A 60,948-nucleotide genomic window follows, 5' to 3' on the forward strand; every position below is an offset into this window, starting at 1 on the left:
AAGAATTTGCTACCATGTGTACTTCCAGGTGTAAGCAAGGTAATTGCCGTAAGTAATCAGTGACCCCTCACCTCCCACCCCGGGAAAAATATTTATGGTATATATTTTTAAGTAGCTTTCAGCACTGTCAAATTATCGGACCTTTTGTGGCATACAGTCATCTTATCGCACCAAAACCTGTCGTACACATACATATTTTGACAAACAATGTGTAAATATATATCTTAGCACAGTAGTTTTTGCAATGCAACTCAATAATGAGTATTTACGTAAGTTGTAAGTAGAAATAGCAACTAACATTCACGATATTGGCTTAAATCTTATGACGAGCATAAAATCTGTTACTGCCAATTTACGTTCAATAACTTTTTTACTATTCTACCTAAACTTCTATGATTTCGAAGAAATACATGTAGGTCAGAGTCCCAAGCCATCCACAAAAAAATTGCAATTTTAATAGCCAGGGACTGTTCAATTATGTAAAATATACACACTCTGATGTGTGTTTATAGTATTAAATCTGCCAGTATTCCGTGTCGCACCATTTCACCTCGCTTAAAAAAGTATCACACCGCTATACGTTCGACCCCCTGCTGAATATAAACCGGATATGTAAGTTTGTTGGGTTGTGCGATCCAAAAAGGAGGAAAACCAAGCTATCACTGATAAAATCTATTTTTCCGTTATTGCTTTTTATTTTGCCCTACGCAGAATGCACATGCGCGAAATGAAACTTCCGTTTTTATGGAAATATCGTATTGTAAAAAGGTCTATATGAAACACATTTACCACTGAATTCCCTTTGACAACAATCAGTTGACAACGTACAAGGTTTGGCCTAATTCACTCTGGTTATTATCCGAGTTAAGTAAAGAACATTGAGAATTGTCCATTTTAACTGCCAAACAGTCTTGTGTGATGAAACAAATGTAACAACAGTGTTCTATAGACCTGGCAAACTTCGTATCAAGGGTTTCTCCCGTCCCTGTCACGTCAGAAATCCGTTTGAAGCTTCCTGTAATAGACACACAACAAGGTTTTTGACTTAAGCTATTCGACAGGATGCATCCAGTGAAATATAAGTCATTACACTGTTTAAAACTGATGGAAGTGGATCCCATAAATTAAAAAGAAAACACGACGCTTAATATATGTTTATGTTGTGTTTTGCCATATATAGGTTATTGTTTTTTTGTTTGTCTTTTTTTTGCGCGCGAAAACGCTCTAATATGTGACATATGGCACACCTCACCGATCACCTGTTATTCTAGTCCAAAGTTTTAGAAAAAGGGTCGAAAAGTGCACAAAATCTTGAGCATCAATCACATATCCTCTCGGCTTTTCGACTTTTCGATAAGAACATGAATAATAGATCATACCATTGTAGCCATAAAACCTGTTCATCGGCAAAGTAGACACATTGAGTACCTTCGAAAAAAATCTTGCAATTTTCAATACATTGTATATATAAAATGTATTAGCAGATATGTACACTGTATATAAGATGTAGAAAAAAAAAACAATGAAAAGAAGTGTTACTAGAGCTTGACTTATAGCCAGTCACTGCCACTTCACAGAGCATCAAAGCTGAATTGAAATCGGGGTTCCTCGTAATTCGGACCCATCTCGCAAAAGCTGGTGGAGATAATGGGAACGTATGGTTAGTGTAGATGTGCTCATCTTCATGTCCTACCACCCTGTACGTGTCTCTTGTCATTCCAATTAGTACCTCGATACCGATAAGGAGATAATCTGTAAAAAAAGATGCACCGGTCAATTGCAACTGTCCCACCTTTTCAGAAAGTGTATGTGACAGACGTTTTTAAACCCCGTCTCCCCCACCCCCCGTCATCGGGTCCTTGTTTGCCGATATAGTAGTGGAAAATTGGAAATGCCCAGTTCCATCTGCGGGAGCATTTACCGATTGTTTGATAGTCCAAAAGTCATAGCCTCTTATCATCTGCGGGTGGACCGTGTACCAATGACTGATGCTTAACATTTATCATATATTATGTTAATTAAACACGGCTAAATTGAGATGACCACTTGTAATGTACTGAGAATATAATAGCCAGTCATTCTGAAGAAAATTACTCTCGACAGTGATAAATCTGGTTTAATAACAGCTACTTGATATTTTTGTAAGGTTATCAGCATAGATCAGCACCATAATCATCATGAATAATCACAACAACAACAACATCATCATCATCATCATCATCTTCATCATCATCATCATCACAACAAGAACATCATCATCATCAGCATCATCATTATCATCATCATCATCATCACAATAACATCATAAACATAATTATCATCACCTTCATCATAATCATCACAACAACAACAACAACAACAACAACAACAACGACGACAACGACGACAACAACAACAACAACAACAATATCATCAACAAATTATCATCACCTTTTCCTTTTCATCATCATAATTATCATCACAACAACATCATAACAGCAACATCAACATCATAACAGCAACAACAACATAGTCATCATCATTTCTCTCAGTAGTGGTAGTATTTTGACTAAATAACAGTGTAAACCATTGTATTATATTCCTGAAGGTTTAACATGGTAATACTCACTACAACAGTCGTCTATCCTGTTGTATACACTGACCGCCTGTACAACGTAGATATCACCTAAATCTACCTGCCAGTAAGCTCCGAACTCCGTCTTAGTGTGCGAGCATGACTGACCACTCCAGTATTGATTAAAGTTCCCATCTACTGAAAAATGAGCTCCGCCTTCTGCACTAAACGCATCCGAACTTTGGTAGGCATTCTTCCCTTCGGCAATGTTTGTTACTAATGTTACATCTTGAAAATAGAATTTATGTGTAAATAAGACAATACGCACATCATGTATACGAAATTTCGGCAAAATCTAGCGATACTCTCTCCATCCCTGCGTCATTCATAAATATATGTAAACTCAAAATAAGATTGTGCATACCTTTTTCTTGCATGCCATGCAAGTCCTGCATGCTTTACTTTACTATTATTGCATAAATTTATAGTTCCCACTTTAGCATTCTGGGCAGTAAAGATCCACCAGGACCAATGAAAACAAATCAGAGCGTTTACGTGTAGCTGAAAATCGGTCTTATTGAGTCTGTTCATCGGTCTTATTGAGTCTGTTCATCGGTCTTATTGAGTCTGTTCATCGGTCTTATTGAGTATGTTCATCGGTCTTATTGAGTCTGTTCATGTGAAATAATGAAAAGAGGAAATTCTCTCACACCCGCTCGCTAGCACCGACTAATCCAGTACTAAAGGTATTACAATATATGATGCTGAAGGACCAGCTATCTATAACAACCATGTTATGAAGTGCGGGGAATTTTTCACAGCTGCCACACATCACTGTTAAAATTATAACATCTGCTATTGTATGAACATTCTAAGTCATTTTCTTTACGTTTGAAAAAAAAATCAATATACATGTACATTACAACCGTTAAAGAATGTTAAGCTGGTCTCACTTACTCCCGGCAGAGCCCAGGACCATCCCGATAAGTTACTGGGATGATCGGGACGATCCGGGTAAAATTATTGTTGCGGTCACACTTACACCGGCAGCACTACGGTAATTCTCAAGTTACACCCAGGATGCGCCCGGACCATCCAAGCAGAGCCCGGTAAAGCTACGGTTCATGCCGGTGCTTCCCGATGACGCCGGTAGAGCCCCGGTTGACCCAGGCAGAGCCCCGATCGATCCAGGCAGAGCCCCGGTAGAACCCAGGTGGATTGAAATCGCGCGATAATTATGAAGTTGATACATATAATGTCCATTTAATATAATTTCTATTATAATATATGATTTTTTCTCAAATTTTAAAAGTAATTCATGATGATTTTCTAATAATCCTTATGCAAAACTGGACAGAAGGGAAATGGAGAAGGGTTTTAAAATCATCGCAAATTGTCGTGATTCTTTTGAAATGAATCGGGCTTTGCCAGGGCTCTACCGGGATCAACCGTAGCTCCATTGTCATCCTCCGGGTCTCTGTCGGCATTCACCAGTTCTCTGCCGGCTTTCACCGGGGCTCTATCGTAGCTCTACCGGCTATATCATACCCCGGATCATTCCCGGTGGCGACAGAGATACGGTGCTTCACCGGTGTATCTCTGGTCGTTTCCGGCAGAGCTAAGGGTGAAGCCGGCAAAGCTATACTTCCCGGGTCACACCGGACCAGTGAACCGGACCAGCCCGGTGATATTAAATATTTTATTCCATCCGGGGACGAATGCCGGATGCTCCCGGACCATCCTGGACGATTCATGCGAATTTTCATGAACATTTTGAAAATGTATGTCAATGTGTAATATTGTGAGGTAACCAAAAAGAAGCAAATTACACATTATCAATGGCACTTACAAACACGTAAATTACCAAAAAGTGGTCAAAATATTTTGACTCATCTGGAGGCATGTTGCTTTAACACGTGACGATACATATGTGAACACAATTGGATTGCAAATATAGATAGATGATATTTACTTATATCGTTTATTGTATTTAAGAAAGTAAGTAAAAGAACTTGCAATATATCTTATATATAAAATATAAACTGATAAACGGAAAATGTAGTAATATTTGTCGCACCATCTAGTCTCTGGTCATATTAATCTACTGGCTATATTCTCACGTATATCACGCCAGCAACCGATATAAATAATATTTTCTAAAATTCATCACAGGAAAAAAGTCCGTTCTATAAATTAAGTTGTGAATTTTAACTTACCTTGGCAAACCACGTTGACCACTAGATTCATCACTAAGTGCACCAAGGCGTAAAAAGAGCTTTCTGAAATTTTCATTATCGATATAACATTTATTTTTTACTTAGAAAGACTTAGTTTAATATTATTATCGCTTTAATGTTTAAAATATTCCGACTTGAACGCTGTTCTCTCTGAATTCTTAAAATTCTTAAATACGAATTGGACGTATTTCTTTTTTTTTTCAACCAGCAATTAATCAATGCTGCCTACTCATCCGTATCAATTAATTATCAAATACTTAAAAACGTTAACTGAATATTGATAGAGTGGTTGATATAAGAAAGAATGGCTAGTTATGGGTAACCGATACTGTTTTATTGTTTAATTGTCTGTGGCAACTGCGTCCTATACGTCATACACTCATCTTTTCATACTCTAATGAGTTGACAAATAATCCGGATAAATCCATAACTTTAATTGTATTTTTGTTGTATTTTTTTTTATTGTTGTTGAGGAAATCAAGTTGAGCATAGAACAAGTGATGGAAGTGTGATGTAGTGATACAACACCAGACTGTCGTATTACTCAATTCACGCTGATGCGATTACTAGTAACGAAACAAAGGGAGCAGCCTTCTAGCAACATTAAAAGCGTAATGTCATGGTCCCCACAAAAAGGGCTTTCACATCAGAGAAAAAATAAAATGTAAGCTTTAAATTATTGAACAAAATTGATAAACATTTTGATTTATTCTGACTTGTGACGCAAAAGCGATATAATACTATTCTTGATATTTTCTTTTTCTGTTCCTTTATTTGAAATAAATAAATTAGCGCATCAAAACATGATGTCTTAACATCCATGTGCGTTAATTGATTTCTTGTGATTTGGTTTACTCAAACGTTATTAGTCAGTGCTCGTCACGGTCATAAATTGCACAGATTTGGCGTCACTATTGCCACGTAGACTACAAGATTGATTATTATGTGGCCTACATTTAAAATAATTATAACCAGTCCAGCTAAAACGCATTCCTTTCAACAATTAACTATTCCATAAAAGTTAATAATGTCAATTAACCCCCATTTACCGTATCGTTAATAAAATATGGACAGCTTTGTTTAAAAAACAGTGGCTATTTACACTTTCTATAGTCTTATTGTCAAATGGAACCACGGTCCTACATGTTTTATAACAAATGCTTCCACATCATAAATTAATCTGTTGCCTCGACACATGAGAATCTGAAACCTATCATTTCCATTGTCGTCCCACTTTACGAAGGGTGTTATAGTTTAACTTTGAAACATATCTATTGGGCTCGGTTGTAAAACATTAATTTTGTTCTTGCAAATTACAAATTATACTTCCTAAATATTATCAGTAGTGGTGTTATAAGAGAATTTGTTGTCGTGACTCAAGTAGGGCTTGAACAAACGATCCCTTGGTTGAGAGGCAGAATCTAGGCCACTGTACTACTTATCTTCTTAATTCTGATGAGTTTCAGACCGTCATAGATATATCTTCTCTGAAGTTAGTGGATGGGCACTGAACTCCTAATCCGGAGCTGGTTGGGCCGTATTCCATTGGAGAAGAATTTTTTTCGACATCCTCAATTCTTATTTTTACAATAACTGTCAGGAAGCGATGTAAGCAGTATCAGTGATTCAAATCTTTTTGAAAGACCCAACTACATTAATGATTAGTAAAAAGGTCCTAGTAAAAATAAATAGCCAGTTGCAAAATCTGAATATTCCCTTTTACATACTGACGTTTCGACTGTCTATGCATACATTTGGAACATTGTTACTAATTTGTTTAACGCTTTTTAACATATTTAAAATGTAATCACATAAAACACATCAGATGAATTACATGACATATCATACCAAGGTATGTTGTTAGTACTTGCAGGTAAATGCATAAGATTCACATATTTTTAAATAATTTGGTACGCGATGTCTGTTGCACTTTGATACACTACCAGTTTTAGCTAGGCACACTGTTCAGTTAAGAGTGAATTAAAATATCTTGAATTTTCTTTAGTCGTTTATATGCAATGATATGTTTATAGGCATGCAGTTGTCCTGGGACAAAAAACATTTTTTGTCCCGAAGTTGTCTAAAACTTTCATGTTCAGAACACTGATGAAAATACATTGATTTCCATTAAAAAAATTATTAATTGAGGTAAATCAAAGAATATGGTCGAATATGCATAAAATGCATGACATATGTATCTGTGTTTCAGATAGGAGTATCCGTCCATCGGGTATTATTAAGTAATGACGTTGACGTCAGTAAAATAAATATCTCTTTATCATTTTAATGAATGAGTGTAAGTTTAATATTTGATTTATCCGCTAGAGGATTAAATCTTTTATTCAAATCTTACAACTTAACATTTTTATTATAACACCCCAGTAGGGCCTCAAAAAGAGTTGTCAGGGGAGACAACCTACACTGGATTATGTCATATATAAGGCAGAAAAAATTCTGGGAACGGTCTTTCATTCGTGGACACCATAGAAGAGGTAGACTAGTTTTATCGTTTAAAAAATCTAAATTAAAAAAATCAAATATTGAATGAATCAGTATTATTTAATCTCACAGGAAATTAGATATATTTTTATATCTGTTATTATTTGTTCTATTATTTGGGGTTTAAACTTGAACAGATAAGAACTTTGACCAGATCTTATGACCACGTGGTGATGACCCATGTTTTTCTCGTTAAGGTCAGTAGTCTAAAAAATCAATTTGGATGCTTTGATTACACAAAATATATGTCAAAGTTAATAGGTTTCTTTGAAATATTAAGTAAATAAATAAAAAATTGGGATCTAGATCTAGTTTAAACCTGTATATTTATTTGATGTTTGAGCACGTGATCTTTACTTCGAATCTAGATTATTATGATATTATCATTATCTTTATGAATGATTAAATAAATGAGCATAGCTATAAAATGGTTAAAAATACAATATTATTTATATAACTCGATTATGACGGGTCATGTTTTCCAACGGGAAAATTATCAGTCTCATTGAAATCCACGCGCATGACATCATACCTATGACGTCATTTCATCTAGGCTAAGAAAATAAAGATAAGAGTAAATAGAGTCTAAATATATAAAGTATGAAATAAATAAAATACATCATGATCAAATAAAAATTTAATAATAATAATTTATTAAGATCTTCACAAATTTATTTATTTAATTTATTTATTTAGATCTATTTATTTATTTATATTATTTTTATTTTTCGACAATGCCAAAACATCGCCAACAACGTGGCCATACACGAGACACGCTCCAACAGCAAGTCAATAATAGGAGGAACACTCGAACGTCTGTTTCTTACAGCCATGCCTCCAGCTGACAGACCTGTAAGGGAGCCCTGTGCAGAAAACGAGATGGATGGCCAATCCGGACCTCCGGTAGATGTTGATCTTCATCACCTAGAAGCTAATAAAGGTGAAGTTTCCAAAAAATTTCATGATAAATACTTGTTCTGGTACAATGCTAGGCGCACATGTAACTGTCAGTACTAAAGATAAGATATGGAACAATCAATTTGTAGAGTTACACACTTTGTTGCCAAAGAAAAAATATGTTAGAAAATAGACAAAAGATTCAACTTGTTGATGGGGAACTTATAATGAGTACCCAAGAGCAAATTCCGAAACAAATAGAAAAAATAGAAAATTTGGTCAGATGCATTCGTGGTGTACATGAGTATTTTCATTATGAAAACATCCAGAACAAGCAAATAACCTATTAAATATTTTGCAAACATTCGGTTTAGCGGCATCAAAAATGTGGGAGGGTTCGAGTACGATAGGAATTTAGGTTTAAAAAAAATCAATCGTTTTGGGGTTGTAAAGTGGCAAAATTGACCCAAAATTGTGGATGTATATATGCGGCATTCAGCCCTTGACCACCCGGGCACTTCGAATTTTCAAAAAAATGTTTAGATTAAAAAAAAGGGCTTTTGACAAATGACATGTCCTACAAACATTTGCATAATTTTTTGGAAAACCACCCTTAAACCTTTTTATGCAAATAAACAAACAGCGCAATTCACCCCCGCGTCATGAAAGGGGCCTTTCATAGTTTCAGCCCAAAAATCAATACCCTGACAGGTTTTGGATTGCCAGCTCAAAGAGTGCCTATGGGACCTCGGGTTTTCACCAATTAATATCTCGGGTCTCGCTGATAAACTGTTTCAATACCCAAATAAGGATGATGCCAATTACATTTTACAAGGCTTTAGTACTGGTTTTAAGCTCGAATATACCGGACCAAGAATCCCTATTTTTTCCAAAAATCTCAAATCGGCAATTGATCAAAAATGCTTATTAAATAAAAAGCTTCACGACGAATTTTTATTTGGGCGAATCCTAGGACCGTTCAAAAACCAGCCAATTACTAATCTGAGAATAAATCCCGTAGGTCTCGTACCAAAAAAAAACGGTGGTTTCAGATTAATAACGCACCTTTCATACCCACCAGGCAACAGTATAAATGAATTTATCGATCCAGAATTTTGCCATGTTCAATATTCACAATTCGACAATGCAGTAAGAATAGTTCAAGAAATAGGGGGTTCTGCTTTTATGGCAAAAGCTGACATTTCTTCTGCATTTAATTTATGCCCTATATGGCCAGGCGATTTTGATTTATTAGGTATAAAAACCGAGGAGGGATATTGGATTCAAAATATGCTGCCACAAGGCGCATCATGTTCATGTTTTATTTTTGAAAAAATTTTTCAAAGTTTTTACGATGGCTTGTGTCTAAAGAATCAAAATCATACTATATTGATCACCTGCTAGATGATTTTTTTATGGCAGAAAAATCTTTTGAAAAATGCTTGAATTTAATGCAAACTTTGATAAAATTTGCAATGAACTTGTGTCCCCCTAAGTGTCGAAAAAAATGGATGGGACTGTTACAACTATAACATACCTGGGTCTTGAAATTGATTCAATCAATCAAATGGTGAGGTGCCTTTAGAAAAAATAAGGAAAGCGAAAAACTGTCTCGTTTGTTTAAGAAACGCTAAAAAAGATCAGACTCAAAGACTTACAATCAGTCGTTGGTCTACTTAATTTTATATCAAAAGCTATTCCCAGTGGCCGTGCCTTTAATAGACGTTTTTATGACGCCATGTCGTATGTAAAGAAACCGTTCCATTTTATTAGAGTCAACCAAGGCATGAAAGAAGATGCGAATATTTGGCTAACATTTCTTGAAAAATTCAATGGTTATGTTATGTTTTCAGAAAAAAATTGGGCAGATAACTGCCATTTAGAATTATATACGGACGCATCTGGCAATAAGAACCTTGGTTGCGGAGCATACTTTCAGGGCAACTGGGTGGCTTTTAAATGGCCAGGCGGTTGGGACGATTCTACTTTTAAAAATGTTACTTATTTAGAATTGGTCCCTATTATACGTGGCATTTTATACTTGGGGCAAAGAATTAAGAAACAAAAAGATAATGCTAAGGTCCGATAATAATGCATTAGTGGAGATCATAAATAAAAAGTCATCAAAAAATAAACTAGTTATGGTACTCATCCGCCATTTCGTACTTTTGCTTTTAACCAATAATATTCAAGTGAAAGCAAAGCATATATCGGGGTACAAAAATAAAATATGTGACACTATTAGCCGTTTTCAGTGGCAGAAAGTGGCCAAAGTTCTACCGGACTACGCTGCATCAGACCATGTCCAATCCCAGAGGCATTTCATGCGATCTACAAAATAGAGAAAGAGCGATTAATCAATGCTGCACTTAGTCAAAGTACACATAAAGCCTACCTTGCAGGTTTAAAATCATTTGAAGAATTTTTGGCAAAATTGGACACTCTCAAAACTGGCCGCCAGTTGTACAAGATATAACGGAATATATTGCATACATGTCTTTACGTCAATACTCATTTTCAACAGTAGCTGTTCACGTTTCAGCAATAAGTTATTTTAATAAAATAAACAATTTGGTTGACAATACAAAACAATTCATATAGACAAAAGTATGCTAGAAGGGTTCCGTAGATTATCGAAAAGACATGACACAAGACACCCGATAACACAAAATGTACTGATACAGCTTTTATCAGCCCTACCTAACGCTTGCAGATCACAATATGAGTGTTTAATGTTTTCTGCTGCTTTCTGTCTTGCCTACATAGGTCTGTTAAGATTAAGCGAATTTGCATTGCCTTCAAAGAAATCAAAAAGGTAGTTTTTAAATGTAGATGACGTAACGATCAATCAAAATCTCATCAGACTGTATTTTAGATGTTCAAAAAACAGACCAGAGATATGTAGGATGTTCTATTGATATTCCGATAACTGACCAAAACAAACTCTGTTATGAAAAACTGAAAGAGTTTTTACATTCTAGAAGTAAAGTGCAAGGGCCGTTATTCTGCCATTTCGATGGAAGTCCCTTAACATCCTTTCAATTCAATTCAGTATTAAAAAGGACTTTGAACTTGATAGGTAAAAAAAAAATGAATTTAAAGCACACTCTTTTCGAATCGGCGGGGCTTCTAATATGTTCCGTGAGGGTTGTGCTATCAATGATATAAAATACAGAGGCCGTTGGCGATCTAACGCTTACAAATCCTACATCCGATAAGTTTAGGCTATTTCAAAAAACTTATTTTTTTAGGATCTGCCAAAATGGCTGTAATGTGAATGCCGGCGATCCGAAATTTGGCTATTAAAATAAAATATGTATTTGTATTAAGAACCGTTACCGGGTCTTAATACACATTAATGTATCAAATAGAGCAATTAATGCTGTTTGTAATAAAAAGATGTTGTATATATTGGCATTATGTGCCTGGCATTATGTGCCTGATATTGTGTTTTTAAATGTGTTAATGAATAACAAGCAGTTGGCATTATGTGCCCGACATTATGTGTCTTTAATGATTTTATAACACCCAGTTGGCATTATGTGCCTGACATTATGTGTCTTTAAAAATTATAACACCCAGTTGGCATTATGTGCCTGACATTATATGTCTTTAAAAAATTTATAAACTGTTACCACATAGTTAACATTATGTGCCTGACATGTGTTTTTTGATAACATTACTTGATTATTATTTATATTAAATGGATAGGTACACAATACTGAAATATATAATCAAACTTATTTCAGACTGTAAAATGTCGGATGTTTGGATTATAGGCTCTTCAATTATTAGGGATGCCTTTCAAACAGCATGTCGCAGAAGTGAAGGTGCTCACTTGGGACTTCAATCTCTAGGTTATAATGTTGTATGGGAATATCAGGGGGGCATGAAAGTTTCTGATTTAAAACCTTCGATAGAATACTTGCTTGAGTTTAAAAATGCGCCTAAATTTTTGATAATACACTGTGGCGGGAACGATTTAGGAAATCGACCTTCAGTTGAAATCATATGGGACATCAAAAACTTTTATAACAGGGACTTTGCTTGAAAAATGCCTGATACGAAAATAATTTGGTCTCAGATATTACCAAGAAGGTCATGGAGATATATCCAATGTAACAAAACTGCAAATAAAACCCGCATGCGTATAAATAGTTGTATCAGTACATTTGTTATTAAACTCGGGGGTTATTATATTCGTTACCCTGATATTACGGAGAACCCTAGGTTGTATAGGCCGGATGGCACACATCTGTCGGACTTTGGTAACCACATTTTATTGAATACAATATCGGGTGCTCTCAACACATTCACGTCCATGGCTGGGTAGGGCAAAATTGTTGCTGTGGTAGCCCGCTTTGGCGGAAGCCCACAGTCAAATGTTTCACTTTGCTTGTGGGCTTTTTGGCATGTGCTACCACGTTTTTGCAACCGTTGCCGGGGCAAAAACAGTTATAGTAAAAGACATTTAGTAGTTTTAACTCGAATCACATAGACATTTCAATAGGTTAAATAATTAAAATGCTTTTATCCAGCCATGGCCGTTTTCACGCCAACACGTTTTTATTAATAAATATTAGTACGTTTTTTTAAACTGATTTCTCTTTTCCTTTATTCCCAAGTTGTAATGTTTGAATAATATTTGATTTATCCGCTAGAGGATTAAATCTTTTATTCAAATCTTACAACTTAACATTTTTATTATAACACCCCAGTAGGGCCTCAAAAAGAGTTGTCAGGGGAGACAACCTACACTGGATTATGTCATATATAAGGCAGAAAAAATTCTGGGAACGGTCTTTCATTCGTGGACACCATAGAAGAGGTAGACTAGTTTATCGTTAAAAAAATCTAAATTAAAAAAATCAAATATTGAATCCCACCACAAACCCACCCGTTCAATTTCTTTGTTTTTGCTCTCTCCCTTTTTTATTTTTCAGATAACACTATTAACACGTCATGGCTGGAACAGAAAGATACAGAAACAGGAGAATGCTTATAAGTCTCAGCGACCGTTATCGGAGCTGATCAATTTGTAAAACAGACATGTTAAAGTGATTTCATCATCTGTACCTGTGTACCTTGAGTTGAAGCATGTTGCTACAACGTTTTTTGCAACCGTTTGCCGGGGCAAAAACAGTTATAGTAAAGACATTTAGTAGTTTTAACTCGAAAACACATAGACATTTCAATAGGTTAAATAATTAAAATGCTTTTATCCAGCCATGGCCGTTTTCACGCCAACACGTTTTTATTAATAAATATTAGTACGTTTTTTAAACTGATTTCTCTTTTCCTTTATTCCCAAGTTGTAATGTTTGAATAATACTGAATTTATTGAATGAAATGAATAAATGTATTATATGCGAGCCTCTGGCGAGCATAATATTATTTTATTCAACGAGTTCAATAAATTCAGTAATGAACTTACACGAATTTAGTATTCTTTTTATCATATACTATAAATAAAGACCGTTTGAAGTGAAAAAGAACCATTTTTCATTAATGCGCCCATAGTGTAATAAAAAGCCTTTACCTTTATATATACTGTTTACATTTTTTACCTCTTGTAAGTGAACTATAACTCGGAGAGTAACTCGTTTGATTTTATTTTCTTTTTTATCACATCCATTTCGTTTCTTTCTTGGCATTTTTCATAAGGAAAACTTATTTTACTCGCTATGTAACGTTATTTACAAACACATTGTATTTGAATATTAAGGCATACAAAACATTGTTTTTGCTAAACATGGGCGGCGACAAGTTTCAAATTTTAATGTCACAGTGCGATATGAACATATAGTGTGCTGCTGTACATATATATTGTTGATAAGTTGATGTTCTGCAATCATTTTCTTGCAGAATTTGCCCCTTTTTTAAAGGTTTATAAAAACATAGAATAAGGACCCTATTAACGACTTATGGACTCCTCCTCCATTCCCGATCAAACTATTTTTTACAACTGGATATATGTTGAAATAACATTTAACTATAATATTTGATGTTAATGGTACATAATAGCCATTTTTTGAGCACAAATTTACCTTCATTAGTGGAGACGATGGGATTCGAATACTTTATATAGCTCTTCCGATTTAGAGCCTGTTATAAATGATGTCTATACGGCCATTGAAGACAATAAGATTTTTGCTCATCATGACTTGTGAAACATACAAATTTTCATTTTAGTCGATCATAGAACATAACTATATGGTGGCTGATTTGGAACGCTTTAGTGCGTCGTGTTGTTGCTAGCGACATAGACATAGGACATTGTTTGTATCCAGTAGCAACCTTTAAATTGTACCACATTAACACCCCTTATATCTTGTTGAATACGTTGAAACGATCACGTTATCGACTTTGAATAAAAAATTAAATGAAACATTTTATTGTTAAATTGCGAAATTAAATTGTATTTTATGTTATTCTCGTTAATTTGATTTAAGTGCATTTAAGTCAATGCTTTGAAATTTCGGCAGCTTCTGGAAGCAAGGAAATATACAGACGCAATGCAGGTAATGTAAGGGTTTACTATTGAAAACGGATGCAAATCTTTGTAATTAATTAAAGAACCCGATAACTATTTAAATGGACTTGACCATATTTTAATAAGATCAAAGCCATTTATCATTTTTAGAGAAAAATGAAAATCATGTGTTGACTAGATAGTGCACAGTGTAATGGTTGAACAGAAAACAACACAATTCCATAATGTAGTTTCAAATTACTTATCACAAAAATCTCTGGCTAGCCAGAATAACTGAAATCAAGGCTACATTAGATGAAAAAACCCGACGACAGATTGAAGATGTGTGTCGTGCATTGCGTGTCCGGGTGTCTGCGGGTATAGGTGTGTCCGTGTATTCTGATATTTTGCCGATATTGAGTCGAAAATCGTACTATAGACGGTCATCTCAGCTCATATCTCGCCAATTTCGGATGGCCCCTGTGAGGCACAGACTCAATCACGCAGAACCCCGTATGGTGGGATGGTTGGGGGTCTGACCGGAAGTCCGCTGGTATAGGTGTGTCTGTCGGGAATACACTGGAATTCTGGCGTCTGTGGTCGCTCTGGAGAGTGCATGGTTACTATTTGATTCACTGGTTGCTATGGGAAGTCACTGGTTGCTATGAAAAGTAAATGTTTGCTATGGAAGTCACCGGTTGCTATGGGAAGTCAATTGTTTCTATGGCAAGTCATTTAGTGCTAAAGGCGTCTATGGTCGGTCTGATGAGTGCATGGTTACTAGGTGAGTCACTGGTTGCTTTGGGAATTCACTGTTGGTATGAAAAGTCAATGTTTGCTAAGGAAGCCAACGGTTGCTATTGGAAGTTAGTGGTTCCTATTGCAAGTAATTTAGTGTTAAAGGCGTCTATGGTCACTCTGAAGAGTGCATGTTTACTAGGTGAGTCACTGGTTGCTATTGGAACACACTGGCTGCTATGGAAAGTCAATGTTTGCTAAGGAAGTCAACGGTTGCTATAGGAAGTCAGTTGTTCATATAGCAAGTCATTTAGTGTTAAAGAAGTCTATGGTCGCTCTGGAGAGTTCATGATTACTAGGTGAGTCACTGGTTGCTATGGGAAGTCACTGATTGCTTTAAAATGTCAATGTTTGCCAAGGAAGTCAACGGTTGCTCTAGGAAGTCAATGGTTCCTATGGCAAGTCATTTAGTGTTAAAAGGGTCTTTGGTCACTCTGAAGAGTGCATGATTACTAGGTGAGTCACTGGTTGCTATGGGAACCCACTGGCTGCTATGGAAAGTCAATGTTTGCTTAGGAAGTCAACGGTTGCTATAGGAAGTCAGTTGTTCAAATAGCAAGTCATTTAATGTTAAAGGAGTCTATGGCCGGAGAGTGCATAATTACTAGGTGAGTCAGTGGTTGCTATAGGAAGTCAGTGGTTGCTATGGAAAGTCAACGTTTGCTAAGGAAGTCAACGGTTGCTATGGGAAGTCAATAATTACTATGGCAAGTCATTAAGTGTTACATGCGTATTTGGTCGCTCTGGAGAGTGCATGATTACAGGGTGAGTCACTGGTTGCTATGGGATGTCAATGGTTCCTATGGAAAGTCAATGTTTGAAGGTGATCCTTCATGCTTGTACAAAATCGAATCCGCAACGAAAGCGGGCGAGCGGTGTCGAAGCAGTGGCTGTAGGCGTCTTGATTTTTTACATACCTTTACAACAACGAAAAAAGGACCGCACGCACAGAGCTGTCACGGACGGTTTACTTGGGCATCGGCTTGAAGACTCACATTTCTGTAAAGGTGATCCGTCATGGTTGTACAAAATTGAATCTGCAACGGAATCGGACAAGCGGCGTCGAAGCAGTGGCTGTAGGCGTCTTGTGTTTTTTTACGCACCTTTACAACAACGTAAAAAGGACCGCACGCACGAAGCTGTCACGGACGTTTTACAGGGCTACGGCTTGGAGACGTACATTTCTGTAAAGGGGACCCTTCACACTTGTACAAAATCGAATGCGCAACGGAATCGGTAGGATGGTGTCAAAGCAGTGGCTGTAGGCACCTTGTGGTTTTTCGTACGTTTAAATATTACTCAGGACGTAACAACGAAAAATGCACCGCGCGCGCTGAGTTCTCACGGACGTGGTACTTCGGCTACGGCTTGGAGATTTACATTTCTGTAATATAAAGGTGATCTTTCATGCTTGTACAAAATTGAATTCGCAACGGAATCGGACGAGCGGTTTCGAAGCAGTGGCTGTAGGCGTCCTTTGTTTTTTTTAAGTACCTTTACAACAACGAACAACTGACCGCACGCACGGAGCTGTCACGGACGTTTTACTTGGGCTACGGCTTGGAGACTTACATTTCTGTAAAGCCTTCACACTCGTACAAAATCGAATGTGCAACGGAATCGGGCGGATGGTGACAAAGGAGTGGCTGTAGGCACCTTGTGTATTTCGTACGTTTAAATATTTTTTGAGGACGTAACAACGAAAAATGGACCGAAAATGCGAAATGTGATGGCGAAAATACGATGACAAAATCGCGCAGACAGAGGTGGCGCTATCATTCGGCTGCGAAGCAGCCGAGTCTTATACGAATTTGAATAAGGTGCATCATTTACTGCGAAATGACGCGATTTATATTGCAAGTCGTCAGACATAAAATATTTACGTACATCAGATTTACACTTCAGGACCTATTTTAAGTATCTTGCTTTGTTGCAAAACATATTTATTTACATTTTCTTCAGATGGAAAAACAATGTTTTCTTATCTCTGATCTCATGTAGTGAGGTCAGTTTACCGAGACTTTTATGTCGTTGAAACAGTAGGTCCTGCTTTAACGCGTTGACTCCACCTAACGGGGAACTATTTTGCATTTTTACAAAACGCATAGGTGAGAGAGCTGTTGCATTGCAGTCATCTGAATTTTACAATCTATCCATTTGTATACTGTAAGAAAGGAAACAAGTTCGTCTAAAAAAATAGATTTATATATCTTTTTAAGTTTTGTATTTTTCTTTTCAGATGTTTTGGACATAGTTCTGGGTCCAAAATCTTTGATAGCCACCTTTTATACAGTAAAAAAAGGTCACGCATGTGCTTTTTTATTTTGGTTATATTTGGTAAGGTTTACATATCGTAAAGGGGAACGGTGTTTAAGTGGTTAAGGTACCTGCCTCTCAACACAAGGATCATGGGTTCGAGCCCTACTCAGGTAACGACCTTATTTCTTCACACGACACCAATACTGGTTGGTTCTAGGAAACGGACTCGAAAGTGATAAACATTAGTTGCAAGAACCTTTTCTGCAAGCCTGCTCAAATGAACATATTTAAACTAACGTTTAATCCGAATATTACATGTACTAAGTAATAGAAAGAGCACCGAAACACGAGGCTATCTGATTTGTACGAGGGGGCGTAGCCCCCGAGTATAAATCAGATTGCCGAGTGTTTTGGTGTTCTTTCTCTTTTGTATCATAGTCAAACATGACAGCACGTTCCCTGTTGTCATAATACGAAACCCCAGAAAAACTTAACCAATAAACGAGCATTTGAATATGATAGTTCTGTCCCTTTCCCTTTCTCTTCCGTCACAATTAGTAAACCCCAGCGAAAATGAACCAATCAACGGGCGTTATCTGGGGTGCGGGTAACTGATACCTGCACTCTAGTTACCGAACTGTGCATGTATATGTATACGATTTAACTCTGACACTTTTTCAACAGAAAGGTCCCAAAACTATGATACAATATATTAATGTCCATGACAGTAGGATAAACTTTAATGACTACAAGCGTGTCAGCACTGTCTTTATACAAATTAGACACATATGTTTTAGGATTCCTGGCAAAATACAACATTGATTTAAGCATACCCGCCAGGACATCGAAACAATGAGAGTTTTATATCAATTACAGAGTTATAATTTATCCTATAGCTGGGTTACTAATACACATGTATCAATCAGTGTATCAGTAACCCAAATACGTGTATCAGTAACCCAGATACGTGTATCAGTAACCCAGATACGTGTATCAGTAACCCAGATAGGTGTATCATTAACCCAGATAAGTGTATCAGTAACCCAGATACGTGTATCAGTAACCCAGATACGTGTATCAGTAACCCAGATACGTGTATCAGTAAACCAGATACGTGTTTCAGTAAACCAGGTCCTAGCATAATTATACGCTACCATCAATTGACTGCATTAAATACTTTATTTTTTTCTTCAATTTCTTTATTCTGTTAAGTTATCAGAAAATTTAAAAAATGGGATTCAGCATGCAGTATGGCCGCAATTTTTCTGCCATCACTTTTACGCAATTACTTGATAACATAAATCGTTTGTCCTAATTCACTCTTGTAATTATCTGAGTCAAGTAAAGAACATTGAGAATTGTCCATTGTAACTGCCAAACAGTCTTGAGTGATGAAACAAATGTAACAACAATGTTCTATAGACCTGGCAAACTTCGTTTCAAGAGTATTTCCCGTTCCTGTCACGTCAGAAATCCGTTCGAAGCTTCCTGTAATAGACAAAAACATTCTTTTTACCGACATACTTGGTTTATACAGAATTTATTTTAGTTGGATTGCGTAGAAAGCTATAAGCTAATAATCACAATTTTGAATCCGTTCCCGGGCAAAGTGTGTAAAGTTTCTTGCTCAAGAAAACAACGACTTGTCCATGACAAGGTTTTATTCCATACGACCAGAATACTTACATACATATGTTTAAGTGTAACGGAAACATAAAACAGGCAGAGGATTTAGTATTGAGTGGATCAAGCCAAAATATTGATGATAAAACATTAGTCTTGATTAGGCAGCAAAGAAACATGTTTGCCCCATAAATTGTGAAACTGTAAAATCCCATTTTTTGCATTATTTTAATTGTGTTCTCAAAAGAAGAGCGACATAACTTTTAAAAAGTTGAACGCTAGAAACTTATACTGAGACCATTGTAAATAATTGCAAATCGCTCGCATATAATTGATGAATTTTCTGTGAAACATGTTACCCTCTTCTTCAATGCCCAACACTTAGTTGTTTAATTTAAATTGTCAGTTAAAGACATTTTCTTCAAATGTATCACTTCGATACATAGCCTCATAATATTTCTGTTCAATGTATTTTAATTAACAAAATTATATGTATACTTTTATCTTCTTTTTTTAATTTGGGACTTAAATGTTCAATTTAGGCATCTATATGTCAGTACAATAAGCCATCAGTATTTACGGACCACAATGAAAACAAGAGATTTAGTTCTCTATTATCTGTCATCTCAAGTATAATGTCATTGTTAGGGGTTTAATTTCCTGTTTTCTTTTTTTACCATGTTTTTACATATGTTTCACAACATTTTGTTTTTGTGGGTGTTTTAAACGGAATGAAGCTACCTGTAAATATATACATCTATCTACTATAAGAGCCAATCGCAACTTTTCGGCCCTTTCCGTCAGTCTTCGGATAATTATAGATAATAGCCGATGATGTTCCGATTGCTATAAGAGCAACTCAGTAGCAACGAATAAATATCGAAGATTTCTTAAAAATTAAAAAAACACATAAACTTCGAAGGTTCGGTTCACTTCCTGCTGAGACACAATTTAATGATATGAATAAAATACTAAAATACAAAAAAAAAAATACCAGAGCTTGACTTAGAGCCATTCACTGCTACTTCACAGAGGACCAAAGGTTTTTTGATATCAGGGTTCCTTGTAATTCGGACCCATCTAGTATAAACTGGAGGTGATATTTCGAACGTATGTGATATGTAGATGGATCCTGTTTTATAACCTACAACTCTATACGTGTCTCTTGTCAATCCAATGTGTACCTCGGCTCCAACAAGATTTTCATCTGTAACAATAGACAACCATTTTAGCTAAAGTAGGTCATGGTCAACCTTCTGTATCAGAACACAACCATATTACCTAAAAGTGGGTCATTGTCACCCTTCTGTATCAATAGACAACCATTTTACCTAAAAGTGGGTCATTGTCAACCTTTTGTATCAATAGACAACCATTCTACCTCAACGTGGATCATTGTCAACCGTCTGTAACAATAGACAACCATTTTATCTAAAAATGGGTCATTGTCAACCGTCTGTAACAATAGACAACCAATTTACCTAAAAGTGGGTCATTGTCAACCTTTTGTATCAATGGACAACCATTTTACCTAAACGTTGATCATTGTCAACCGTCTGTAACAATAGACAACCATTTTACCTAAAAGTGGGTCATTGTCAACCATCTGTAACAATAGACAACCATTTTACCTAAAAGTGGGTCATTGTCAACCTTTTGTTTCAAAGGACAACCATTTTACCTAAACGTGGATCATTGTCAGCCGTCTGTAACAATATACAACCATTTTACCTAAAAGTGGGTCATTGTCAACCGTCTGTAACGTATCAATAGACAACCATTTTACCTAAACGTGGGTCATTGTCAACCGTCTGTAACAATAGATAACCATTTTACCTAAAAGTGGGTCATTGTCAACCTTTTGTATCAATAGACAACCATTTTGCCTAAACGTGGGTCATTGCCAACCGTCTGTAACAGTAGACAACCATTTTACCTAAAAGTTGGTCATTGTCGACCTTCTGTATCAATATAGACAACCATTTTACCTAACCGTGGATCATATCATTGTCAACCTTTTGTATCAAAAGACAACCATTTTACCTAAACGTGGGTCATTGTCAACCTTTTGTATCAATATAGACAACCATTTTACCTAAAAGTGGGTCATTGTCAACCTTTTGTAACAATAGACAACCATTTTACCTAAACGTGGGTATTTTTCAACCTTCTGTATCAATATAGACAACCATTTTGCCTAAACGTGCGTCACTGTCAACCTCCTGCATCAATATAGACAACCATTTTACCTAAAAGTGGGTCATTGTCAACCTTTTGTAACAATAGACAACCATTTTACCTAAAAGTTGGTCATTGTCAACCTTTTGTAACAATAGACAACCATTTTACCTAAACGTGGGTATTTTTCAACCTTCTGTATCAATATAGACAACCATTTTGCCTAAACGTGCGTCACTGTCAACCTCCTGCATCAATATAGACAACCATTTTACCTAAAAGTGGGTCATTGTCAACCTTTTGTAACAATAGACAACCATTTTACCTAAACATGGGTATTTTTCAACCTTTTGTATCAATATAGACAACCATTTTGCCTAAACGTGCGTCACTGTCAACCTCCTGCATCAATATAGACAACCATTTTACCTAAAAGTGGGTCATTGTCAACCTTTTGTAACAATAGACAACCATTTTACCTAAAAGTGGGTCATTGTTAACTTTTTGTAACAATAGACAACCATTTCACCTAAACGTGGGTCATTGTCAACCTTCTGTATCAATATAGACAACCATTTTACCTAAACGTGGGTCATTGTCAACCTTTTGTAACAATAGACAACCATTTTGCCTAAACGTGCGTCATGGTCAATTTATTTGGTTGTGCAATTGTTAAGTGTGTCCACCTTTCAATATGACGTTTCAGGAAAATTTACGTTTAAATATTGTTTTAAACAGTAATAAAATTGACAAAACTGAACTTTCTGGTTCTGGAAACGTAAGTATTACTTATACCCAAATTTTTAACAAAAGGCAATTGATGTATATTAATTAATTATAAATTTACTTTACTTCAAAACATTATTAAATGATTTTTAAACAATTGTCCAATTCATTATGTTATCTTTTGTTATTGTTGCACATGCATCAATAATTGAAGAGGCTAATTTAAAACTTCTAACTAATACATCTATATTGGTAAAGTAATTTTCTCTTGCATTTTATCTCTAGACATAGGAAATTGTACTTTGACTGGCTCTTTTTTGTATTTCCTAATATAAAAGTTTGACAATCAATATCAAATAAAGCACCATGTTTCCTTACAATTTTAATAATTTCTGTAATCAATAGTTTAAAAAATAAGCATTCCCAAAATAGGTGTAACAATGTTTCATGTTATGATTTACAAAAGTACACATACTTGTATCTGACATATTCATTTCCAAAAGAAGATATTAGTAGCTAATATTCTATGTGTTAGTCTTGTCTGAAACCATAGCAAGTAAGAATCATTGGTAATTTAAAAAAAAAAAAAAAAAAAAAAAAAAACAGCTATGTACTTAATTCCAGTCATATTGACTTACATGTATTTGAAAGCAAGTATTCCATTGGAATATCATCATTTTTAGGTATATATTATACATGTCTGATGTACCTTAAACACAATAAAGTATAGAATCTTTGTAAGGTATGCAGGGGAATGGCATCGACCCCAATATACCTATGACGAGGGGAGTAAAGTTTTCTAAAAAATCTGCTCTACTATATACATTCTCACATATAACATAACATAATGTGAGAATAGGATGCAATTTCATAATTATCACATAACTTTCAACTTAATATACTTCTGTATTTCTTGACAGCACAGATGACTAATTCGTAGTAAATAAAGTTAATTTTAATACCTGATCTTGCTTCCAATTCAGTCGTTTCAAGGAAAATACCATTCACATTCATTATATCTTTGATAAACCTTATGCCTATATCATACAATGTTTTTATGAAAATAGGTTTTCTATCCATCAAAATATTTTGGTTATAGAACAGAGGCATTTCTAACAACATTTCCATAGAAATAATGGGTAATATTTCTCTACAAATTCAATATAAGCACCTAAAACATATTTCCAAAATGAATTTTCCAAACTACATGTATTATATATTATATTCTTTTTTATAAGTTTCCACAATTAAACAGCTTCATAATATCAGATGATACAATTCTTCTTAACCATGAAAGTTTTAAACTTTTCATGTAGGCACATACATCAATCATTTTAAGACCACCATTTACATATTCATTCACCAATACAGAAGATTTAATCTTTGGCGGACCTTGCCAAACAAAATTATAAAACATATTATTCATTCCTTTAACATCTGAAAATTAGGATTTGGCAGTGACTTAAACAAATTAGTTAATGAAGGAAGTAACAGTAGTTTTAATACCCTTCTTTTCCAACACTGGATATATTTTTTTTATATTTATTGTCTTTTCAGTATAATTCAATGCTATCATTTTTTTCTAAATCAACATGAAAGTTAATACCAAGTAATCTAAATGATGTTCTACCCCAAATTAATTTCCACCTAGTTTTTATTGATCTAATGCTATATTTTAAAGAGCCAATCCATATTACAAAAGTTTTTTTCAAAGTTAACTTTTAATCCAGAAATTATAGAAAATTCATGTAAAATATCAAGTGTATAATTTAAAGACTGCTCAGATCCATCTAACCGTAAAGAGGTATCATCAGCAAACTGCGAAATCTTATACCCTGTGCCGTTGATATATATAACTTTTAAATTTTATTTAATGGCTAATATTTCGGCACATAAGATAAAATATAAGGACTGATAGGGTCTCCTTGATGACAACCACGCCCTATTTAAAAAAAGACAAAAATCCATTCATTTGAACAGCAGTTTCAGCATAAAAAGACAGATCCATTTTCTAAACATTGGGCCAAAATTAAAGAATTCAAAAGTCTTATTTATAGAATTAAAGGAAAATGTATCAAATGCTTTTTTCAAAGTCAATCATTACTAACCGACCTGGCATTCTTTGTTCTTCTAAATTATTCATTATATCATAGACTTATCGTGTATTCACTCCTATAAATCTTCCTTTCAAAAATCCTGTTTGGTCTGTATCTATTAAACAATTTAAAACTGACTTATGTCTTTTGGTTAATGTACCTGAGGCTAGTTTTAAAGTATAGAAATTAAAAGAAACAAAAACAAGATCTTGCTGTTCCTTTGAAGTCTTCATTCCCTTCATTTCCTCTGTTTTAGGTCTGGTCTACCACCTCTTTGTCTGTTTCTAAATTCCTCTATTGTATTGTTTATATTGTCATATATATCAAACCTGATACGCTCATGGTATGTTGTAAGTCCATACATAGAGCCATTGAAATACCATGCGCCTTCAATGTTAAGGTGTTGCATCAGCCTATTAATAAGTCCATGGTCTAGTCTTGTTACATCATCCACAAGTTTATGGTCTTTTTTATTCATCAGTTTTCGTTTCCTCATGATTGTAGCCTTCACACTATTACTCTTAAGTCTTATTAAGACTTGCCTTATATTTTCTTTCTTGGATGGTCTTTTATGCAATGCCACTATATCTTCATTGTCCAGTGTTATATTAGCATCTTTTTGCAAGACGGATTTTATAGTGTTTGCCAGTTTCTCCATATCTTCATCCTTGTCTTTTGGTATCTCCATTATTTTCACACTGTTCTTGCAGGAAAATTGTTCGTTGTAGTTTGATCTGTTGCTGGCCTCTATACTCACATCCTAATTCCTGCTTACATTCGCTTCTATTTTTTCTAATTTTCTGATTTGCTTTATTGTCATAATCCTTAAGTCTGTCTTTGAATGGGTCAATTTCAAATTCCAGAGAGTCTAATCTTTCATTCATTACCTTTGTTCTATCCTTTAGGGCACTATCAGTTTTTTCAATCAGTTTTTGTTCTTAAGATGACATAATGTTCTTAATTAATTCCTCTGTTTCATTTTTTTCAACACACTTTTGAGATCACCCCTTAAGTCACTTTTTGTACTTGTCATAACCTCTAGCTGTACTTGTATACTCTCAAGGTCCTCCGTAGTTGTGTTAGTTAATACACTTATATTTCTAGAACTCGTGTCACTAGCAGTACTGTTACTATAATCCGGTTGAAATCTCTTTGCTGGAGGCTTAGGACCTGACTTTTCACCTGAGAATTTTAATTTAGTCAGAAACCTTGTCTGATCCTTTGATTGTTCTTCTTTATTATGTGTGTTTTTAATATTACTCCGATTTTCAATGTTATTACTCATATTTACAGATGAATATCAAGTTTTTATAAATAACCACTCTATAATAATCCAGTTGTTAAATCCCATATAGGTGTTTAGGGATAATCTCAAAATCACTGATATTCATCCAAAAATCAAACAGAGAAAATCCATTTTGGAACTTATAAATCCTGAAATATCTACTGAAAATGAATAACTATCAATTTCATATTTTTACTCCATATTTACTGTATCATAATGTTGCTTTTGAACCTAGAACTATCACTTTTACATATCTATTTTATGCATATGAAAGAATTTTTGTTAGAGCAGCAATCAGCCAAACAGCACTGCTTAAAAGCCTAAAGTGATTACAAATTTGAAACCTATGTGAATGCCAGTTCCCTTATTTTCAGTTCTCAAGGTCAATAGTAAGGTTATTGTGAGCCCCTTATTATATAGAGGGTTTCAGGGCAAAAATAAGTTTGAAAAATAACAAAGGGCAATAGCTCAAAAATTATGAAAGATACTGTTATCATTCTTGTGCACTGCACACCTCCTGAGTGAGATCCATTCACCTATGAAGTTTCATGTTGGTATCTCAAAGGCTTTTTAATTTATGCTCTAGACAAAAATTAAGTATGAAAAATAACAAAGGGCAATTGGTTTAAACATATTGTATTCGGTATATTTACATTATAATGAACAATATATATACAGTCAGAAAGCTATGAAAGCTTATGAGTGTCCTGTCCCAGAACAAAGGGCAATTACTGAAAAATAATGCAGGATAATCATATGTTATCATTCTTGTGTGCTGCGCTCCTCCTCAATGAGATCTATACACCTATGAAGATTCAAGTTGATACGTCTAACACTTTTTGACATATGCTCCGGACAAAATGTTGGACGGAAGGACGGACAGAAGAACGACGGACAGACGGACGGAGACTATTTCTATATCCCCCACCGCCTTTTCGGCGGGGGATAATATGTAACTGTTATTGTTGTAAAAGCAGACTAACGACGGCAACAGTTCAAGGTTGGCGTATTGGGCAGCGTTTTACTTTAAGAATTTCAAAGGCAACCTTAATGTATTACGTCATTTTACAAAATACAAATTTCATTTCAGTCAGACAGAATGTCGGAACAGTGATGACATACATAGGCCTATTGTTTGTTCATTTTTTTCTAATAAAGCTGAGTTTTTATTTTTTTTTTAATTTCTCATGACCGCAAGTTGATTTGATGTTGAGGTTATTTTTTAATGATTTCGTTCCGTAACGAGACATTTTAGTTCGTTTGTATTTTATTTGTTTTAAGTTTTTTATCATTAATTTTATACTTGTGTTCAAAAAGGAAGACAATAAATCTGTATGTGATCTTTGCGCTTCCATAGATATATCAGATATCAAAATATACATACATGTACATGAAACGTGTATTCTACACATACATGAAATTTCATCAATATAATTAAATGAAGTTATTTAAAGCAAATCCAGTCACATGTCTAAAGTGGCAAGGGGCGGTGGCCTAGTTGTCAGGGGAGCGGTGGCCTAGTGGTTAAGGTGTTTGCCTCTCAACCCAAGGATCATTGGGTTCGAGCATTAATCGGGTCACGACCATGTATCTTCATATGACACCAGTACTGGTTGTTTCCAGGAAGTCAAGTGGACTCGAAAGTGATTAATATAAGCTGCAAGAACTTGTTTCGCAATCGAGCTTAAATAGATATGTTTAAACCAATGTCTATAGCCACATCATTCAAGGTTCATAGTTAAAAGACGATTTTATTTGAAGGATACAGTGCAAGAAAAATACAAGAAAATACTCAAGACACTCACTGCAACAAGCGTCCAGCCTGTTGTATAAACTGACGGATTCAACAACGTAGACATCACCTAAATCAACCTCCCAGTAAGCTCCGAACTCCGAAGATGTATGCGAGCACGATTTACCACTCCAGTATGGATTGAAGTTCCCATCTACCGCTAGATGTGCCCCACCTTCGTTACTGTACTCACTCGTGCTTTGGTAGGCATTTTTACCTAAAGCAACGTTTGATACTACTGTAGCCGCTGAAATAGAAGTATCTATTCCCAGTAAAATTGTAAGAAAGTCCCTAACTCCCGAGAAATAGTCGAGTTTTCAGATATTCAAAATCTCGATCACTATTCCGACAGTCTCATTCAATGAAAGTGCCAAAAGCAATAGAAAAATTTAACATAAAAGTAAACCTTTTGGCATCATAATACAGTTGGTATTACTAACAAGAGTAATTGTAGTATATTAAAACTGCCTGAAAACATTAAGTACAGATATTGCAGAATTAAAACAATTTAAATAATCTCTGGCCATTGTGTATCACAAAAGCTTAGAAGATATAATCCTTTGCCACCTACAGACGCTTACAAAATAGTGCGCAAAACACGCCCGGCGGGCTTGTGTTTATAATAATTAACCGTTAAATGTAAACAACCTCTGAACTGGAAAATTTGATTCCGATATATTAATTTATAAATTCTAGAATGTTCGATTTAGAATGATCCTTTCCGTTACTGTACTTACTTTACAATGATCAAGGAGATTTCAAGATTTCTCTCTGAAATTCATGAAATGTGCTTCATTTTTCTAAGTTACACTGTTCTGTAACCCAATATTCAATTAAGTTGTAATTGCATGTACTCAAAGTATATTCCCGACACCCGTAAGTGTTTCCTGAATATATTAAGGGAAGCAGTACTTTACTTATACCACTTTATCACAAATTGTTTAACTGTATTCTAAACACTGGTTTTGCCAGATTTTTGGTTGACATGATGTATTGTACCAATCTATAAAAATAAAAGTAATATTGAAATGCCTGAAAACTATAGACCTATTACATTGCTTAGTTGTATAGGGAAATTATTTACAAGTATACTAAATGAAAGTTTGACAAAATATTTAGAAAGTTATAATTTATTAAATTCAAACCAAGCTGGATTTAGGAAGCATCATTCAACTGTTGATAATATTTTTATTCTCCACATGTTAACAGATTACCTTAAACATAAGAAAACAAAACATTTTTGTGCTTTTATTGACTTTCAAAAAGCCTTTGACTCTGTATGGAGAGCAGGCGTTTGGTGTAAACTTGTCAAATATAATATTTCTGTAAAGATTTTAAATGTAATAAAGAATATGTACAGTGAAATCAAGTCATGTGTATCTGTAAATGGCAAATTTTCAATTTTTTTTGGTTATTATAGGGGCTTAAGACAAGGAGAAAATTTGTCACCGTTAATTTTTTCTCTGTACCTAAATGACTTAGAAAATTACATGTTATGTAATAATGATGTTTCAGTTATACTTGAAGATAATAACATTGAAATATTTTTGAAACTAGTTGTTTTGTTATATGCTGAAACTATATAAAACTTGAAAACTTGAAACAACAGTATTTCAGTCATATAGGCGGGTAGTTTCCTAACCATCGTTCCTGGAGAGTTACACCAGTACTAGACCACCTTCCTCCGCTCTAAACTACCAAAGCATCTCCCGGGGTCCACGAAAAGTATTTAAAAGTTACACGAACCTAAACGACAAAATAACAAACGATAACGACAACAATTAACAACATGCATATATAAATCACCAACCATTCGTTATTTTCAGTTAGCCTTATAAATCTTTTTGTCTCTTCTTTTTATTTCAATGTCAGCTAACTCATTTATTAAAAACCCTGTCCTTGAAGTGTTCTGTATATGAAGAGCATTCAGTTGCAAAATAAGTATTAAAGCGGTCATGTACTTGAATATTTTCATTTCAAAATTCAAAATTTCAAAATTTGAAACAAATTGAAACAAAAAGTAAAAGGCCGTTCAATCAAAGATTTTAATTTCTTTTTTTACTTTAAAATTATGTACAATTGCCTTTTTCTTCATGTTTATAATTAAACGTATGCAAACTAAAATTAAAAATGCAAAAAGGAAAATAATATTAACTTACCTCCAGTTTGGCACACCACACAGTCAATTACAAAGAGCAATATGTATAATATGGTGTAAATGAACTTGATAAAGATCTCGAAATTGTTCATCATCGAAGTTTTGTATGTTAGCGACAAAAGAAAATTGTTTTTATTGTTTTTATATGGTTGAACAATATTTGTAAAATTATTCTGTTAAAGTGCTTGTACTTTTGTCCAGTGGCACTTTTATAATGATGCGAGCACATTTATACAAAGGTTGGTATGTAAGATCCGGCTTAAATATACTAAATTATTTAAAATATCAATTAAATATTGACAGACTAGTTGATGAAACAAAAGGACGCCATTGAACGATGACAGTACTATTATTGGAACGCAGTGTTTACATTGTCCACTACAACCTTGTAAACTATTGCATGAGTGACTTGCTTTGTTTATGTACTTTTGCGCATTGACCTTCATTGAAAGTCAAATAACTCCATCGCCATTGATACATATATTTATATTACTGAATTGAAAATACTGAGGCACGTCGTTTGCAAATTTTTTTTAAATTTAACTTAAATACAATTTAACGATTTGCATACGTACATTTAAGGAATCTAATACACGGGGGACCATCTCTATATGGTTCGCCAACATATGTATCAGTAAGAAAAAGATATGGTGGTTTCCGTTAAACTTTCGTATGAGGAAGTAATTTTCGGGAAATTGAACGAAAAGTTTTACAATTTTGAATTATTTTTGTAAATTTGCAATACAATTAAAGAAAAATAGAAATATTGTTTGCCCCTTCTATAGTTCCTCGATAGTTACCAATTCATGCAGTGCCATTTGGTGAGTCATTATCATCTTCAAAAGTTGACTAAATTGATTTTGATTTATGCTATTTTGAAAAGATGTTTTATATGCAATCAATGTCAATGTTATTTTACGTTTTGAAATTACTGACATTAGATGTAATTTGTTCGTACAAACACATTTGGGAAACAAACATCATCTTTTATTTGGTACATAATTCAAAACCTTTCAAAAAGTACTTATAAATATACATTATACCCCTTCCCATTTTACTCCTTAAATAAATATCAATCATATTTGTATTTAAAGCCTTATTGTGTACTTTAAGGGAAAATGGTTCGGTTCCTAGGGAAGATAAAGTAAATGAATCTTACTGTTGAAACAGGAATCTGTCATATACTTAGCCTCCATTGTAGTCATCTCATGTGAAATGATTCTGGATATCTACCTCGCCAAATGTCAAGACTACATTCATGTTATGCCAGAAATATTTGATAAAAGTTTTATGATATCATTAACAAAATGTTATGACTGTAATGTTTAATAATTGAAATATTTAATATTTATAAACCAATTTTTGCAACTAAATTCGTTCGCAAAAGTAATTGAACTTATCACCTTATTGGATAAAAATTTGCATTATACGGTACATGTTGTCTTTCCTTATCGTTCTTTGAATTGAATATTGGCAAAAAATAAAGGTACTTTATGGCGACAACGATCCATGCCTAATACTATCATTGTACTAATGGATGAAATAATTCGGAATAATTTTAATGAAAAAGGTGACAATGATGATTTTGTACTTCCTCAAACCTCATTATCACCGTTAGTGACAATATAGAAGCTACCGTACGTGTACTTTTGAAAGAGTAACGGACTTCGAAACATAGTTATAATCAATGCTTAATGTTTTTTTTTATCTTTTTATGGATGATGTTATTCCAGATCGACTTGGTACGACTATTGTATGTTGCAAATATTAGCTTTTATTACAGAATGATACACACAAAAAAAATATTGATTGCTTTATGCTAATGATCCGTTACTATGTTGATGAGTTTTATATTATGTACAATTTTGAAATTCGTATGGGGTTCCACCCCCGTGATTAAGTTATTCACATTGTGTCGGGGTCACTTGTTTAAATAAATAAATGAATAAATAAATCGATCGATCGATCGGTCAAATCAAAAACTACGCACAAAAGATGTTTCTTTGGCAGTTAAGATAAGCACAAGAAATAACTCATATCAGTACCATATTAATTTACTGTAGTAAGAATTGATTCAAGGACATTTCAAACTGATAAATGAAATTGATAATAAGTGTAGAACAAAAGTAAATGGGTTGGGCGGACAATTGTTTCAACATTTTCAATTTCTACCACGACAGAAACAAGTCAAACGACATAAAAAGTTAGCAGCTATTTATTCTATAGTGTAGCAGCTAAGCTATTGAGGCTTATCAGACCAAATCAAACCGGGTCTGCAACTGTCATGTAAATTTGCTGCGATTAACATAATATGACCCGATATAGATAGATAGTTTTATTCTGGTAAAAAATACATGTCATAAAACAACTACAAATTCAATGTCAACATCAAGAGATACATGTAAACATGAAAGTGCATGTGTTGATGCCATATATTCAAAACCAAGGATGACACAAAAAGAAGGCATAAGCCGACTTATTTCCATTGTGGTCCTTAGAATTGATCATATGACACCAGAAAGGCAAAATATTTACTAATTATTAAGTATTGCACATAAATTATTCAATCACAATTTCATATCAATTATTGCACATAAGTATTTCCATCACAAAATTTATCACACATGTATTATAATCATAATTACTATGACAGATATGTTTGACAATGAATAGGTACTACTAAAATATGCACTAAACATAAAAAATATATAAATAAAATCTAGGTAAGATGACTAGATTAAAATGACTAAACAGATATTGATTGCATAAAATGTTCCTGAAGAGATTTTTTAAAATTATCACGACTTGCTATGAACCTAAGATGTGTTGGTAACCTGTTCCATTCCTAACAACCATTAAATACAAATGTTTTCTTACCGAAACCCTTAACTCTTGGAATAGAATAACTGTTACTATCTCTAAATCGAGTGGAGTAAGAGTGTACCTCATTTGCAATTTGAAAATGCTCATTTAAATAAATAGGTGCACTATTGTTATGTATCTTATGTACATGACCAAGAATAAGGTAATTTACCCTCAGATGTACTGGTAACCAACCAACTTCCTCAAAATGAGCCCTCCCTATATGAGTACGGGGACTGAGATTAAGTATAAATCTCACCAACTTATTCTGTGTGGCCTGAAGTCTATTTTTTAGATTTTGACTCAACCCTAAATACCAGGAGGCACACGCATAATCAAAATGACATTGTATTAATGAAGAAACTAAAAGTTGTTTAGTATACCTATTTAAAAATGAACTTTTTCTATATAAAAACTTAAGTTTTGCATTGGCCTTCTTAATTACCTGGTTGGCTATAGACTCACCAGATAGACATTGATCTAGGTCAGCACCTAAGTATTTAACAGATTTGGTGGATGTTATTGTAGTGCCATTACATACAATATTTAGTTGATTGCATGACCTAAGTCTTGGTTTAGACGCAAATAAAATAGACTCTGTCTTTCCAAGATGTAAGGAAAGTTTATTATCAGTGAGCCACTTACTCACACTGCTGAGATCATCAGTAAGCTGAGAGGTAATATACTGGATATCTTTACCTGATACTAAAATACCTGAGTCATCAGCATATAGAAGCAATTTATTACGAACCACAGCCTCCATATCATTAACATAAATCAAGAATAGGAGAGGGCCAAGGATCGAACCTTGGGGTACCCCACAAGTTACATTGGCGCTAGATGAAAGTACACCGGAGACATTGACCATTTGTGTATGGCTAGATAAGTAAGACCTAAACCAGTGAATAACATCACTAGAAAACCCCATAGCATCAAGTTTCATGAGTAAAATATCATGATCGACAGTGTCGAACGCCTTTTGTAAATCTAAAAGGACCATACCAACATAATTACCTTTATCCATTTCAAATTTAATGAAATCTGTAAGGTGTAAAAGGCAAGTGTCAGTAGAATATCTATGTCTAAAACCAGACTGATGGGTATAAAGTAGGTTTTTCTCTGATAAGTAACTCTCTACTTGGTCATAAATAATTCTCTCAAGGACCTTGGACACTACACTTAAAATAGACACTGGTCGATAATTACCAGGTTCAGTCTTATTATTTTTTTATACAATGGAACAACACGGGCAGACTTGAGATCATCTGGAACAATACCAGTAATAATGGACAAATTAAGTATATGAGTAAGGGGTTCAGCAATGTTGTGAACACTATCCTTTATAAATCGCGCAGGTATACCATCCAAGCCTGTAGCTTTATTGGCCCCTAGTTTATTTAAGTACTTAATTACAGTTCCCTTAGTAACAACAGATAAAGAAAAACTGTTACGTACAACACCCTTTTTACTATAAAAATATAATATAAAGTTTCTTCCAAAATTATTCATACTAGTAGGAAGTTTTTCAACTAACTTTTGAGCAACAGTCGTAAAAAATTCATTAAATTTTTCAGCAACACAAAATTTATCAAAACATAAACTATTATTGATGTTTAAACCTATATTTGAAGACGAAGAGTCTTTTTTTGATGGTACACCTAAACCTTTTAATGTTTTCCATAACTTTTTCGAGTCAGTCCTGTGGTCTTCAATATTTTGTTTGATAAAATCAGTTTTACACTTTTTTATTTGATATTGCACTTGATTTCTAATTAGTTTATAAAGTATGAAATCTTCTTCACTACGGGATTTTTTAAATTTTTCACAAAGTTTATCTCTCTGTTGAATCAAATCAAGTAAATCACTGCTCATCCAAGGCTCTGTTCGAGTTTTCATGCGTGTTTGCTTCACTGGAGCAATTTCATCAATAACACTCAAAAATATTTTTTTAAAAATAGACCATGCTTTGATAACATCATCACAATATAGAATAGACATCCAGTCAAGAGTTGATAATTTTTCCTGGAAGATAACTTTGCTGTAATTTTTCATTGAACGTAAATTTACTGTATTATGATCAGTAGAATCTTTGTCAAGGCTCCTTAATTTCCTTGTACAAAAGGTTAAATAATGGTCACTAATTCCAATAGGTACTACACCACTTTGTGAGATCCTGCTGTTGTCGGATACTAATATCAAATCAATTGCTGTTGCTGATGTAACAGTGCATCTTGTTGGTTCTGAGATTAACTGGGTGTAATTCATAAAACTTAAAATAGTATTTAATGATTTCACTAAAACACAAGTACTTGAACGGTTTAAAACATCAGATGTGGTATAATCCGAAATGTTGTCTCATTTGAAGTGAAGTGTTGTATCAGAGAAATTTGCAAGTTATTGCCAATAAACTAGTGAAAACATTGAGATAAAAGAAGAAGAAAAACCTTCCCATAAATAAAATTTATTCTGTTCATAGATAAAAGGTTTTGATTAGAAAAAAAAACAGTTTACTGTAATATAACAATAGAGCTATAACATACTAATCAAAGACAATCAATTTTCTCAATTTATTGTATTTTTGTTTTGTTTTATGATAAATTATCCAGACCATTTAATTGATAGAACAAAACAATAGAAGAAAAATGGTATAAGTAACAATAGTCAATAAACGTTAATATATAACTTTAAAAAAAATATTGACCATGTAGGCACTCTACTGAATTTTTATCTGAAAGGAAATGAAAAATAAAGCGTGGATTGCTGACATGCCACTGTTACTTCACCAGTCTACCAGTCGTTTACCGGAACACACTCATTGCCTGATTTATCAACTGGCTTTAAATGCAATTTAAATGTTGAATGATAATTGTTTTATATAACTGTCAAAAAACGTAAACTAGGTTTTAAACGGACTAGTTTTGACAATTTTATCAGAACACTATGGAATGCCGGTAGGGACATGCCAATTTGCTTATTTGCCAATTGCTGAATTGCTTATTTGCTGATTGCCGATTTGCTTATTTGCCAATGGCTGATAGGCTTAACGACAAATTTGCTTATTTGCCAATTGCTGAATTGCTAATTTGCTTATTTGTTAACCGCTGGTTTACGTATTTGCTTATTTGCCAATTGCTAATTTGCTTTTTTGCAATAGAAATACTTTACACTGTGCCGGAAATATATGGAAAATCTGACTACAGACAGCCAGTTGAGTCAGATCTGTTAACTTTTACCAACAGTATTCTTGTAAATTCAGTGTTTTTCCAAGAATACTGTTGGTCAATGAATTTAGTTGCAGTGATGCCTACGCAGATATATGTCTACAACTGATGGCTGACATGTCCTTGAGAACACAGACGCTTGGGGTCGGATCCTGTACCCCAACGTGATACGTGCCCCTGTAAACACTCTATCTAAAATATTTTAATATTTAAACACGAATTGGACATCGCTAAAACTGGTTTTCAAGCAATTTTTACATATACCGGTATGAAAAAATACCATATACCACCAAGTCTCAATAAAGTACTTAATGGTTTTATCGTTGTAACAAATGTCCAATTCGTATTTAAATAAATATTAAAATAGTTTTGATATAGTGTTTACAGACGCGTATCACGTTAGGGGCAGGGTCTGACCCGCCAGCATCTGTGCTTGAGGATGCCTTATAATGTGTTGCAGCTATAGATCTGTTTGTGCAGCTTAAGTCAGAGATTGATGGCATAATAAACACTTGATTAGTCATATATAAGTGAAATTTATTGGGTAAAGATTGAAAATAAAAGAACTTGAAAACAAAACTATTTCTTATTTTATGGCATATAAAATGTCGTTATTCTCAGCAGATTTGTCACAGAGGGCCTCATTGTAGTGGTACAAACACATAGTATCACGAATGATACATTTGGTGCATGCTTAACACGGGTGATTGTCTTTGCACTTAAGCAATAGGCTGCGTTTTTAGCTCTGTGAGATTTTGAGATCACTTATGTCTGTGTGTGCATCAACATTTTGCTTTGGTTCAATGTTTTTGAAATTTGGTCACACTTTTCCATTTCTTCATGTTGTACATTTTACATGCTATCAGGTGACCATGACCATGATCATGACCTAGGGTATAATGGACAAAGCCTCTTTGAATATTGTGTATGCATGCTGCCTATTTAATGCTTATGTGAAGTTACAGTTAGATATAAGCAATAGTAACAGAGATATGACAGAAAAACAAAGGCTTCGTAGTACAATACATTGATGACCTTGACATTCAGTATATAAACGGGCACAGCTTCTTCATGTACTTTGTATGCATGCTTGTAAGTTTATGCAAAGTTGCAGTAAGATGAATGAATCAGCAAAAGTAACAGAGATATGACAGAAAAACAAGTTACCAAGAAAACCAATGCCTTGGTGGGTAGAATAGCATCCCTATTCTCTGAATAGTGGAGCTAAAACTGAAACTCAAGATAATTAAAAAAAACAACTGCTTTCTGAAACTGAATTTATTTTTTTCGAAATTGATTAAAATGTATCCATCTGTCTTTCTACCTATATTCTAGGTAATGATGGATTGATAATAATTGTCACAAATTATAATTAACAAAACTTTATAAACATAATAACATGATATAGGTTCATGAGCTTGAAATAAAGTCTACAAAGACTTGTTATTTTATATCAAACAAGAACTTTGCGATTCGGACGTGTCGCCTGACAATAGCATAAAAATTTATGTATATAAGCAAATAAGCAATTAGCAAATAAGCAAATTGGCAAATCAGCAAATTGGCAAATCAGCAATTAGCAAATAAGCAATTAAGTAGTTGGCAAATAAGCAAAGTGGCATGTCCCTACCGGCATTCCATAGAACACACTTTCTGACTTCCTAATTTTTACAGAAGTTAGAACATCTGAAAACACTTGAGTCAAAATGGCACCAATTGGCTTCCGTAATTATTATTATTATTAATATTATTATTATTATTACTATTATTATTTATTATTATTATTATTATTATTATTATTATTATTATTATTATTATTATTATACTGTAAACATTTATATTTTTCGGCAAGTTAAATGAGGTGCGTGGTGTGTGTGTGTGCGTGTGTGTGTGTGGGGGGGGTAGTTGGCAGGGACGTATACATAGTTCTAATATCACAATGTTTACCTCCCTCATCACTCTTGTTTTTGATTACGCAAACGTTCACCTCAATTAGTTTACCAAATATAAATTTAATCGGAAGTGTTTTGTCCTTCTTGTACTTTTGGGATTTAAATCATATTAAGTCCTGGAGATTTTTTGTTCGTGTGAAAAAGGCAAGGAACCAATTTATCAACTCTTGTTTTCTCGTTTTACCAAAATACTGGTAAAAAGTGTTGCGTCCATCCAATAAATAATTTAAAGGTCTCGGAAACACAACGTATCAGCATGATCATAAATTTACGGTTCATTGTTTCGCCTTGAGCTATTTTCTATTCATTTACCGGTTTTTCGCGGGAGGGCACAACGGGAAACGGACAAAAGCAACTTGTGTTATTTCGAAATCGTAACGATCAGATTATATGATGAATGACGTGTTCGTTAAGGTTTCAAAAGTATAAGAGATAGATATTTACATGTTGATACCGACACATCGTCGGATACCCACGATTGATAAACATGTCACATAACATGCAATCAATGTTAATGGTTCGGCCGTGGGTATCCGACGATGATACCGACAGTAAATGATCTCTTACTAAGATGGAAGTATTGCGATTTTTTTAAGTTTCATTATATTTATGTAAAACCTTGATTTAAGAACAACAAAAACGGCAAACTTAAAAATGCTGCAGGCTCTGTTTGATTTTGGCTTCTGACCAGTACGTAACCAAGATTTGCTTGAGCGCAGGCCTGTTCATGGACCTCGGGGAAAAGTGTGAGTCACCGTTCACGCACCGGGAACCTTACACTGGTGAAAGCAGAACTTTTAACATTTATGCATGAAAAGTGAGCTACATGTATTTAGAATGCAAACACAAGACGTCACACTGACGTCAGATTTAAGTCAGGTTCTGACGTCGGATGACGGTCGGAAAAACGGTTGGATTTGAAAGTTTTTTTGACGTAATAATCTGACGTCATGGAGACTTCAGAGTCTAACCATTATCTAACCATTTTCTGACCAAAATCTGACCATTTTCCGACGAAAATCTGACCGTTATCTAACCATATTCCGACCTCAATCTGACTACATGTATTTTCCGACCTAAATCTAACCAGTTTCTGGTCATTTTCTGACCTCAATCAGACCATTTTCCGATCTAAATCTTAACCCTTTTCTGCTTAAATCTGACCATTTTCTGACCTTAATCTGATCATTTCCCTAATCCTTCTTGTTTTACCATGTTATAAATTTTTTATGGCCAATCCTGATTTGATCAAATTTAATGTAACTCATTCTATTAAGTAACTTTCACTACAATGAAATGTATAACAAAAAACTGAAAGCAAAAATATGTTTTTATGTTTTTTTATTTAAAATGAAAGTTGAAATTTAAAGCTGATACATACAGTTTTAGTAAACTTGCATGCAGGTTTGTCATTGATACTGACAATGCTATTTTTATTTGTTAAATAAGTGTTAGTCTTTAGAACATTTCTTAATTCATAAACAAGAATGCAATGTTATGTCTGTATCTCACCTCCTGCCTGGAGTGAACAGTTAATATAATTTTAAACACATAGAAATTTTAATATAGAATATGATATATTTTAATTTCATAAATAAGTTTTATCCCTATGTTTTGATAATCACTACTGAACAGTTCATCCATTGTCTAAACATGAGTGACAAATGATTTTGTAAAACCATTTTTTATATTGCTTGATAGTGCTTTTATTACAAAATTTAGTATTTTACAGTATAATTTCTTATGGAAGTTTTTAAGACAAGGTCAGTAGAGGTTATCAAACTTTTAGAATGTAAAAAGTCTCTTATAATTTTGTAATTAAATGTCTCAAATAACTTTTTAATAATGACAATGTGCAATTATGTCATCCTATTGCAATTGATTTATATGATGTAAATGTTGAGAATGTGAATATACATAAATAAGGGAGGTAAATCTACAATACATATTATACATTTCTATAATATGGATTGTGGAGTTATCCCTCTTAGTATTAGCTATAACAAGTCTCTTGTAATTCTTTCGAGAATGGCTATATACAATTTTAATGTTTTAAATGTTTTATATGTATATATGTGTATAGATGAGACTATAATAAAGAATAAATATTGATACAATAGTAGATTTGGTAGCAAGGATAAAAATTAATGGTATAATAAGAACTGGACAAATTGGAAAGCTAATTCCGCGTTACATGTAATCACTAATTAAGCAATGATAATAAGTGTTGATCATGAGAGTATGGTGGCTGATTTGTGCCATTCGTGTTTTCGCCCCGCGCCCCCGCCATTTTAATTTGTTAATTCTCGACTTTTCGCTTTGCGGGGTTTCGGGACGAAAACACAAATGGCACAAATCAGCCACCATATGAGAGTCTTTTCCTAGCATCAGACTTTTCCTAGCATCAGACTTTTCTTTTCCTAGCATCAGACTTTTCCTAGCATCAGACTTTTCCTAGCCTCAGACTTTTCCTAGCATCAGATAGAATAGAATAAAATAACTTCCATTTCCAATCAAGGGCCATCATGTTAAATGAGATATAAATCACAATAATAATAAAATCAAAGATCAAATAAAGATCTTAAAGAAAATAAAACTTGATTCGTATTATTGAAATAGCAATGGACTGAATAAATAACAAAATAACTGATAAACTAAATTTTGCTACATGTAACTAAACTTAACTAAACATAGCAATGATACTTAAATACACAATACTTAACTGCATTGTTGTATCTTATTGTAAGTATTCTTTTAACCAATTCTTTACAAAAAAGATTATACCTGTAGAATTAAGTACATAATGATAGTTTCAAACTTAATAAAAATATACAGTATACGTATAGGTGGTAATTATTTAAATGATATAAAACCTGCAGGTTACCACGATCGAGTATCTATTAATTTATTGTTAATTGCTTTTTATTTTAAAATTCCGTCTGTCTACTATTATGTATGTTTAAATTTTCCCAATTTTTTGCTGTGCATGTATATCAGCGCTGCTCTGTTTAAATTCACGTGGTATGTACAATATTAACATGCATGATCGATTTCCCCCCGTTTCCCACTTAGGATTAACTTAAGTGGCTAGCCGTACGAGCCCGTACGGCTAGCCAAAAGTTCTAGCCGTACGTGAGTCACGTACGACAAGTACGGAATGCCGTTAGGGCCATTGCCTATGAATGTGTTGATCTGAAACGCGATAGTCGATAGTACGATGGTGAAAACGCGAAATCACGAAACTATGATGGTGAAAACGCGAAAGTACGATGATGAAAACGCGAAAGTACGATGATGAAAACGCGACAGTACGATACTACGATGATGAAAACGCGATAAACTATCGTGTTTTCACCATCGTATTGTCGCGTTTTCACCATCGTAGTTTCGTCATTTCGCGTTTTCATCATCGTAATGTCGTGTTTTCATCATCGCACTATCGCGTTTTCACCATCGTACTATCGCGTTTTCATCATCGTACTGTCGTGTTTTCATCATCGTACTATCGCGTTTTCAACATCGTACCGTCGTGTTTTCATCATCGTACTATCGCATTTTCATCATCGTACTATCGCGTTTTCATCATCGTACTATCGTGTTTTCACCATCGTAGTTTCGTGATTTCGTGTTTTCACCATCGTACTATCGACTATCGAGTTTCAGATTAACACATTCATAGGCGATGGCCCTAACGGCATTCCGGAATGCCGTTAGGGCCATCGCCTATAAATGGTTTGATCTGAAACGCGATACTCGACAGTACGATGATGAAAACGCGAAATCACGAAACTACGATGGTGAAAACGCGACAGTACGATGGTGAAAACACGATAGTTTGTCGCGTTTTCATCATCGTAGTATCGTACTGTCGCGTTTTCATCATCGTACTATCGCGTTTTCATCATCGTACTTTCGCGTTTTCACCATCGTAGTTTCGTGATTTCGCGTTTACACCATCGTACTATCGACTATCGCGTTTCAGATCAACACATTCATAGGCGATGGCCCTAACGGCATTCCGTAGACTAGCCATTGGCTAGCCGTACGGCACTTTTCAAAATTATATGGAAGTCGAAAATGCATATGTTTTTTTATGACTTTAAGCGAGGATTTGTACTTCCTTAATTATAATACTAAATAGGACAGTTTAACTAGATTTTAAGAATGTTATTACATATCATGATGACATCATTTGGAAGGACGTTGAAGATATCATGAACAAAATTAACGTTATTGAACGTCTTTCGCGTAACTTTAAGAAAACCCAAGCGGTATCATTGTACGGTACTGTACGGACGTTGTACGGTATGTGACGGCACATATCTCATGCGTTTCGGTGATGTAGATGTCAACCACGTAAACATTGCTTTGTTTTTCTTTAATTTCTTTCCCTTATTAAAATTTTCTTTTATTCTAAGTATAAAATCTTAATGTCACTATTCGTTCTAGTTGTTTATAGTTGAAAATTGTACAATGTCATGTTGTTTTATAAAAAATAGCATGTGTTTTCGCGAGCTAAAATTCATCACACTTCACAGGCTATTTGACCCCGGTGTCTATTCTAGGATTATAGCCGATTAGAGTCACAGTGGTACGGCTTATCGATAGTGTATGTTTGAACATTAATCTGAAAGCAGAAGTTAAGTCCATTCCCATTACACTAAGTATACTCAACATCACTAATTCCGCGTCATCACTTATCTCACGGTAATGGCATATTTTCATGTGACCATTGTTGTAATTGGTCAGAATTGACATATTTTATTCAAACACCTTAACAACAAAGTTTTTGTGCAAAATAATCTAAATCTATAGATTTTTATGTAAAACTGAACAACATTTTACAAACTTCTGCAAAAAACAACAAAAGTCCATTAAATTTGTGCATATGTCCACGGATTTATATATTACATGTAATATAAATCCGTGATATGTCTGAAACAATCATCATTTTCTAAATGTTCTTGTTTGTTGAAAAAATGAATTTTGAGTTACAATGTAAAGATACTTTTAATATATAAAATTATGTAAGAAATTTTAACTGAAATATAAAAAAACTGAAATAAATCACCATTACCGCGAGGTAAATGATGACATACTGTTTTCAAAATGGCCGACACACGGTTTACATCTGACAAATTAAAACTAATTTTGATTGAATATATTGTTGTTTCCTTGTGTCATATAGCAGAAAAATGACTAAATGATACAGTTTATAACAGTTTTTGTTGTGTAAGTTTATTGTTTGTGTTCTTTACTGTTTTAAAGTGTTAAGTACCGTGAACTAAGAGGAGCACAGTATACATGTACAACCCAGCAAACACATGACGTTGTTTCAACGTTGCTCAGACGTTAGAGTCCGATGTTGGATAGACGTTGGAATTTAGTTGTATATGAAAGTTTTTTAGACGTCAGAGTCCGACGTCAATCCAACGTCATAAAATGACATAAATCCAACCTCTTTTCAACGTATATACAACTACTTTCCAACCTATTCCTAACGTGAATCCAACCAGTTTCCAACATGATTCCAACCAGTTACTTACGTAATACCAACTAGTTTCAAACGTAATTCCAACCAATTCCCAACATAAACTTGACCCGTTTTCATTAAATAATTCCCAAATAAAGAGAAAATACAAAACTTTCTATACTCGAAAACTGGGACATAAGATAATGTGATTTTATTATTTTAGAAAGTGATCATAAAAACAATTAAACAAAATGTATAACACAGTTTCTGATTTATCTATTCATGTAAAACTTAATAAACAGTAAATATATATTTCCAACACATTTGTATAACATCACAAAAATGATTCACTTTTAATCATTTATAGTGATAATAAAATAAATTTTGATATTTATAAATTGTATATAAACTATTAAAATTTAAAAAAAAGAGCTACATGTCTTTTCAAAATTGAAGTTCAACATTTATCAGACCTCTTTCAGTCAATACAATAATACACATTTTGTAATCCAAAATTATAACAAACAACAGTCAACAAATCATTTTGATTTAAAGGTCTACAGTATACATTAACTATTACAATATATGTCAATTAAAGTATTCATGTTTACAACATGCTTAAAAAGGTTTTCTTTTAAATAACTCATAGAAAATGGAAATCATCATGGAACATAAAGCTTTCTTTTGCAGTTGATTTCATTGGGTAACAAATCGGATAAGTGAGGGAAAATATTCCTTTCTGTCAAAATTAAGTGTGACACAAAACAATAAATAAATATTCACATTTAAAGAAAGTAAGTAATTTTTTATCTTTATTCTTTCAAAACTAACTTAAATGTATTAAATTTGAAGATATACTCCTCCATGTGAATAATTCTGGTACACTAAACATCCACCACTGGATCCTGATTATTTTCATCTACGAAGGCACTGTGTCAAACTTGTTTTGAAGTTCAACTTGTTTTGTTTTCCTTGAAACTGCAAAATTGAAACAGAAATAAATAGGTGTACATATAACAACCAAAATGGTCAATTAAATTATATTAAATAAAAATAACATTATCAATAGATTACCCTAGCATATCATAAATAAAAATCAGATGTCGATTGATGATGTAGAACACTCAAAAACTGTAACTTCAAATATATGTTATTTGCAAAACAGTAACATGTAAAGGTGCAAATTCAATCATAAGACATTGAAACGTTATTATAATTTTACTTTTGATTAACAGTTAATTATGTCAAAGCAGAAATTACAGTAAATAACAAAATCAAAATCCATATATTATCTTAATTTGATGCACTTATCATTCTTTTATGTCAAAATGGTGTTTTCTGTCGACTGTTGTTCATGTATACAATCTTATCAGCTAATTGTCATCACACAAAAATTAAGTGTCAGTCTATAAAAAAAACAAAACCCAATGATTATTGACAAAAAGTTATAAATTTACTTTGACAGTATACTTATGTATTGATAGATCCCTACTTTGACCTTTTACATGTAGATCTATTTGAATAAAAATAGATTAAATCTCAAATATTGACAGGTGTTCCTTTGTTAACAAATACGTTGTGGTGAAATACCTATTGTTATCTAGTCTACTAATCTGATAAATCGAATTAGAGAGATTAAGGTCATGTAGGGATCTTGGCTTAAAATGACAACACAAATAAAACAAAAAGTTTGACAGAATTTCATACAATTTATATATCAATTGAATCCCAAAGTACGAGTTAAATGAGGGCGAATCAGACTACATTAATTAGTTTACTGGTTTAGAACTGAGATAATTGAATATCATGAAAATATAATTATATTCCTAATGTAACTAATAATTTTTCAGTTATTATACTATGCATGCAGTAAGTTTAATACTTATCTACCATCAAAAATATCACTTACTTTTCACTATGCGAATTGTCTTCTATGATGTGCATAATGTCCTTCCTTTGTCTTTGTTTGAATTTGAAAACAAATTGTTGTTGTAGCCTCGTTTTGAAATTCATCAAGTTTCCATTATTATTTTTTTCAATTTATTTAAATGAAATACTAATATTGTTCCTTTTTATGGTCTAGTATAACAACAGTTTTTAAAAAAATATACAATGGATGTGGAAAAAAAGAAGAATTACAAAATTCGAATGATTATATTGACCTGAAATCAGAGCCACCTATCGGATTTATAAATCAGAACAAAGGGAAGTAACTCAATCAAGACTACTATGTTGGATTACACTGAAATCCGACGTCGTATCGACGTAATTCCAACATGTTGATACGACATCGCAAATACAACGTTGTTTCAACGTTGTATTTAGGATTTTGACGTCGTGACATAAATCCAACTTAGATCCAACGTTGAAACAACGTCAGGTGTTTGCTGGGTAATTTATATCAGCTGATTATTATAATATGAAATACACTGTTTGACAGTTTCAGACTTAGTAGAAGACAAGCTATTCTGATCAGAAGAATTGCGAGAAAAGATAACCGGTTGAGTATCCCACTGTATAAATCATATGTAAAACGGTCTGACTTTTGGTAGCTTAACTGTTATTTAAATACTGTCAAACAATTTGTTGAAATATATACTGAGATGAAGCTTAAAATCACAAGCTTTTCATTGGTGTAATAATCTTGAAATTAGATTTAAAACATTAAATTGTCCCAAACAAGTGGTTTAAAAATGGCTAAATTTGTATTGTTTTAGCATTAGAGATACCGATGATATAAAGGGAAACAACTGGTATTTTGTCACTCGATAATATGCCTTGGTAATTAATTTATGTACAATGTAGTTCATATAGAGACTGTCAATGGGTGTATTATAGGTGCTACATGTATCTTTGACATGGAAAGCCCTTACGATTAAATAACAAGCATAACATTTTCAATATATAAACAATATAAATCTTTCTTGGACTTCATAAGTAATAATTAAAGGTAGGTATTTTGTACCGTTTGAATTGGATACAACTGAATTTGTAGTGTTCAACCTATCGAAGTCTTGCAAGTGTTACCGAATATTTTGTCTGCTTTTTTCGTTAATCTCTAATGATTGTTTAACCTTAGAAGTGTTGGGAGTGTTTCTGACATTCTGTCCGCAATTTTTGTTAATCTCGAATTAGTGTTGTTGGTTTTTACATAATTTAAACATGTCGATATATCAAAATGGATAATAAAATTAACTTTTTATGTTAATCATTGTAACTTCAATTCTGATTACTACATCATACTTCCATCTTAGAGAACTTTTAAAAGATATTTCTAAAGTGACACAGTTAAGCTTAGAAATTATTTGACTTGATGCAATGTGTTACATTTTATTCTTTAGCTTTGTTCTTTATTTTTCAGCAATATTCACTATGGACGTTATGAGAGGACTTTTGTTTGCAGCTTTTGTTTTGATGGTTGCACTAGAGGTTTCAGCAACCTTATCAAAAAGTGATAGAGGAAGGAAAAAGAAGAGTAAACAGGAAGAAGAGGTGAGTGTGTTAAAATAAGTTTTGCATGTGTCTGATAATAAACTGACAAATCATTACAACTTCATATATATAAATAAATTAATCAGGTTTTTCTTGTGGAAGCTACATACCAATGATTCAAAAAAGCATAGTTTTGAATGCTTTATCTTTCTTTGTCAGAAATATATGTAAAGAATGTCATTTAAAACCACTATTGACTTTCATTTTATATCAATATTTGTAATAATACAAATAAATTTCATGAATTTAGATTGGTTCAAACACTTTGTACATACAGTGAAAATCCGGACTGCTCTAGCACCTCAGGTCATATTTATGTCATTCACGCTATATTCTCCCTTATATCAGCCTTATCCAATCAGCAACGTGTATAATGCAGTTGTATAAATAATCATATTTTGCTTCAGTTATCCATAATATCCCAGATGTGACAATTTGTAAAATGTTTTCCCCTATTACACTGATAATGGTGTTTAAAATAAAATGACATAAAATGGGTCAAGTACAAAGGCAGTTCTAAAGCCATGGTGTTTGCTGTTCATCTTTTACATTATTTGGAAATGTATTTTTGTTTGTAGGTTCCAAAATTATCCGACAAGAATGTTAAAGACAGAGGATTGATAAATTCAGATGTAAAATGGAAGGATATAGTCAATAATCATGCCACTTTCTGTGAGGTAGAAAAACACAAGAAGACATTCCAGGGGGAGACACTTGGATTTGTTACACCTGTAAGTTAGTAAATTAACATTGAGACACTTGGATTTGTTACACCTGTAAGTAAGCTAATTACTACTGAGACACTTGGATTTGTTACACCTTTAAGTAAGTTAATTACCACTAAGACACTTGATGCGATGTTTTTTTAGTTTGTCAGAGAGGCTCGTTGGAGATTGATCAGTGTAACAAATACATGTATACAATCATGTATACTTGCAGGGATCTGAAATTGGTCAGGCTGATCTAGCCCTTGACAGGTAGCATAAGCAAGTCTTGGTAATCACTAGCAATTAGTGGTTTAAACCAGACAACTTATAATTATCCCTTACCACACTTAATAACCTAAATGGACTTGACCAACTCTCAATATGTACTAACCCCATTTATCATATTTAGGGGAAAATTTCAAAAAAGTTGTAGGTATCAACTGAGTGGTAGACAGTGCAGACTATGATCATTGATATTTGTCTGCACTGAATACAATTGTAAATTTTGTAGCTGCCTGCAGGCTAACAGTTAAATACATGCATGTATAAAAATCGTTTGTATTTTAGTGGAATAGCCATGGTTATGATGTTGCCAAGACATTCAATAAAAAGTTTACATATGTAAGTCCAGTTTGGTTACAAGTAAAGAGAAAACCAGGAGGAGCATTTGTAATTACTGGTGGACACGATATTGACAAAGGTTTGTTCAATTTTATACCACAAATTTAACACTCTAATACCTTCAATTATTTTGTTAGATTTATGAAATTGAATATCAATTAGCTTACAATCATCGAATGCATACTTGTATGCTACAATTGAATTATGGACTTGATTTGTAGTTGAAACAGTTCATGAGTATTTCAATGGATTTAAAAATTCAGAATACTTTAGATTTAGTTAGGTCCTATGTGCAATTGTCTTACAGTGGCCAGCATTCAACGTCCAAATTGTTTTTGACCGAATTATAGCCCTTTCTTAACCTTGAAAATTCTACATTGTCTAGGCCCTAGTTTTATTATCAAGCACTGAGAATAGTTGAGCTTGTTGTGCTACTGACAGCTCTTGTTCTTAAATTTGTTAAATATTCATTTGTTTCACAGTGATGTGCGATTGTGCTACATGTACATCATTTATCCGATGTGCAACTGTTCAACAGTGGTCCTATGTGCAATGTATGATATTGGCCTGGTCTTTAGTAATCTTACAGTGACCCTATTTAAAATTGTTTCAAAGTGGTCCAATGTACAATTGCTCTGCAGTGATCCTATGTAACATCATCTTAAAGGGGTTTAATGTGCAATTTTAATGTACAATAATGTTCTACAATGCTCAAATGTACACTCCTCTTATAGTTGTCCAATATTCAACAGCCCTACAATGATCCAACAAGTTATTTTCTAATAGTGCTCCAATGTGCAACATCTCTACAATGATCCAACAAGCTATTTTCTAATAGTGCTCCAATGTGCAACAGCCCGACAATGATCCAACGTGTTATTGACGTATAGTGCTCAAATGTGCAACAGCCCTAAAATGATCCAACATGTAATTGTCTTATAGTTGTCCAATGTGCAACATCCCTACAACGATCCAACATGTTATTGTCTTATAATTGCCCAATGTGCAACAACCCTACAATGATCAAACATGTTATTGTCTTATAATTGCCCAATGTGCAACAACCCTACAATGATCAAACATGTTATTGTCTTATAATTGGCCCAATGTGCACCAGCCCTACAATGATCCAACATGTTATTGTCTTATAGTTGTCCAATGTGCAACAGCCATACAATGATCCAACATGTTATTGTCTTATAGTTGTCCAATGTGCAACAGTCCTACAATGATCCAACATGTTATTGTCTTATAGTGCTCCAATGTGCAACAACCCTACAATGATCCAACATTTTATTGTCTTATAATTGTCCAATGTGCACCAGCCCTACAATGATCCAACATGTTATTGTCTTATAGTTGTCCAATGTGCAACAACCCTACAATGATCCAACATGTTATTGTCTTATAGTGCTTCAATGTGCAACACCCTACAATGATCCAACATGTTATTGTCTTATAGTGCTCCAATGTGCAACAACCCTACAATGATCCAACATGTTATTGTCTTATAGTGCTCCAATGTGCAACTACCCTACAATGATCCAACATGTTATTGTCTTATTATTGCTCCAATGTGCAACAGCCCTACAATGATCCAACATGTTATTGTCTTATAGTGCTCAAATGTGCAACAGCCATACAATGATCCAACATGTTTTTGTCTTATAGTGCTACAATGTGCAACAGCCCTACAATGATCCAACATGTTATTGTCTTATAGTTGTCCAATGTGCAACAACCCTACAATGATCCAATATGTTATTGTCTTATATTGCTCAAATGTGCAACAGCCATACAATGATCCAACATGTTATTGTCTTATAGTGCTCCAATGTGCAACAGCCCTACAATGATCCAACATGTAATTGTCTTATAGTTGTCCAATGTGCAACAGCCCTACAATGATCCAACATGTTATTGTCTTATAATTGCCCAATGTGCAACAACCCTACAATGATCCAACATGTTATTGTCTTATAATTGCCCAATGTGCAACAACCCTACAATGATCCAACATGTTATTGTCTTATAGTGCTCCAATGTGCACCAGCCCTACAATGATCCAACATGTTATTGTCTTATAGTGCTCCAATGTGCAACAGCCCTACAATGATCCAACATGTTATTGTCTTATAGTGCTCCAATGTGCAACAGTCCAACAATGATCCAACATGTTATTGTCTTATAGTGCTCCAATGTGCAACAGTCCTACAATGATCCAACATTATATTGTCTTATAGTGCTCCAATGTGTAATAGTCCTAAGTGATCTTGTATTTAACTGTCTGGTTATCTCAGTAGGTAGAGCATTTAGCCGACTGGTTTCAATTCTGGCATGATGTAGGTTACTTTTGTTGTGATTGATCATTAAATTGTTTCCACAGTCATTGATATCACTTCCTTGTGAAAGAGAAGGCAACTATTACTGGTTAACTGCTTGACAGCCTGTCAGGAAAAGATGTGGTTTCTGAACTGTGCTTTGGTAAATTCAGTGTAGCTTACTGCCGTTATCCGGAGGGTGAACTAACAAAACCATCATCACCACCACATACATGTATTCAACAATCCTACAGTGATCCTAGGTGCAATTGTTTTAAAGTGGTCAAATGTGCAACAGTCCTACAGTGTTTATTATGTTTACTAAATTAACACCTGTGGTACACTGGTCCTATTAACAGCTGCTTTTTCAGTGGTCCAATGTACAATTACCTGAAAGTGGTCCAATGGGGAATGACAAAAAATGGGCCGTTTACACTTTTAAGATGTCATTTATACAGGGTATGCACAACTGTTGGTAGATGAGTGGTTAATGTATCTGCCTAGTGATCTAAGGATTGCTAACTGTGTGGGTTCAAACCCTATCAGGGGCAATCCATTGTTTCCTCCAGCAAGAAACTTTACACTCATTGCTCAGGACTGGTAGAGAGTGTGTCTTTAAGCTTCTAGGTTCATGTTCAGTCAAACTTAAATAAATTCAGTATGAATTAAAGATTAATGAAAACTGTCACTTGAAAAATATCAACAACAAAAGCAATAAATGCATCTATAAACTATTTTTGTTTATCCTACTTTTAGGTTGGGTATCAGATGTCAAGAAAAGCAAATCAACAAAAATGGGTAAGTACTTAAACTGCAATCACTACAAAGGTATTCTCTTCTTAATTGACATAAAATATTTTTTATTGAAAATTTGGTCAGCCAACACTATAGAGCACAGGAATGTGCAAAAGCTAATCTCTTTTGGTTCCAGGAGGTGATGGGTTTAAGCTTAACATCGACATATTCTTTCCTACTTTTTAGCTCGACTATTCAATAAGAATAAGTAGAGCTATTGCAGTCACCCGTGCGTCGGCGTCGGCGTTGGTGTCCGCGTCGGCGTAACCACTTACGTTAAAGTTTTTGTAATAGTTCAAATATTTTCAAAGTCCATTGACATATGGCTTTGAAACTTTGCACACTTGTTCACCATCATGACCCCAACCTGTAGACAGGAGGAGGTAACTCTATCAAGCATTTTGACAGAATTATGCCCCTTTTTCGACTTAAAATTTACGTTAAAGTTTTTGTAATAGTTCAAATATTTTCAAAGTCCATTGACATATGGCTTTGAAACTTTGCACACTTGTTCACCATCATGACCCCGACTTGTAAACAGGAGGAGGTAACTGTATCAAGCATTTTTTTTTACTATCAAGCACTTAGAATAGTCGAGCGTTGCTGTCCTACCGACAGCTCTTGTTTTTTTAAATAAGTAAAACATTTTCAAGTATAGACAGAGAATGGTTAAAGACAGCTTTTAGGATCCATATTACCATCCTTAATTTTTAAGCTTAAAAATAGCTTCCTGTAATCCTAACATTATGGTACATTTGTATTTCAAGTGAAGTGAAGGTGACAATTATCAGTAGATACATGTACAGTATTGTGCTGTATCTGATATTTAGCTGCTGGCAGTATATGACGGAATGTTAATACAGGACGTAAATAATCTCAATCAATCATTGAACCAGTCAAACAGACAAACATGCAGTATAGGTCATAATTTTTTTTATGGCAACTTTCCTGCATTACTGGTTGAGGAAGACCTCAGGTGCCTGTCCATGCATTATTTCAGGCACTAACAGACACCTGAGTTGAACCACTGATATTCCATAAGCTTGCACGATAGCGTTCCTAACATGAAGGAATCCAAAGTCCCTGTCATGATTCGAACCCGCAGTGGTGAGGAGCAAGTGAAAAACAAGCAAAAACACACAAGAAAACAAGAAAGTAAAGAAACGGGTAAATAGAGCAATTTATATTTCAGTGCCTCGTATATTGTTTGATGGTTGGTCAGGGAAGGATTATCAAGCATTGTTCAGTAGTGAAGATGTCATAGAAGATTGTATAGATACAATTCTTGACTTTATAAAGGTAAATAATTTCAGTAAAATTGTTTTGTAAATTTCAGTTGAGAATATGACATTATATTTGGTATTGAGTGCACAAAAAAAGAAAAAAATACAGAACAACAAAACAAAAGTGCAAGGGCTGCTGGCTGCATGGCTGCTAGTGACGTATGTTCAAACTCCAATAAACTTTACTCTGACTGCATTGTATGGGTTTGTTCCAGGAACTGATTCCAGAGTGTTTCAATAAGCTTATAGCTTTTAACACAAATTAAAATAAATGTGTATAAACTAAACTAAGTATGTAATACCATGGACCTTAATTGACAATTAAGGTTGGTGATAATGATCATAATACTAAGGCCATGCCATGTCAAAATTATATGGTAAAAGTAACTCAAACTAGATAATGCATACATGTACATCTTTATATCCAAACATTAACTTCATTAACTTCAGAAGGGTACTTTAATATAAATACTATGGGGAAAATTTAGGAAAAGTTTTAGTTTAAAAAGTTATACATGAGCCGCGTCACGACAAAACCAACATAGTGCGTTTGCAACCAGCATGGATCCAGACCAGCCTGCGCATCTGCTCAGGATGCGTGCTGTTCGCACAAGTAGAGAAACTGATAGCGAAGAGCATGATCCTGATCAGACTGTGCGGATGCGCAGGCTGGTCTGGATCCATGCTGGTTGCAAACGCATTATGTTGGTTTTGTCATGTCACGGCACATATGAATTTTGTTTATTCAGGAGAACAGTTTTGATGGAGTTGTGGTGGAGATATGGTCCCAGCTTGGTGGAAATGCCAAGAAGTAAGTAACTTTATTATGTTAGCCCTATATTTCTAACAACAGTAAAATAAATAGCCTAGAGACAGGCCAGCCTGCTAATTATACCGTGTGACAAGGCTATCTAGTCTAACAAGGCCTTATTTTATTGGATTTATCTCACTACAATGTTGGAGCAATACCTCTGCACGCTTGACAAAAATCATAAGTAGAAAAATTTTGCTTTCTTTCAGCTCTTCTTACATTTTTCATCTATGACAGTTGAGAAGATTAATTTGCCATTTAAAAGTACATTTACACAGGTGAAAAGGCAAGATTTTAGCTTTAAATCATATAAGAGAATGTCTGATAGATACTGGAATACAGTATTTACATATGTAGTGTGGTGCTCCAACTCTCTGTAGACTCACTCTATTTTATTGTCTGCTTAATTCCAGAATTTTAAATAAAGAAATCACTTTAAACATTAAAGTATGGACAGCCAGGAATTCAAAACAGAATAAGTCCTTAACATAAAGTTAGACATGTAAGGATGAAACAAGACGATGTCAAAAATCTTTTTGTAAATGAAAACTGCATAAAGAACTGTCAGTAACATTAACAGTGGTCTTTTAACACAATTATATATGTCCTGCTGAATTTCTGAAACATTTCTGTTAAATTTTTATTTAAGAAACTCTATCCAGGTTGCTTATGGAATATCTGTGATTCTACTCAGGTGCCTGTTTGTGCCTGAAATAATGCACAGAGAGCACCTGAGGTCTTCATCCACCAGTAAAGCTTGAAAGTTGCCATATGACCTATACTGTGTTGGTGTGATGTAAAACCTAAGCAAAAAAGATTTTAGGGACTCTCTGTTAGATTGTCAGCCAACAGTATAGAGCCTTGTCAGTGAGTGTGAACAATTTTTTAAGGCTGGCCTGGCTCTATACTTGTGGCAAAGGCTTATCACTTCAAGATACAGAAGTGTAAGGGTTAGACACCTTATTTGTATATTTATTGAATGACTATTCAAGTCAACTATTGTTTCAGTAAATAAAGGCTACCAGATCAAAATACTTTTTGTAAGAAATGTGAAATCCATTATCAAATTTTATGATTGTGTTTTTGTTATATTTCAGAGAACTTGTTCATTTTTTGAGTCACATGGCAGATAGTTTCCATAATGCCAATAAAGAATTAATACTGGTGATACCTCCTCCTGTATATGATAAGTATGTTGTTGTTGTTGTTGTTGTTGTACATAATGACTTCATTGTTGTTGTTTTGTTGCAGTTGTTGTTTTATTCTAATATTGTGTAATAAATTAAAACTCTTGGCTGGTAACTGATATCAGTGCAGTTTTTGCATCTCTGTAAAAAAAAAAAAGATAGCATATGCATGCATAAAAATTGCATATATTTTGATGTGACGTCCAGTCTAGTGACGTCATATGCACTGTAAAACATAAAGCCGAGCTAAATGTTACTTAAGTTGTAGCACATCTATAACAAAAATGATTTTACAGTCAATTATAGTCTTACTTTTGTTATGTGAATAAATAGAATATATTCATTGAGCAGCGAAGTTTTGTAATTGAATATGTATATAACTTTTTGGGTAAAAGAATATTTTGCTGGCCAGAAATTCACAAATTGTAGTTTTATTCAACTTGCTTAATAAATTCAGTATCAAACCTTATTTGTTCAATGTCCTGACATTATATCCTAAAACATTTAAAAAAAAACAAGTGTACTTAAATTTTTTAAATTCTCTGAAGATCAAGTTAACCAAGGTGTGTTATAATTTAAAAGACAGAAGTTGAACACATTTACTAATAAGGACTTAATGAAGAAATTCTTACATTGATGACATTACTTCGGACTTCTTAAATGTACCCTTGTCTTATAGGTGGACCGTCTTATGGATGAGAAAGTATATTCCATAACTTTTTTTTCTTCAGAAATTCTCCTGGAATGTTTGGAAAAGAAGAATTTGATCAGCTGGCTCCGAAGGTGGATAAATTTACTTTAATGACCTACGACTTTTCAAATCCTTCCAGGTAAGGTGTTTCTTGGATATTATTGATGGGGTTTGGGAGGGGGGTCAAGCATAAAGGTATTAGAAAATTTCTAAAATCTTGAAAATATTCCTCAAGTGAGAAGAAAATTCTAACATAATATACACCACAGGTTAAATGATTCAGACCAATATTAGAGTTGTCCTGGATTTCAGACTCTAGGATTTGTAGATCCCTCATCATATATACAAGGACTCGAAAGAGTATGAAACAAGCATTAGATATTGTGCATTTTTTGCTGTCTCCTTTATAGTGTTGATTTCAAACATCATAGCACTTGAGTTTGAAAATAAACAATAAATGCAAGTTGGCATGTTTTATAATGCTATATGACCTCACCTAAGATATGTTGACGAAGTGTAAATGACTTTTGAAAACTTGTAGAAAGTAATTCAACTCATTGCCACATTGATTCTTTTTATTTGAGCATATTAGAATAGAAATAAAATATGACTTCAGTGGATTGAAATACATGTATACATAGTTGATTGTTATTTGTCTTTCACTAGTTTCAGGGCTATGACCAATGTTTGTATATAATCTGATATAACAATATTATACTAAAATGCATTCAACATTAAAAGGACTACCCTGAGGTTTTTTGACAAGACAGAACTGGAAATAATTTTGAGAGATTAATGTTTCATTTGATGTAGATTTAGACCAATAACTTGATTTCAAATTTTAGATTGTTCGCTTACTCCTTTTTTCAGAATAATGAGTTTAATTGTGAAAATGACTTTTGCAACGCTTTTCACTCAAGTCTGGTTAAGAATCACACAAAAATACAATTTTCAATTTCATTCTGACAATATTTCTTAGATATCTTTCTGTTTAATTGCCCCAGTTGATCTATGTAAAAAAATTCAAATGTTATACTTTAAGGCATTTGGACCTCAGTGGAGTTTCTTTAAGCATGCATTATTCATGTAAATATAGTAAAGATAGGTCAAATGGAGTGACAACTGTAACATAAATTTACTACCTTTTTCTATGTTTTCAGACCAGGTCCTAACAGCCCATTACCATGGATGAAACAATGTGTAACTGTATTAGATCCTGCAGGAACGTCTCCATACAGATTTAAGATATTACTAGGACTCAATTTCTATGGCAACGATTATTGGTCAGGCACAGGAGAAGCTCTTTTAGGAAATAAGTATGGACGTCTTAGTATTTTAATAATTATGCTTTGATATGTAATTCTCAACATGCTGAGTTACTTAAATGAATTTCTCCAGATTCTATTTAAGGAACTGTCCATTACCAATTATGTGAATATCAAGATGAAAATTTAAAGATCAGCCATTAGTATAGATCCTGGTCAGACTCCACATATATAATATAAACTGGGTCTGGTCAAAGGCTTATAAATTTTGGTTTTGGCAGGTTATTGAATATTAAACCTGTTGTCAAACTTATAAAATTTAAAGTGAACTTTGGTAAAATGTATTCAGATGTATAGTTAAGATACAAAACACATGTAGTTATTCTTAGTTCGCCATTTTGAAAGACTAAGGTTTTATGTGTAAGTTTACTTTTTATTGATCATTCAAACTTATACAAGAACAATAAATGTGTTGTGTATTACTCCCCACAATGAGAAATTGAGAATGAAGGATTGACAGCTAATGTATGTAAGAGTGAAAGAGAATATAATGTAAGAAAGTATGTGTTTCATTTCAGAACAGTGCTCAAAGGAAATGATAAAGTCAATATTAACAATTTTATATTTTATTGATTACTATTATTTGCAAAATGTCAGGTTAACTATTTTTTTATAAGAGTGTAAGTTATTGAAATTGTGCCAAGTATATTAGCAAATTACCAAACTTCCTGGTTCAACAAATCTGGGCCTTAAAATACCCAAGGACATATCAAGGGATTAAATTTCTCAAATTTAACATTGCAAAAATAAATGTTCTCTATTTCACGTACAGAAAGACAAGTAAAAATTGACAAATATTTAGCATCATAATTATTCTGAAATTTTGATTTTGCAAAATTTTGGCCTTCTGCAAAATACAAATATTTTGCAAGGTCTTTCAAATGCATTATTCAATTCCAAAATAGAAATTGATTTTACAGAGAAAAAATGTGATTCAATCGTATCATGTAAAATTTTTAATATATTTCAGGATGTTATTTTCTAATATTTGATGTTTAATTTGGTGCATTTTCAAAATGGCGGCATTTATTGGCAAATATTCTGAACAAGCAATCTATATTTTTCAACAGATATGGCTTTAAAAACATTATTTTCAAAATATTGTATTCTTTTTTCACAAGTTTAAAGATTTTTAAAGAACATCATATCGTTAGAATTTTCATTTTTGCTCTTATATTTAATTCTTGCCATTTTCTTGAACACTTGCATGCTATTCTATTTGAAAGACCCTGTATTTTGGTTGGCAACTTTCTATTGTATATTATGAATTGTCATTATTGTTATAATATCATGTGCATTAATTTGTTTGCAGATTTATAGAATTATTACAGAAATATAAACCAAAGATAGCATGGGATGAAAATATTGCAGAACATTATTTCCAGTATACGTAAGCTTCAATTTAATTTTTGTTCTGTAACAAGAAAAAACAAAACAAAATACACAGGGATAAATTGATTTCAGAGATGATGATTTAATCAGCATAAAGTGTTTGTAAAAAATATATTATTGTCTGTTTTGTCTGATGTACAATAAAACTCTTGTTATACAGGATTGTGTTAGCGTATGTGGCTGTCTCTTGTTGCTTTTTTTAACCTTGCTTGCTTGTATTCTGTCATGCTATCCAGCTAGCTTACTGAGTGCCGATGGTTTTACTTAGGTGCCTGTTCTTGTCTTCCTCCACTAGTACTGTAAAGCTGGAAACTTGTCATATGAACTTCCACATTGTTGGTGCAACATAAGACCCAAACCAAAAATATAATTCTGTCTGTTTTAGAATGACTTCATTTCCACCTTTATTTTCCAATCACATTATTTATTTATATTGTTTTTAAAATCATTTGTTTTAAAACTACCTGCATAAAAAATCTCCAAAAAAATTAAACTAAAATTGACATTCTAACACTATCGGATTTTTTCTATGTAAACAAAGAAGGCCCGAAGCGTGCATTATTCTACAACAATGCACTCGCCGTTCTTATTATCTCCCTGTGTATTTTCACATTGAGGGCGCCATTTTGTTTGAAAAATCTTATAAATAAAAACAATTTTTTGCCGAATTTTGTTGTGAAAACTATCTAGAATGAAAGAAAATGGTCTAACTAAGAAAATGAATCCGAACACCAATATCTTTAATTCAGTCGTTAACGCTGTACAGACGTTTAAAGTGTTGTTTACGTGACGTCACAATGTAGCGCCAAACAGCACGTGCAAAACAATCAAATCAAGTACGCTATTTTAATGTCGCAAACGAGTTAAGTTTTACATTTTTTTCACTTTTAATTATTTGTATTTCGCTTGAAAAATTATAGAGTGAAATAAAATAATGAATCAAAGTTGTATCAACGTTTTCAAAATTCGTTATTCTCAAAATGTTTCTACACACGGTAGATTTAACGACATATTTTTCAACCTACTGGAACAGCCTTTAAAGAACGTTTCTGTTAAAAAACCCTAGGCGAAAACAAATCTATCCACCAAACATAAAGTCCACCTTAAAAATAATAATTATATTTATTCTTGACGTGTTAGAATGGAAATAGATATTAATTCTTCGTGCATTATTGTATAATAATGCACGTTTTTCGTTCAAATGCTTTGTAATTAATCACTCAGGCCTATCGACCTTCGTGATTATATTACTACGCATTTGAACTCAAACCGTGCATTATTCTACAACAATGCACTCAGAATTGATATCTATTTCCTAAGCATTAAACAAAATTAAATCTTACACTAATGAACTTGTCCTGCTTGGAAGTTGGAAATGTCCATTGTTGATACACGGATTTATATAAATCCGTGGTTGATAGGAGGGATTCCGATACCTAAATGTTAAAAATTAAATAGCTTATTGTGTAGAGATGGTTAGAGAATAAACAAAAGATTGCTTAAATGCTATTATAACTTGACCAGTATTTGTGTGATAGATATACTTTCATCAGCAACTATTGTATTTGCAATGGTGTTAGGCCAGGTCTGTCCTGGACTGAGTAAGGTTTTACTACTACTAATGTATTCAAAGGGGTAAGTTTTATACTATTAATTTTATGTTATTATATTTCAGGGCTGGGAAGACAAAACATGCCGTATTTTATCCAACACTGCACTCAATCCATGACAGAATAAAGTTAGCATCAGAACTTGGCATAGGAATATTTATATGGGAAATCGGGCAAGGCCTGGACTATTTTTACGATTTGTTATGAATATTCTTTAATTGTACTCTATGTCTTTTTTAATGTTTTATTTTATGAAATTAAATATTTATTTTTGTATATCATTTTGTTTGATGCTTTATATATTGAATATTACAATCACATTTTCTCTAGCAGATAGCTATAAGCACAGACTGTAATTGAAGTCCGTGCTATTGGTTATGATTAAAAACCGTTAAACGTCCTGTTTTAAACTGTACACCTGAGTATATATTTTTAGTTATAAAGTTGTCTGGCGGATTATATGCCTCAGTGTCACTATTGTAAGCTGATATATATATCAGCTATTAGGCGAGGGTTATATTGCAAACAAGCGTTCATACACAGATGTATAACAATTGAAATAACTTTATGATACAAAATTATACTTCATTTAGCTGAGAAAGAAATTGTCTTCATACATTGACATTCACCATATATATAGATTAACTGCAAGGCTTAAATTAACTTTTTAAGAATGTCATTTATTAAAAGGTTATATTGTGAAGAAAACATGAACTTTGTTTCCTTGAAATAACCAGTAACTGAAGCATATTATCTGGTCATATAAATTGACTTATTTTGATAATTGCTACAAGCCGATAGTTTTTATAAAATATCGGACACAGTAGGTCATTGACCTTCATGTAGAATACTATGTTAATGGCTTAGGAAACAGTTGCACCTTAAATGTTCAAACAATGTAGAATATTTACCTCAATGTTATGGACAGGAATGGTACAGTTTTCGAATCAGTATTTCCAAGGTCAAGGCCATAGTTACATCTTTTAATTATGTTTTCCCAGGTTACATTTAGGTCAAGGTCACCATGATCTTCAAGATACTGTCACAGAAACCGTGCAATATAAGATTTGACCTTCAGAGCTAAGGTCAAACTATACAACATATTGGTTTTGGTTTTTAAAGCCAATTTTATGGCAATTTTAGTTTAATAAACTCTTAATTGTTGTCTCGTGTACCCTTTTATATACAAATTTCTTTTAACAGGCACTCATAAATATCAAGATGTTTATTACAATCATTGTACGGAATACGTTAAGCAGAACAAGTGCAGTTAATGGGAAATTGTTAAAAAATCTGTTATGACTGATATATTGATACCGGTTTTTAACGGATATAATTTTGATAAATCAACAAGGGAGTATATTATATTTCTATATTTTCACATATACATTTTATCATTGTTTTATAGCTGTTTTAATGCTCCAGACAAACACTATAAAACGACTATTTAGCAACACACCTTTTAAGATCAGGTGATATTTTACGGTACTTAACGTATTTCTGTAATACCGGACACTTTTCGGGCTTTATTTATGGCTGTAGAGGAGGTTGAATGAAACGCTGATTGAACGTGGAGTAGTCGTAGTAAATAGTAAAAAAATATCCCTTTTCACAACATGTTTTAATACTGG

At 33.6% G+C, this 60,948-nt stretch overlaps 3 protein-coding genes across 3 annotated transcripts in view; 1 reads left to right on the top strand and 2 right to left on the bottom strand.

The window, feature by feature from the left end:
* The window catches only part of LOC132748212 (fucolectin-like), a 5,491-nt gene extending 512 nt beyond the window's left edge, over positions 1-4,979 (bottom strand). The window contains exons 1-4 of the mRNA XM_060737773.1: positions 4,771-4,979; positions 2,609-2,842; positions 1,540-1,752; positions 1-1,015 (exon numbers count right to left, since the gene is read on the bottom strand). The exon at positions 1-1,015 is cut by the window's left edge and continues 512 nt beyond it. Of these exons, the coding sequence (XP_060593756.1) occupies positions 813-1,015; positions 1,540-1,752; positions 2,609-2,842; positions 4,771-4,846 (726 nt within the window). The 5' untranslated portion in view covers positions 4,847-4,979 and the 3' untranslated portion in view covers positions 1-812. The remainder of the gene's footprint in view (positions 1,016-1,539; positions 1,753-2,608; positions 2,843-4,770) is intronic.
* Positions 4,980-18,911: 13,932 nt separating this feature from the next.
* On the bottom strand, positions 18,912-33,460 carry LOC132748219 (uncharacterized). The gene is made up of 4 exons (XM_060737784.1): positions 32,882-33,460; positions 27,430-27,721; positions 20,334-20,546; positions 18,912-19,204 (listed from the first exon to the last, which is right to left on the bottom strand). Exons 1-4 carry the CDS (start codon positions 33,458-33,460, stop codon positions 19,002-19,004), a joined length of 1,287 nt encoding a protein of 428 aa, XP_060593767.1. The 3' UTR covers positions 18,912-19,001.
* Positions 33,461-41,891: 8,431 nt separating this feature from the next.
* On the top strand, positions 41,892-59,593 carry LOC132748216 (chitinase domain-containing protein 1-like). Its single transcript, XM_060737778.1, has 12 exons — positions 41,892-41,965; positions 46,444-46,574; positions 47,153-47,305; positions 47,849-47,981; positions 50,980-51,021; positions 52,211-52,317; positions 53,051-53,112; positions 54,210-54,302; positions 55,031-55,129; positions 56,151-56,306; positions 57,628-57,705; positions 59,383-59,593. The coding sequence occupies exons 2-12, from the start codon at positions 46,455-46,457 to the stop codon at positions 59,522-59,524; spliced, it is 1,185 nt and encodes a 394-aa protein (XP_060593761.1). The 5' UTR covers positions 41,892-41,965; positions 46,444-46,454; the 3' UTR covers positions 59,525-59,593.
* Positions 59,594-60,948: the final 1,355 nt, after the last annotated feature.

The sequence above is a fragment of the Ruditapes philippinarum genome, unplaced genomic scaffold (genome assembly GCF_026571515.1).
Source record: "Ruditapes philippinarum isolate M1 unplaced genomic scaffold, ASM2657151v2 ctg1406_1_1_1_1, whole genome shotgun sequence".
Lineage (NCBI taxonomy): Eukaryota > Metazoa > Mollusca > Bivalvia > Venerida > Veneridae > Ruditapes > Ruditapes philippinarum.

What these genes read in the sequence shown, in the direction of transcription:
- LOC132748219 (XM_060737784.1), bottom strand. Translation starts at nt 33,460, where the DNA reads ATGGATAAAGGTAATTATGTTGGTATGGTCCTTTTAGATTTACAAAAG. An exon ending in CAGGCTGGACGCTTGTTGCA is followed by an intron (nt 20,547 to 27,429) that starts GTGAGTGTCTTG and finishes CTATTGTTACAG; the next exon opens with ATGAAAATCTTGTTGGAGCC. An exon ending in TGGCTCTAAGTCAAGCTCTG is followed by an intron (nt 19,205 to 20,333) that starts GTATTTTTTTTT and finishes TGTCTATTACAG; the next exon opens with GAAGCTTCGAACGGATTTCT.
- LOC132748216 (XM_060737778.1), top strand. Translation starts at nt 46,455, where the DNA reads ATGGACGTTATGAGAGGACTTTTGTTTGCAGCTTTTGTTTTGATGGTT. An exon ending in AGAGTAAACAGGAAGAAGAG is followed by an intron (nt 46,575 to 47,152) that starts GTGAGTGTGTTA and finishes TTTTGTTTGTAG; the next exon opens with GTTCCAAAATTATCCGACAA. An exon ending in GAACATTATTTCCAGTATAC is followed by an intron (nt 57,706 to 59,382) that starts GTAAGCTTCAAT and finishes ATTATATTTCAG; the next exon opens with GGCTGGGAAGACAAAACATG.